We start from the raw sequence: 72089 nt of genomic DNA, 5'->3' as shown, positions 1-72089 counted from the left end.
ACTTAAGGTTAGGTTTGTTAAGTATATATCACACAAGGAGATGAAGTTGCCTGAGATTCACTGCAGGCCATGAAGTTTTCTTCTGATCAGTTGCCCCTCTGTAAGTGTCTGCTACCACTTAAGAATCCCCAAAACATTGTGCTTCATGGTCTCCAGCTCCTCTCCAACATGGCAATGAGTTCTCCACAGGTTCTGTGTTTCAGTTGCCATCCTTCAAGAAGGATATTGAGATGCTGGAGCAGGTCCAGAGGAGAGTGACAAGATGGGTGAGTGGGCTGAAGGGAAAGTCGTATGAGGAAAGGCTGAGGGAGCTGGAGTTGTTCAGCCTGGTGAAGAAGAGACTTAGAGGGGACCTTATGACTCTCTACAACTACCTCAAAGGAAGTTCTAGTCAGGTGGGGATTGGGCTCTTCTCCCAGGCAGTGGGAGACAGTGACAGGACAAAAGGGTGTGGTCTGCAGCTGGACCAGGGAAGGTTTAGGCTGGATATTAGGAAGCACTTCCTCATGGAAAAGGTGATTAGGCACTGGAATGGACTGCCCAGGGGGGTGGTGGAGTTGCCATCCCTGGAGGTCTTTAATAAAAGACTGGATGTGGTACTTAGTGGCATGGTTTAACTGCTGTTGTGGTGTTAGGTCATAGGCTGGACTTGATGATCTCAGGGGTCTTTCCCAGCCTCAGTGATTCTGTGATCTCTGTCTGGGAATGTCAGGTAGCCTAGGGCATTCTGAAATGCCATGGATAGTGGCTTAATATACGTAACTGAATCTCACTCTGAACGTGTTTTAATACTAGTGGAACCAAGAATCCATCCACACACTATGACTATTCCTATGAGAGAAAAATGGAGCGGTACAAGAAGCAATGAAATAATTCTGACAAAACTTTAAGCAAAGGGAATGCTATTAGGATGATGGGGGAAAAAAAATCTTGCTAAGGAAAGCACATCAGCACCTGGTACTTTAAATTTTTGATAGCATAAAGCAATAGCAAAAGTGATTTTTCAACTCATCTGCATTGTAGATACTCGCTTTACATAAAGGTCTCCTGCTTCCCCCCTCTGATAGCTGTATTTGTCCAAATTATTTATTGTAAATGAAATATGAGCTGAATTCAGCTATTTCCCACCTGTTTATAAATAATTTTCGAGCTCATCTTAATTTGTATGGAAGTATTCATTGCTCATAAGGATTTGCCAGCTAGTTTATGAGGACAAATTACAGATGACAACTTGTTCGCGAGCACTTATTTCAACTCCTTATTACTCCTGAGCTGTGATTAGTCATCCATATCACATGGTATTGAACTGACTGTTACTTTTTAATCAAGAAAACAATGATTAATGATGGCAATTAACTGATAATGAGAAACAAGAAGAATGTGAAGTTCAGGACTCACAAACATTTTAAAGTAAACCATCAAGCATTTGAAGACACACAGAGCCAACAGTAGTTTCTTATGAGCATGACTAGCTCAGTGTGTGCATGGGTGAAACATGCATCTTCTCTAGGTATTAGGCTTCAAAATGCATACTGCCACTGTTGCATGCAAAAGTAATATTGGGCTAGTTTTTTACTCACAAACATTTTAAAGTAAACCATCAAGCATTTGAAGACACACAGAGCCAACTGTAGTTTCTCATGAGCATGACTAGCTCAGTCTGTTCATGGGTGAAACATGCGTCTTCTCTAGGTATTAGGCTTCAAAATCCATACTGCCACTGTTACATGCAAAAGTAATATTGGGCTAGTATTTAGTTTTTTACTCACAAACATTTTAAAGTAAACCATCAAGCATTTGAAGACACACAGAGCCAACTGTAGTTTCTTATAAGCAGCGCTATAGGCTGGGGACTGAGTGGCTGGAGAGCAGCCAGGAGGAAAGGGACCTGGGGGTACTGATAGATAGTAAGCTGGAGATGAGCCAGCAGTGTGCCCAGGTGGCCAAGACAGCCAATGGCATCCTGGCCTGCATCAGGAACAGTGTGGCCAGTAGGTCAAGGGAGGTTATTCTGCCCCTGTACTCAGCACTGGTCAGACCACACCTTGAGTACTGTGTCCAGTTCTGGGCCACTCAATTTAAGAAGGATGTTGAGGTGCTGGAAGGTGTCCAGAGAAGGGCAACAAAGCTGGTGAGGGGCCTGGAGCACAAATCCTATGAGGAGAGGTTGAGGGAGCTGGGCCTGTTTAGCCTGGAGAAGAGGAGGCTCAGGGGTGATCTTATTACTGTCTACAACTACCTGAAGGGGCATTGTAGCCAGGTGGGGGGTGGCCTCTTCTCCCAGGTAACCAGCAATAGAACAAGGGGACACAGTCTCAAGTTGTGCCAGGGTAGGTCTAGGCTGGATGTTAGGAAGAAGTTCTTCACAGAGAGAGTGATTTCCCATTGGAATGGGCTGCCCAGGGAGGTGGTGGAGGCACCGTCCCTGGGGGTCTTCAAGAAAAGACTGGATGAGGCACTTAGTGCCATGGTCTAGTTGATTGGCTAGGGCTGGGTGCTAGGTTGGAGTGGATGATCTTGGAGGTCTCTTCCAACCTGGTTGATTCTATGATTCTATGATTAGCTCAGTCTGCTCATGGGTGAAGCATGCATCTTCTCTAGGTATTAGTCTTCAAAATCCATACTGCCACTGTTACATGCAAAAGTAATATTGGGCTAGTATTTAGTTTTTTACTCACAAACATTTTAAAGTAAACCATCAAGCATTTGAAGACACACAGAGCCAACAGTAGTTTCTTATAAGCATGACTAGCTCAGTCTGTTCATGGGTGAAACATGCATCTTCTCTAGGTATTAGTCCACTGTTACATGCAAAAGTAATATTGGGATAGTATTCAGGCTTTTATTCCATGTTGTATCCACTCACTTTCCAGGTGAAGGATTTTATTTTATTTCCTTCTGTGCCTTGCAGGACTTTTTGGTGTAGTCTTCTCAGGCCTTTCTGAAATCTGGTTCTGCACACGATGTGTTAATGCCCAATTTTGATCCTGGCTGGAGCTACACCAAAAAAGAAGGGGAAAAAAAAAGTACCGACAAGGAGCAGCTGTGTGTGCTGAAGAAAAAGACTTCTCTTGAATTTGCTTGGATGAAACAGCCACTGGGAACCCTGTAAGAACCTCGTTCAGGGCTATGATGAGCAGAAGGCATCACTGCTCAAAAAGTGACTGATGCTTCATGGTTGTGACAAAAGCAGCTTCAAGCACTGTCATTTAAGTACCGCTACACTAGAGAATATGTGGTAGAAATAAACTTGCCTTGGCAGCTCTTCCTCCTCTGTGATTTCAGAAAGAAACAATACATAAAGCACTTGCATCTGTGAGATTTCTGTTAATGATGTCACTCTTGGTGGAGACAGCTTTGACCTTTTTTCAAATCTCTTCAATCTTTCTATTTACAAACATAGAATCTCCTTTGTAGAGCCAAGCTATCAAAAAACCCTCAACTGGATTAGAGTTGTTAGATGACAAAAATCTGGAATAACATGGAGCCACCAGAGAAGAAGTGGGGCAATTGGAAGTGAGGAAGCAGGGTGAAGTCCTTCTCTTTTACTGCCCCAGTATATTGGGACCGAAATGCTGTGAGAATTGACAGCTGAGCTGACTAAATCATGACTCCACTGCAGCTGGTGGAGTTAATACCAACTGAAGTTTAGCTTGGCAAGCTGCAACCCAAACTTTTGATTTTTGTCTGGCAGCTTCAAAGAGTGATTGGCAATTTAGGCAACTTCATGAGCAGCAGAGCAAATGAAGCCTGTTTTCATAAGGATTTGTTCCATGAAGCTGGGTTCTCCAGGGTCTAATATGGAGTGAACACCAAATGAAGATTCTCCAGAAGCTACACTGGACAAGGATCTTTCCCAGGTTGATTCTCTGGTATGCAGTAGTGTATGTGCTTATGCTGCAGCCTTTCCTCTGCTTTCAAGTGGTCCTTCCAGTCCCTAGTTATTGTAAGAATATAATGTTTTGGGACTTCTGTTTGACTCTCAGATGTAGTTGTAACTGATGAATGGATTTGCAAGGGACTGGGAAGTTAACAAAAGGGCACATATGGCTACCAAAAGTATAGACAAATGAAATGTGGAAAGACAGGCTAAAATCATGATCAGTTTACATGTATTTTCATAAACAGGCAGTACTGTGGGATTGCAATTACAAAAATTGCTTTGTTCAAATAGGTTTAAAAAAAAAATACATCTTTTTGTAGATGTGTCATAGAATCATAGAATCAACCAGGTTGGAAGAGACCTCCAAGATCATCCACTCCAACCTAGCACCCAGCCCTAATCAGTCAACCAGACCATGGCACTAAGTGCCTCAGCCAGGCTTTGCTTGAACACCTCCAGTGATGGTGACTCCACCACCTCCCTGGGCAGCCCATTCCAGCTGGGCTATGCAATTGCCATCATCCCATGCAGACAGAACAACAACCCCCCTCCGACTCCCTCCCTTCCCCCTACACCCTTCTCAATAGGCAGAAAGGTACAACAAATGAAATGCTGCAAACACAGACTGAAGTACAGTTGCAGAGTAGGCATTTCTGAAGCATCTCTCCTTAGCACAAGTGAAGGAGTCAAGTACAGTGGATCGTGAGTCAAATGAACAGGTGTTCACAAACACCTCTATACTATGCAAGAGGCATACACCTTGGTGTACTGTGCCATGACTCTGTCCATCTTATCGAACCAGTTCAGTGGTGTGCTGGTCAGAGTGGCTGACAGCAGGAACCTAGGAAAGTTTATAAGATATGGATAAGTGTGCAACTGATATTCCTGGGTGAATTCACCCAGGGTCCACCAGGTTGAAATGCCAGGATTTTCAGCACCAAAGATAGGAATGCTGTGTCTAGCAACTCCAGGTAGTTTTTTCTTCCACGGATTTTTGTCTGTCAAATTTTAAAGCTTGCTAAGCTTTCAGTATCTGTATTAGGATGTGATAATGGATTCCTCAATTTGTCTATGTATGGTGCAGAGAAGTATTTGTCATTGAATCACCAGAGCCTCTTCTTTGGTCCTGGCTTGCTGCCTTGACCTCCCTCAGACCTTTTTCGTCACCACAAACCTGTCTGGCAGCCACTGGTCTTTTGGATGACCCTTGGTTTCCCAGCCTTACTCCTTTTGGTTATTAAGGGACTGGATCATTGGCAGTGAGGACAATGCTCTTCCTTGCCTTCCTTGCTGCCACCCCCCACTTCCAGCTCCCATACCACTATGGAACAGCCTGGCAGTGTCCCCCTTGGTTTGTTTTGGACCTCTTGTGTATCAACTCCTCTGGATGCCCTTTGATTGTTGTCTTGGAAAGCAGAGTGGTCAAGCAATTCCTGTTAACTTTCACAGGATTTTACAGATTTAATTTCTCTTCATACCTGTGGTAGGTTTTTGTGTAAGACTGCAACAGACTGAGATTGTTTCACTTCACTCTTTTTCTAAGGAAAAGGGGCAGTAAAATAACAATGCTCTTGCTGAATTGGAGATGAAAATACAGAGCTTGTACTTAAAAATGTGCAGAAAAAGATATGGCATACATGGATCCTTAACACCCAATACAGACACAGGATAGATAAGAATTCCCCCCAAGCCAAGACCCACCAAAACCAACCTCAGTGCTCCTTTTCTTCCATTCCCCATTGTCTCAGATTAGGCCCCAGACAGACCAGATGCACTGTGGCGGCCCATGGTCTACCACAGGGTCCTCCTACACAGTTACCTAGTTACCAGATAAGGATCCCTCCAGAGAGTTGAAGAGGCAGGGAGGGAAGAGAACAAATCAATATTGCTGCTTTCAAAGTATTTGCAGGCTTATGGGGCTGAATAACAAAACTACAACACCCTGGGGTGACTAGTTTATCCTCTGGGATGGATCTTGGTCTCTAGTTTTTCTACAGTCTCAAGTTGTGCCAGGGTAGGTATAGGCTGGATATTAGGAAGAAGTTCTTCACAGAGAGAGTGATTTCCCATTGGAATGGGCTGCCCAGGGAGGTGGTGGAGGCACCGTCCCTGGGGGTCTTCAAGAAAAGCCTGGATGAGGCACTTAGTGCCATGGTCTAGTTGATTGGTTAGAGCTGGGTGCTAGGTTGGAGTGGATGATCTTGGAGGTCTCTTCCAACCTGGTTGATTCTATGATTCTATGATTCTATGGAGTCAGGGATAACCTGGAACCCCTCAAACTATGACAGTACCCTGGTTTCCTCATACATATATTAAGAATAAAGTCCTTGCTTTCTTCCTCTGTTCAATTGTTTATTATCTAAAGTGTTATCTAGAAGCTGCTTAGGAATCATGGAATTAACCAGGTTGGAAGAGACATCCAAGATCATCCAGTGCAACCTATCATCCAGCCCCTGACCAATCAACTAGACCATGGCACTAAGTGCCTCATCCAGGCTTTTCTTGAACACCTCCAGAGAAGGCGACTCCACCACCTCCCTGGGCAGCCCATTCCAATGCCAATCACTCTCTCTGGCAAGAACTTCCTCCTAACATCCAGCCTAGACTTCCCCTGGCACAACTTGAGACTGTGTCCCCTTGTTCTGTTGCTGGTTGCCTGGCAGAAGAGATCAACCCCCACCTGGCTACAGCCTCCCTTCAGGTAGTTGTAGACAGCAATACATCTTCCAATGAAACTTGTAGGACTAGACACCTATGCACTTGTGTGGAACCGGCTTCTGCTATATCTATGTTACTGTGATGGGGAGATAATTTTTCCTCTTTTCAGTAGCCTAAATACTAGGCATTTAATACAAATTAGTCATCTGAGATACACGAGTCGTTTCAGCCCACCTTGTAATTCCCATGGTGTCCACAAAGAGAACCTAAATTAATTACTTACCTGGCCAGACCTAACCAGTTGTTTTACGCTAGGTGTCAGAACACTAATGGCTAATTTACCTGTGTCCAGACTGATGGATCTAGTATTACCTTTTGCTAATAAGTAAAGTATTTGGTTATAAATCATTAGAATAGCAAATTTTCTCCTACTGCAGCCTTATGCCACTGCTGGTTTGGGAGCGTTGTGTCCGAAAAGGTGCTTTGGGTATAAAAAACCTTACAAGATTAGAGATAAAATGAATGTGATATAACTCAAGAAATCATCTTCTGCATCTAGTTCAGATATCAATTAATTCTGGTTCTTCCTTAATTTCTACCAGGTGAGAGAAAAGATGGCTTTGAATTGATAAAAATGACTTTTTCTTACTCTGCTGCGCTTTAGTAATCTTAGCTATATTTTAACCTGCCATGAAGGTACTGAATCTGTGGCATATTTAGCTCTCAGTGAACCTGAATTATCTTCTCAGAATATATGGCATTAAAGGGACTTAGCAGGCTGGACCCCCTCAATTCAAGAGAGATGTTGAGGTGCTGGAACGTGTCCAGAGAAGGGCGACAAAGCTGGTGAGGGGCCTGGAACACAAAGCCTATGAGGAGAGGCTGAGGGAGCTGGGGGTGTGCAGCCTGGAGAAGAGGAGGCTCAGGGCAGACCTCATTGCTGTTTACAACTACCTGAAGGGACATTGTAGCCAGGTGGGGGTTGGTGTCTTCTCCTAGGCAACCAGCAATAGAACAAGGGGACACAGTCTCAAGTTGTGCTGGGGGAAGTCTAGGCTGGATGTTAGGAGGAAGTTGTTGTCAGAGAGAGCGATTGGCATTGGAATGGGCTGCCCAGGGAGGTGGTGGAGTCACTGTCCCTGGAGGTGTTCTAGAAAAGCCTGGATGAGGCACTTAGTGCCATGGTCTAGTTGAGTGGCTAGGGCTGGGTGCTAGGTTGGAGTGGATGATCTTAGAGGTCTCTTCCAACCTGCTTGATTCTATGATTCTATGATTCCAAGAATGTAATAGCAAAGGTTTTAATTAGAGTATGAGAAAACATGACATGAAGGCATACCTCATTTGTATGCCTTTGGTTTAGATTATTAACCCTGGTCCTGTCTCAAGGAATAACTGCAAAATGCAAACAAAACTCTACCCCTCAGATTTGCTGCTCAAATAGATCAGTTCCTTCTTAATGGCTTCTGCTGCCAGTGTTTAAATCTCGAAGCTATCACCCACGGCACCACACTGCCGTAAAACCTACAGGATGCACAGAGAGTGGAGAGATGCAAATTGTTTCCAGGTTTTAGAAGAACCTGCACCCGGGATGAAACCGAACAGAAACTGTTTACCTCGCAGGATAAAAAACAAAGGAGAAGAGCAGAAGTTTTCAAGGTCTTGCAGAAGTTTCTGCTCCCGTTAAAACCAGCCTTCTCACCGCCGGCATTTGGGGAGCTGGAAGCACCCTCCCCGCGCTTTCCTTTGCTTGACAAACGTAGTTATGACGGTTTCATGGTTAGAGCTAGTACTGTGTTCAGTTCTGGGCCCCCCAGTTTAGGAGGGACACTGAGATGCTTGAGCGTGTCCAGAGAAGGGCGACGAGGCTGGGGAGAGGCCTTGAGCACAGCCCTACGAGGAGAGGCTGAGGGAGCTGGGATTGGTTAGCCTGGAGAAGAGGAGGCTCAGGGGAGACCTTATTGCTGTCTGCAACTACCTGAGGGGTGGTTGTGGCCAGGAGGAGGTTGCTCTCTTCTCTCAGGTGGCCAGCACCAGAACAAGAGGACACAGCCTCAAGCTACGCCAGGGGAGATTTAGGCTGGAGGTGAGGAGAAAGTTCTTCCCTGAGAGAGTCATTGGACACTGGAATGGGCTGCCCGGGGAGGTGGTGGAGTCGCCGTCCCTGGAGCTGTTCAAGGCAGGATTGGACGTGGCACTTGGTGCCATGGTCTAGCCTTGAGCTCTGTGGTAAAGGGTTGGACTTGATGATCTGTGAGGTCTCTTCCAACCTTGGTGATATTGTGGTACTGTGACACTGTGACTTGAGGAAATCTGCGGTGTATAACTGCGTATTCACAACCCGCCCCTCCTTCTGGCAGGGGCTGCCCGTGGGTCGTGTTTTCGCAGCGAGGAGAAGCAAACAGCCTCAGCTGTCAGCCAGGCTGCGGGTTCAGCTGCTGGCTGCTGCAGGATGGGCGCCCCAGCGCCACCCGCCCGCCCCAGGAGCGGCGCTGAGCCCCCGCCGCAGCCGCGTCCGCCGCCCGCCCCGCCGCGCTCTCCACAGCAGAGCCCTGGCTCCCTCTGTAGTCGAAGCGCGGAATTACAGCCTCATCCAGCCCCATTCGGCCTGAGAGCCAGGCAGGGTGAGTGGTCTGTATGTGCGTGCTGCAAGCGGGGCAGCAGCCTCGGGGGGGGGGCTTGACAATTCCCTGTACCACCCTGTTCAAGGCAGCATTGGACGTGGCACTTGGTGCCATGGTCTAGCCTTGAGCTCTGTGGTAAAGGGTTGGACTTGATGATCTGTGAGGTCTCTTCCAACCCTGATAATACTGTGATACCCGAAGCGGAGAGGCAGCAGGTATGTATTCTCCAGAGCTCTGCAGGGGAGATCCACCCTGAAGACTACAGAGGGCTTGGTAAACCGTAGTGGGTATAACCCTCCAATCCCTGGCTGCCCAGGGCGTACATCTACGAGTGTCTGGTCTAGCCTAGCTGTCACTTCATGGGTGTATCACAGTATCACCAAGGTGGGAAGAGACCTCACAGATCATCAAGTCCAACCCTTTACCACAGAGCTCAAGGCCAGACCATGGCACCAAGAGCCACGTCCAATCCTGCCTTGAACAGCTCCAGGGACGGCGACTCCACCACCTCCCCAGGCAGCCCATTCCAGTGTCCAATGACTCTCTCAGGGAAGAACTTTCTCCTCACCTCGAGCTTAAATTTCTCCTGGTGCAGCCTGAGGCTGTGTCCTCTTGTTCTGGTGCTGGCCACCTGAGAGAAGAGAGCAACCTCCTCCTGGCCACAACCTCCCCTCAGGTAGTTGTAGACAGCAATTAGGTCACCCCTGAGCCTCCTCTTCTCCAGGCTAACCAATCCCAGCTCCCTCAGCCTCTCCTCGTAGGGCTGTGCTCAAGGCCTCTCCCCAGCCTCGTTGCCCTTCTCTGGACACGCTCAAGCATCTCAGTGTGCCTCCTAAACTGGGGGGCCCAGAACTGAACACAGTACTCGAGGTGCTGATCTTGCCTCAGAAGATGCCTTCCTTTAAACTCCAGAAGCTGCTTTGTTCAGAGATGGTGGGCCACAGGGCATGCAAGAAAACAACAGGGTGACACTACACCCATGGCAGTCAGCTTGTGGGTACATGATGGCCAGAACAAGAGTGATCCTAGACAGAAACAAAGAAAGTCCTAGACAACCTAGCAGAAAACATTGCTACCTCAGGCTTGATTATGAATAAGTAAGACTCAGAGATAAGTCATGCACTGTTGGCCTCTGGTTGTTAAAACATCATTGTCAAAAGCATATCCTGAAGTGGTACTGTAGTTGTCAGCTCTGGTGGGCAAAAAGAACCTCCCTGCCTTTTTCAAGTGAAAAAGACATATTGGAAAATCAAATCATTCACAGATGGGAGATTTTCTGTATAAAGCTTAGAGGATAAAGAAATATTCATGGTTCTCATGAAAAGGCTTTATTCAAAGATAATTTTGCCACTGTTGCTAGGACCAGAGACTGACATGTGGAGCAGAGCAATTGCTAGTGCATAAAATCAGGGTGACTCAGAAACAGCCAGACAAACACAGAAGGGCTGCACAACTCCTTTTGGCATCACTTCATAAAACTCAGTTTCTGCCACTTTCTACCTGTGACCAGTTTCTCCAGTCCCGTTGGTCATTTGTGCTTTGGTATAAGCAGGAGAGTCTTCTCTGAAATCACAGTAGGCCAAAGCTGCTCTGCAGTTTTTGTGCTCTTTCCATGGACCTTAATCTTTACTATTTTCTAAAAAGAGGGTTGATCAAGGTGAATTTGGTGATGGCCTCAGAAAGAGGACACTGGCACATGCTGTTTGGGTAGGTGAGACAGCTCGTAGCTGTCAAAACCACCTCTGTATGCCTTCTTCTCTGTGATCATAGATAAAAGCTGTTGCTCAGAGCAAATTAAAGAAATGACCCCATAACATATCCTTCACCCCTATTCCTTGGAACCTCTGCAAATCTCTTTCAGCTATATCCTCCATCAGCAGTACTGCCACTAACTGATGTTGTTTAACCTGGCAAGATTTGGCCAAGAGATTATTGCTGGCCTGTCGAGCTGAGGGGGAGCAGGAGGACTCATCATTTGTACCTTCTTTGCTTTAAACAGTCTGCTCTGGGTATGCTCAAAACAGGCAGCTCTTGTGTGATTGACTTTGGGCCACGCTTCTCTCTTCCCTGCTCTCCTGAGTGGCCCTCAATAGCCACTTTGGTGTGGAGATGCAGAGCTGCACCATGCTTACCTCGTGCTGCTCCAGCAGCTGGATTGAGAGCTCCAGCCCACCTACATGCTGGAGCTGGTGGCCATACAGTCACCATTCTCATCCTTGACACCAATGACAGCAGCCCTGCCCTGCTCAGAGCTCCATCATGGTGGAGCAACCTGAGTGTGTGCTGCTCAGCTGCCTGCTGCTTGACCTGGAGAATGGCCTTAATGAGAAAGCTGCTGAGCACCCAGATAACCAATTCTTCTGTGATTCAGCTGTAAACTGAGAAACCCAGGTCTGTTCATCCTCTAAATTTGCAGGTTGTACTGCAGATAAGCATTATGCAGATCTTTGTGCCGTATTTATGTTGAACTTTTCTTCAGTTCTTGCACTTGAGTCTTTTTTTTTTGTTGTTTTTAATCTGAAAATCTGTTTGTGCCGTGATGATATTTAAATCTATGCAAAGGAGTAAGCAAAGGCATTCTTCTCCCTTAGGAAAGTCAGGTTTTTGTTTCTTTTCATCCTTCATCTCTTCATCTGGAGGAAAAACCTACTTCCAGTTTAAGATAGATATGCCTGTTTCTCCAAATGAACAGTTTGATATATTGTACTTCATATTCTTGTGTTGCATGGAAAAGAAAGTTTCAGTGTTTTCCTTTTTAGTGTATGTGTGGCTTCAGATCAGTTGAATACGAGGGACAGTGGGAGAGGAAGCAGTGAATTTAATGACAGGCATTCAGATATCAGTGGAGAAAGGCTAAAGAAGCTGTCTTCAGAGATGAATCAAAATGAGTTTGGAAAGCATAAAATTTAGCAGCTCAGTTTTGTAGGCAAGGTGGAAGTGAACTGAAACAAACTTTATCATTCTCCTTTCCAAAACCCTTGTATGAAGAAAGGCAAAAATACATTGACAAGTAGAGATGTCTGATCCACTAGTAACCCATGTCCTTGAATCACCAGTGAAACATCTCACTGATATTACACAGATATGATGGCTGTGGAGGCTCAGTCTCATGTTAAACACTGCCAAATCCCAAAGTGACTAGCTTCTGAGTTCTTCATTTTTGGATGCTTGGTTTAGCACACTGGAGAAAGACTTAAGAGTGAGCAAGTGCTGAGCATTGCTTTGTTAAGGTTTCTTGAAGCTGAGCAGCATAAAATACAGACACTAAAATCATTGAATACTTTTGAAGTGTCTGTTTATGTTGGCCCATGTGGGTTGCCAAGTGTCTATCACATGTGTGCACTGTAAAAATACAAATGGGATGCATGAACAATTGAACTGGTGAGCATTAAATCATATCTATTACACAGGTATAAGTTTATTTCAGCTCACTTCATACAGGTGCTTGTAGGATCCTATCACGATATGTAGTATCCTAGCATGATTTTAGGACGTATCTTATGTATCAGCAAAAAGAAGAAGAAATATGCTTATTTGAAAATACAGCTGCTTTTTGAAGAGAGTATAAACATCAAGAAAAGCCTGGATGAGGCACTTAGTGCCATGGTCTAGTTGAGTGGCTAGGGCTGGGTGCTAGGTTGGACTGGATGATCTTGGGGGTCTCTTCCAACCTGGTTGATTCTATGATTCTATCTAAGATCTTCCCATTGTGAGTGTGATATTGCTGATCCAAACATAAGGTTGCAAAAGTCAGAGTCACACAGTCACAGAACAGTGGGGGTTAGAAGCTGTCGTTAGGAGAATATATTATTTGTAATTTAGTAAAACATATCAGATTGTTGAATTCCAATGCAGGTATTCATTTGGAGGACTTGAACATATCCTCTACAGAGGAAAAGACATGTAAGGATGCAGAGAGCTATCACAGTTCTTATGCCCAGCAGCTACAAATAAGGAAAACACTTCCCTTGCATTATGAAAATGATTGTACAATCACACATTCTGCAATGACACTTTATTAGCACATACATCAGTTTGGAAAGTCTAATTTTCATCCCTGGCAACCAAAGCTGAAAGTGTGTTATTGTCAAGTGAGTATTCCTAAAGCTGAAAGACTGCAGACTGTATCTGAAAGATTTGTAAATGATGGACAGACTAACCCAGCAACTGACCTGTCAAGACAGCACAGAGGATTAAATCACCTTTCACAGAACACGTTGCCCCTAAGTGCCTCTGAAATGGGGACAACATGCTGAAAGAGCAGTGAAAAGATACCATAGAGTATGATAAAAATGTACTGTGTACTTCTGTCTATGTTTATGAGAAAGAGTTGCCAGATGAGATGTGTAAACAAAATCCCAATTATGGAAAAAATAATAAGAAAAACAATCTCTATCTAGAGAAATCACCTCTTAAAAAATCATCCTATATACTTTGTCTGTGAATCTAAGTCAAAACCATGTGGAAGCATGTAATTAGTGCTGCTAGGAGTTAGAAAATGAACCCAAGTCATGTTTTTATACTGAAATGAATTTGTAAATAAATAAGGCAACCAGCAACAGAACAAGGGGACACAGTCTCAAGTTGTGCTGGTGGAGGTCTAGGCTGGATGTTAGGAGGAGGTTGTTCACAGAGAGAGTGATTGGCATTGGAATGGGCTGCCCAGGGAGGTGGTGGAGTCACTGTGCCTGGAGGTGTTCAAGCAAAGCCTGGATGAGGCACATGGTGGCATGCTCTATTGACTGGATAGGGTTGTGTGCTAGGTTGGACTGTCTGATCATGGAGGTCTCTTCCAACTTTGTTTATTCTGATTCTATGATCTAATTGCACATCTACAGTCAAACACATCCTGTATTACTTATTGTCTGATATATCAGTTTGCCTATCTAGACTTCTTTTGCTATTTAAAAATGGCACCAAATTGGCCTCAATTTTGCATCCAAAAGAGTGCAGGTAGGCTTTTACACCCATATGGCTGGTTGAGTTCTGTGCTACTGTATGAGTAAAGGCTCCTACACGATGACTCTTAAAATAGAGATGAGGAATGCAGGTTATTTAGGAAACTATTGTACACAGACATGTTTATAAATACATCTGTGTATATATATATAGAAAACTTTTTAATGTTCCTTTTATTGACTGGCTGGGGTGGAGTTCACATTTGTTGCAGTAAACCATATGGTGCTGGGCTCTGGTTTTGTGAATAAAATAGTACTGAAAATGCAGCAGTGTTTTGTCAATTACTGAAGAGTACTTGCACAGCCTCAGAGCTTTCTCTTTTTCTTTTGTCACGCTATGATTAAGATGGTGGTGAGCAAGAGCCTGGTAGAGGGCACAGACAGGACAACTGACTTATCATAGAATCAAGCACTTTGGAAGAGACCTCTAAGATCATCCAGTCCAACCTAGCACCCAGCCCTAGCCACTCAACTAGACCATGGCACTAAGTGCCTCAGCCAGGCTTTTCTTCAACACCTCCAGGGATGGTGACTCCACCACCTCCCTGGGCAGCCCATTCCAGTGCCAATCACTCTCTCTGCCAACAACTTCCTCCTAACATCCAGCCTAGACCTTCCCCAGCACAACTTGAGACTGTGTCCCCTTGTTCTATTGCTGGTTGCCTAAGAGAGGAGACCAACCCCCACCTGGCTACAGCCTCCCTTCAGGTAGTTGCAGACAGCAATGAGGTCCCCCCTGAGCCTCCTCTTCTCCAGGCTGCACACCCCCAGCTCCCTCAGCCTCTCCTCATAGGCTTTGTGTTCCAGGCCCCTCACCAGCTTTGTTGCCCTTCTCTGGACACCTTCCAGCACCTCAACATCTCTCTTGAATTGAGGGGTCCAGACCTGCACACAGCACTCAAGGTGTGGCCTGAGCAGTGCTGAGTACAGGGGAAGAATAACCTCCTTCATCCTACTGGCCACACTGTTCCTGATGCAGGCCAGGATGCCATTGGCTCTCTTGGCCACCTGGGCACACTGCTGCCTCATCTTACCCCCTGGTCCCTTTCTTCCTGGCTGCTCTTAGCCACTCTGTCCCCAGCCTGTAGCACTGCTTGGGGTTGTTGTGGCCAAAGAGCAGAACCCTGCACTTGGCCTTGTTCAATCTCATCCCATTGGCCTCTGCCCACCCATCAGGCCTGTCTAGGTCCCTCTGCAGGGCTCTCCTACCTTCCAACAGATCAACACCTGCTCCTAGCTTGAGCTCCCCAAAGGGAATTCTCAAAGGTACATTCTATACCATATAATATCAGTCCTATCTCAAAATGTTTGCCTACAGAAAATACTGAAGGACTAACTTAGCACTCATTTGTGGTCATTTCAGATACAGTTAACCCTCTTTCCAATGAAAAGCAAAATTTGAGCACTATTTAATAGGGATTTTAGTTAAAGAAGATTAATTAAAATTGGATACTGGGCAGCAAACTGCTGTTATTAGGCCAGCTGACTCAGATTAAGATCATTTGAGGACATTCTTGGGGTCTTCTACAGTTGAGCTAAATAAAGAATGAATAGAGCAAAGATTTTCTGTTTGAAAATGCTCATTTCTTCCTGGTGGTTTCCTGGATCATTTATAAAGAATTGCTTTTCACAGTAAAAATGAGTAATTCAAGCACTTCACAACATCAAAAAAACCCAGAAAAAATACTCAAAGTATAATATAAATGATAAGTGATCTGGGACCAGTAAATTATTTTAGTGGATGAGTTGGGGTGCTATTTATGGACTACTTGGATAGCTTAAAGCATTCCAGGAGGTAGCTACATTTTGGCTGCATATTCTTCTAAGTGATACTCTTTTTTTTTATCTTTTAGCTGCATTGTATGTACTTACTTAAAACAGGCACTTTAGAATGTCTTCTTTGAAAATGGAGATGGTTATTGAATTAAAAGTATGGAGTTAAATGCTGGTTCTTAACTTCAAAAGTGTTTAGTGGGGTAATATACAGTGTCAGGAAATTTGAGATTGAGCTCCTAACCAAAACTTCCTCAAACACCAAAGCAGTTTGAAGTCTGCTTCTCATGGAGAATATATACCTACCCAAATCTTAGTCTAGAGTCAGAAGTGTGGTGCATATTCCCCACTAAACATGCTTTCCCCCCCAAATTACTGTGAAAATTAGCTCTTAATTGAGTACCCTTTTTTTGTTGTTTCTTTTCACAGTGTCACAGTATATCACAGTATCACAGTATCACCAAGGTTGGAAGAGACCTCACAGATCATCAAGCCCAACTCTTTACCACAGAGCTCAAGGCCAGACCATGGCACCAAGTGCCACGTCCAACCTTGCCTTGAACAGCCCCAGGGACGGCGACTCCACCACCTCCCCGGGCAGCCCATTCCAGTGTCCAATGACTCTCTCAGTGAAGAACTTTCTCCTCACCTCCAGCCTAAATTTCCCCTGGTGTAACTTGTTCCTCTGTGTCCTCTCGTTCTGGTGCTGGCCACCTGAGAGAAGAGAGCAACCTCCTCCTGGCCACAACCTCCCCTCAGGTAGTTGTAGACAGCAATAAGGTCACCCCTGAGCCTCCTCTTCTCCAGGCTAACCAATCCCAGCTCCCTCAGCCTCTCCTCGTAGGGCTGTGCTCAAGGCCTCTCCCCAGCCTCGTTGCCCTTCTCTGGACACGCTCAAGCATCTCAATGTCCCTCCTAAACCGGGGAGCCCAGAACTGGACACAGCACTCAAGGTGTGGTCTAACCAGTGCAGAGTACAGGGGCAGAATGACCTCCCTGCTCCTGCTGACCACACCATTCCTGATGCAGGCCAGGATGCCACTGGCTCTCTTGGCCACCTGGGCACACTGCTGGCTCATGTTCAGGTGGGTATCAATCAGCACCCCCAGATCCCTCTCTGTCTGGCTGCTCTCCAGCCACTCCGACCCCAGCCTGTATCTCTGCATGGGGTTGTTGTGGCCAAAGTGCAGCACCAGCACTTGGAGCTATTGAACACCATCCCCTTGGACTCTGCCCATCTGTCCAGGCAGTCAAGGTCCTGCTGCAGAACCCTTCTGCCCTCCAACCCAGCCACATCTCCCCCCAGCTTGGTGTCATCTGCAAACTTGCTGATGACTGACTGTTTTAGTATTTTCAGTCTTCTTCCAGATGTGTATATATGAACCCTTTTTGATAGGCTATCTGAATGTTAGCAACCTGTATGGCACAACAGAGACCAGGGCAAGGACAATGTGGCTTGGCTGATGTGTGTGTTCTACTGCAATATCAACATTAACTAAGACTGGATTGTCACAAGTGTCAGCCTAGTTTATTAAGGGAAGCCAGTTCACCTGAACCAGCCTGTGAAGTATGGCAGTTTAATTGCTGCCTCATTTGCAGTTGCAGTGTCCCAGCTGAGACATTCCTATGTTGAGAGAAGGGTGGGATGAATAACTAGGATTAAGAGCCACTACAATCAACCCAGGGGAAGCAGCTGTCACTGGAACAGGATCCTTGGCTTGTTTGAAGCATATATATAACATTTACTTTAGGCTGCTGTGGTGATTTACCTTAGCTACAATTGAGAGACCAAGGGTAATCAATAAGTTTTGCAATTTCCACATGTGCCCAGTGACAAGAAGTAGGATTCTCTGGGGTACATTTCAAAGCATGCAAGTTAGGTGCTAAAGTAGCTGAAAATGGATGATGTGGTTACTTCCTTCTGTACCTCATTTTCTTTATCTATTAAGGCTGAATAATAGTATTTCTTTACTTTCCTTTTCTCCTCTTCCCCTACTCTTTCCTTGTAAATGAATTGTTTTGCAGGTACAGGTTCCTCCAGTGGCACAAAGGCAATTTAAAACCCTGCATTTCCCACATGAACTTTGTTTTCTAGGAACCATCATATCCTCTGAGCAGTGAATGTTGGGAAGGAATACTGCTTTAGTATGCATGCCTCTGTAAATCTTAGTATTGCTAACAGGGAATAGAAAATAATTTTCTGCTTCCTCCTGTATTGATACAGTAACTATTCAGTTTCACCTTTGGTGGTTGAGCCAAACTGTCTTGAAGAGGAGTTCGTTTCCAGATTTGTTGACCATGCATAGAAGCCACAAAGACCTGAAATGAGACTTAGCAATTCAAATCCACTCCGTGAAGCCATATGATTTGGCTCAGCCACAATAACCCCAAGCAGTGCTACAGGCTGGGGACAGAGTGGCTGGAGAGCAGCCAGCAAGAAAGGGACCTGGGGGTACTGGTGGATAGTAGGCTGAAGATGAGGCAGCAGTGTGTCCAGGTGGCCAAGAGAGCCAATGGCATCCTGGCCTGCATCAGGAACAGTGTGGCCAGCAGGACAAGGGAGGTTATTCTGCCCCTGTACTCAGCACTGCTCAGGCCACACCTTGAGTACTGTGTCCAGTTCTGGGCCCCTCAATTCAAGAGAGATGTTGAGGTGCTGGAAGGTGTCCAGAGAAGGGCAACAAAGCTGGTGAGGGGCCTGGAACACAAAGCCTATGAGGAGAGGCTGAGGGGGCTGGGGGTGTGCAGCCTGGAGAAGAGGAGGCTCAGGGGGGACCTCATTGCTGTCTACACCTACCTGAAGGGAGGCTGTAGCCAGGTGGGGGTTGGTCTCTTCACCCAGGCAACCAGCAATAGAACAAGGGGACACAATCTCAAGTTGTGCTGGGGAAAGTCTAGGCTGGATGTTAGGAGGAAGTTGTTGCCAGTGAGAGTGATTGGCATTGGAATGGGCTGCCCAGAGAGGTGGTGGAGTTATTGTCCCTAGAGGTGTTCAAGAGAAGCCTGGCTGAGGCACTTAGTGCCATGGTCTGGTTGAGTGGCTAGGGCTGGGTGCTAGGTTGGCCTGGATGATCTTGGAATCATAGAATCATAGAATCAACCAGGTTGGAAGAGACCTTGGAGGTGTCTTCCAACCTGCTTGATTCTGTGATAAGGTGAAGGAGTTTTTTCTTAACCAACATAACCAGCGCGTGCAGGCTCAAAACTGGCATGCTTGGTACTATGGCAACAATGTAATAGAAGCAGGCAATCAGCTGCTGCCTAGCCTGTCAGCTGATTTGAATAAAAGACACTAATTGCTGAGTGTTTGTGCCTCCACCAGATGCTCAAGGGCTCATTAACCTCAACAGAATAGCAGACTCATTAGCAGGCTTGTCTATGGATTAACCATTCACGGCTGATAGAGACCTGTATTTATTGAGGTTAGGTTAAATTAACTCCATACATTCACATCAGCTTTACATTATATAGAAGCCAAAGCACATTTGGAAATACATTTCTGTAATTTTCTTCTATCAGGGTTCAACCAGGTTTTAGGAGGTAAAGAAGGGTTTTTACTGTGGCTTAATAAATGTGTCAAGCCTGGCTTTTAAGTGAATTTTCTTTTGAAAAACTCAGATATGCAAATTGAGGTTTGTAGTTTTGCCCTTTTGTCCACCTGCCTTAGATATTGATGGAAAATCCAATGACAGTCTGGAAACATTATATAAGGTGATTCCTCTTCTGCCATTTGTCAGGTCACAGAGTCACAGAATTTCTTAGATTGGAAAAGCACTTCGAGCTCATCGAGTCCAATCATTAGTTTCACACTGACAAGTCCTTGACCAAACCAAATCCCTCAGCACAACATCTAATCACTGTGAATTGCTATGGTTGAAAGGATCACGAGGATCATCCAGTCCAACCTTCATCCCAGCATCCTTCATCACTAGACCATAGCCTCAAGTGCCACATCCACTCTGCTTTTAATCACTCCCAGGGATGGTGACTCCACCACCTCCCTGGGCAGGCCATTCCGGTGCCTGACCACACACTCAGTAAAGAAGATCTATACTTGGATTCTAGTAGCTGCTCTAGAGTCAACCTTGAGACATCCTTGTCTTTGAGACACTTACAAAAGAAGCTAAAGAGGGAGGCAAGGTTGAAAAGAAACTCAAAGCAATTAACTGCAAATCATAGTGATAACCCTATTTTACCACTAGTTTGACCTCTCCATCAGTCTTTCTTGATTCCTTTCTTCACAAAGGATGCCAAGAGGAGCCAAGAGCATCTTTCCTGGAGGTAAGAATAACTCTCTGCTGTATAATCTAAGAAAATAAACATGGTTTATTTACAGATAGAGTCCTGAGGCTGAAGCCTCTTTTACATCACTGAACTTGATGGAAGCCTTAGAAATGATCAGTTTACAGTATGACAGTATCACAGTATCATCAGGGTTGGAAGAGACCTCATAGATCCTCAAGTCCAACCCTTTACCACAGAGCTCAAGGCTAGACCATGGCACCAAGTGCCACGTCCAATCCTGCCTTGAACAGCTCCAGGGACGGCGACTCCACCACCTCCCCGGGCAGCCCATTCCAGTGTCCAATGACTCTCTCAGTGAAGAACTTTCTCCTCACCTCCAGCCTAAATTTCCCCTGGCATAGCTTGAGGCTGTGTCCTCTCGTTCTGGTGCTGGCCACCTGAGAGAAGAGAGCAACCTCCTCCTGGCCACAACCACCCCTCAGATAGTTGTAGACAGCAATAAGGTCACCCCTGAGCCTCCTCTTCTCCAGGCTAACCAATCCCAGCTCCCTCAGCCTCTCCTCGTAGGGCTTGATACAATGTTTGTTTTTCAAAAAGGGTAATTATGTCTTTTTTTTACAGTAGGATATTTGTTTCCTAATAGGCAACCTCAACACAGAGTTTCTTTTGTACTCTTGTGCATGTAAATGTATGTAGGTAAGACTGTGAATGCTGCCACCTTCATTCACTAAGACAGGAACAACTTCATGCCTTTGGAAATGGCTCTGAAGTAGTCTCAGAAACTTACAACTGGGATGATGCTCTACTCATTGAAGGAGACTACTTCTGTCAAGCCATTGACTTTTCTCAGCCCTTTGAATGATAACTTGAGAGTTTTGCTATGCTGTAATTAGCCAGAGAAGGAGCAAATCACTTTAAAAGTTAGTCCATACGTGAATTTGCTGTTTGTGGTATGCCTGAAAATTAATTACAGTTTGGATTTCCTCATCACAAAGAGAAGTTAGTGAATCCCAATTTGCAGTTCATTGAATAAATGTCAGTTATTGATTTCTGTGGTTGAGGACTGGTGAGGTAATGCCATGTTTGCTACTCATTAGAGGTGGCGCAGCACAATACATCATAAAATGTAATTAGAGGAGCATCAATCATTTCAAATACATGGCTAAGATTAAATGTCTTGCTATGCATGGAGAAATGAAAGGGCTCATTAACAATACAGTGTAATGTGACAGCAAGAGAGGGCTTGATTTGCAAAAAAGGAATCTTCCACTGTGTTGAAGATCATGACAAGCCTCTTCTTCATATTTTAATTAAGATTTTAGTCTGATTTTGCTTCTGCTGCTAGAGCAGATGAACTTTCAAGCATAACATTTTGTCAGAAATATTTATGGTAATGTTTGTTAACTGCTGATTAATAGAACTCCTCATTAAGACTCTTTTAAGACTGGGCAAATGTCTTTTTGAATGGGATCTTCAGTTCATCTTTGCCAAAATCCAAAATGTGGTTGTTTGATCACAACTTACTCCAACAAATCTTCCTGATTTTTTCCATATCTCACATGCACAGAGCAGCCATGAGTCAGGGCAATGAGAAGCAGGGAGAAAGGGACAAATCAAATCTTTGCTTTGCTGTGAGGGCACTTCTTCAAGTGGAAAAGAAACAAGCAGAGGAAGAGCTAGCATTCTAACACCCTTCTAATTCTTTCTTTAGCAATGCAACTAAAATTTCAGTAGGGGTGGTTCTTGTAGCTCCATAGAGCACAGTTCTAGTCTGTGAGCTGTTAGAAATGCTTGAAAAGTTGAAGGCATGTAGAGAGGGCTAATTTTAGCTCCCTATGCAGCAGAGGGATCCAATTCTTGTGACTGGTGTGAAAATGATCTTTTTACCCCTGCCTGCAGAGTACCTCATCTGTTCTTTCCTAGGCTGTTCTTTCATCTGGGCTGCCAGGCTGAAGCAACAGCTGAGAAGAGAAGTCTCCTAGGAGGAGAAACACCACCAAATAGCTTTGCTAATTCTGCCACTTGAAAAGCTTTAAAATTTTCCTTACCTGAGGGAGCTATGGATTTTGTAAGTAATCTAGTTTTAGAAAGTGTGGCTCTGTGAGCATGGGCCTCATTATGCCATGTGCTGCATGGCAACAAGGAGGCAAGGATCTTCTCTAGCAGAGAATTTGTTTTTAATGATTCTTAGGAATGCAGACCTTGATTGCTATCCTAATAGGAAGCAAAAAATAGCAGCATTTCTGTTCACACTGGAATTTGCTAGTGTTCAGATATCCTTATTTGTCCCCTTTCCTTCTAAACAAAAAAACCAAACCCAACCAAGTAAAACAAAACAAAAAAAAACAGAGATAGGAAATCTGACCACAATAGAGTGACTAAACCCTGAATTTTAGTTGCATACATATTCTTCCTCTTTTTCTCTGTTTCTCTTCCCATCTCTCAAGGCTACATCTGTGTTGGCAGCTTAACTGAACTCTAAAAAGTTCCTTAAGAAAGGCTTAGCCAATGCCCTTGTGACCTAACCTTTACCTCCAGGGTCTTTTGCATTATCAAAATTTAAAGCCAGAGCTTAGGATCCATGGCACAAAGCTTGTCAGACTTCAAGGGGCATCTGGATGACACTATAACCATATGGTTTAGTATTAGGGAGTAAGGAACAAGGAGCTGGAATTAACACTCATTATGGGCCCCTTACAATGTAAGATATTCTATGATTTTATGATTCTATGACTGTGGCCCTGTGTGAATCATTGGCTTGAGGTTAAGTCTGGAGTACAAACCCCTGCTGGACTTCCTCTGTGCCTTCAAAATCATCTGGGATTTCAGTCCTAAACCAGCTCATCTGTAGATCATGTTTTATTCACATGAAATTCAATCTCAGCAACCATGTCTGTGCAAAAATGCTATTCTGTTAGTACCTTCATGCCCTTTCTCCACCCTTTGAATAAGCTCTTCTCTCATCTGTCTAGAGTAGGTTTTCCACAACTCTACTGATTCCTGTTAGAATCATAGAATCATTAAAGTTGGAAAAAGGCCTTTAACATCATAGAATCATAGAATCAACCAGGTTGGAAGAGACCTCCAAGATCAGCCAGCCCAACCTATCATCCAGTCCAACCTATCATCCAGCCCTGTCCAATCAACTAGACCATGGCACTAAGTGCCTCAGCCAGGCTTTTCTAGAACACCTAGAGGGATGGTGACTCCACCACCTCCCTGGGCAGCCCATTCCAATGCCAATCACTCTCTCTGGCAAGAACTTCCTCCTAACATCCAGCCTATGCCTCCCCTGGCACAACTTGAGACTGTGTCCCCTTGTTCTGTTGCTGGTTGCCTGGCAGAAGAGACCAACCCCCACCTGGCTACAACCTCCCTTCAGGTAGTTGTAGACAGCAATGAGGTCCCCCCTGAGCCTCCTCTTCTCCAGGCTAAACACCCCCAGCTCCCTCAGCCTCTCCTCATAGGGTTTGTGTTCCAGGCCTCTCCCCAGCTTCGTTGCCCTTCTCTGGACACCTTCCAGCACCTCAGCATCTCTCTTGAATTGAGGGGCCCAGAACTGGACACAGCACTCAAGGTGTGGCCTGAGCAGTGCTGAGTACAGGGGCAGAATAACCTCCCTTGTCCTACTGGCCACACTGTTCCTCATGCAGCCCAGGATGCCACTGGCTCTCTTGGCCACCTGGGCACACTGCTGCCTCATCTTCAGCCTACTATGCACCAGTACCCCCAGGTCCCTTTCTTCCTGGCTGCTCTCCAGCCACTCAGTCCCCAGCCTGTAGCGCTGCTTGGGTTTGTTGTGGCCAAAGTGCAGAACCCTGCACTTGTCCTTGTTCAGTCTCATCCCATTGGCCTCTGCCCACCCATCCAGCCTGTCCAGGTCCCTCTGCAGGGCTCTCCTACCTTCCAACAGATCTAAGTTAAGATATTAATTCTAAGCCTATTTTATGTTGTCATATTTTCTGGAATATTTTATGCTAAGACAGTAGAGGAATTTTTAAACAACATTTTTTAAGTTGAATAAAGTAAGTCTTAATATTAGAAAGTGTTGTGAATGTAGAATAGGAGAAGCTGCAATCTCTGCCTTTAATGTATCACTTTGCATGCATATGTAATGTACATCTGTGGTGTATTGGTCAATAATGCTGCAGAAAGAACTAAGTAAATTGATTGCCTATATAAATTCAGACCCAAGACAGTAATTGCATAATTAATGTGTATTACAGAGCTTTAGCTGAAAACTTACAAACCTCATCTACTTAGCAAGATACATTTAAATAATGTTTCAGAATTCCAGGGAGACACTACAGTGTATGAATAAAATAGCATTAATCCATGCCTAGCTGAGTTGTAAATACAGCCAGAATATATGAATTTATTTAAAACAATCCCTGACTATGTCCCAATGCATCCTTACAAAGTTAGCCATGTAGGGAACTTTTGTTAGTTTCCTTTTTGTCTTTATTTTCAAATGATAGGAACAATTAAAGAAAGCATTTAGCTAAATAAGAAAAGGCAAGGTTAGGGGGAAAAAAAAGGCTGTGAGTCAGTCAGCATTTCTGTATCATTCAACAGGCAACAGAGAGAAGCTGGCAGCAGGCCATCTGTCTCTGGAGGTGAAGGCAACAGTCTGAGCTCCACTGAACAATGACTTTTCCTAATGCATCAAAATTACACTGACAAGTGTGCTAAATAACTTTCTCTTGGAAGTGTGTGGAAGCTTTGAATGTGTGATTGCTTCTCACAGTTGTTCATTTGGTGAGGTAGCCTACTGGTTGCATATCGAGCTTCAGTACAGTGAACATGAGTGCAGTTGGTCATGGAGTTGAAAGCATTTAAATACATAACCTGACTTCTGAAGGCTTTAGTGATTCTTAATGTCTTTCTCTATATTGGCAAGTAGATAAATGTTAAAGCATTCATTCCATGCATAGACACAGAACCAAAAAGGGAGAGGTGTCAAAGACACAGGATTGTCCAGAGTGTGATGTTGAATTTGGTCTTAAGCCAAGAGCTGAGAATTTGACAGTGTCACTAAACCACAAAATCGAAGGATAAGTCAGCTTGGGAATGGCCTCAGGACCTCTCTATTTCAGCCTCTGATGGCTGGTGAGACTGGACTGCACTATCTTTAAAGTGAGAACCGCTCATTGTATTCAGCTAAAACACTCAAACTTGAAAGTCAACCTTCTCACACTCTACTGCCTTTAGCTGTCACAGCTGTCCTGCTGTTTTCTGTACAGAATGCAGGTTTTTTGGACATCCAAAACATTTCAGGCTTTCCAAAGGCTGAACAAGTTTTGAAATATGCACAAAGGCACCATGACAAACAGCTCCACAACGAAGGCCATTTCAGAAAGGCTTTCAATATCTTTTGAAGATAGAGGGAACTGAATTCCAGCTCCTACATTAAGGTGAGACACCAGTTTTCTGGGCTCCACTGACCACTTTGCAGTGGCTCTAATAGAAGCTTAGACACGTCTCACATTTGCATACCTAGATTTAAGTGTGATGGACTTGAGTTAAATTCAATTCCTGATGATGAATTCAGCTGCTGAAACGTGGATGCCCAGTGCCATTTAATATGTTATTGCATGTCTTGGGTGTTATCTAGCTCCCTGTATTGATAACAGAGGGTCTACTACAAATCCTGTGTCACATCTGTGAGCTGCATCTAGATGCTGTGGATATGCTAAGTTGTCTCAGTTGACACCAGCCCCTATCTCCAGGTAACTAAATCAAGTTCTCAATGTCTACAAACAAACCAAGTGGCCAGCAATCCTCCTGTGTGGTGTGAGCAAAGAAACTGCCAGGCTGACTTCCCCAGCAGTGTAGCAAGTATTAGAAAACATTCTGAAAAGTATTAACTTTCATTTGGGATTCTTTCTGTGCTTTAAAAATATCAAGAGCTGCCCCATGCTCGTCAGCTGCCACTTACACCACAGCCCCAACCAGTGTGTCGCTAGAGCTGAGTGAGAGCAGAGGCTATGCTTGCTGTAGCTGCCAAGAATAAGATCATTAAAGGATATGAATGAAAGATCAGGCATAGCTGTGGCTAGAGATTTGTGATGCATTCCAGATTACCTAATTTCTTATTTAGTAGTGAAGCACAGTCTGCTGTATCACCTTGGCTTGCTTTAAAAATGCTCACTGCACACTGTCTTTGAAGGGAGAAACTGAGTATGTGAGAATCTTACAGGTGTTAAGCACATTGTTTTAAGTACAGAAGGATTAGTCTCAGGTAACATGACTCACCTTATGATTAGCTTAATTTTATGTAGTCATGCATGCCCCCTCTCAAGGAAGGGGAGATCCTTCAAAAGGACAGTACATAAATATTGAAGACAGATGAGATGAATCTTCCAGATCCCCCACTGATGAAACTGTGGTAGCTATCTCAGACTAGCTGCATAACTTACATAGCCAAAGTCAGGTGAAATGGGTCCTACCTGTGACATTAACAGAGCATAAGTGAATGGGTGCTTTCTGTGTCAGCCTATTTATCTCAAAAGAAATCATAGAATCATAGAATCAAGCAGGTTGGAAGAGACCTCCAACATCATCCAGTCCAACCTAGCACCCAGCCCTATCCAGTCAACTAGACCATGGCACTGAGTACCTCATCCAGTCTTTTCTAGAAAACCTAGAGGGATGGTGACTCCACCACCCCACCTCTCTGGACAGCCCATTCCAATGCCAATCACTCTCTCTGACAACAACTTCCTCCTAACATCCAGCCTAGACCTCCCCTGGCACAACTTGAGACTGTGTCCCCTTGTTCTGTTGCTGGTTGCCTGGGAGAAGAGGCCAACCCCCACCTGGCTACAACCTCCCTTCAGGTAGTTGTAGACAGCAATGAGGTCCCCCCGAGCCTCTTCTTTTCTAGGCTGCACACCCCCAGCTCCCTCAGCCTCTCCTCATAGGCTTTGTGTTCCAGGCCCCTCACCAGCTTCGTCACCCTTCTCTGGACATGCTCCAGCACCTCAACATCTCTCTTGAATTGAGGAGCCCAGAACTGGACACAGCACTCAAGGTGTGGCCTGAGCAGTGCTGAGTACAGGGGCAGAATAACCTCCCTCGTCCTACTGGCCACACTGTTCCTGATGCAGGCCAGGATGCCATTGGCTCACTTGGCCACCTGGGCACACTGCTGCCTCATCTTCAGCTACTCTCTACCAGCACCCCCAGGTAAAAAATGTTGACATTAAGGTGGATGGTGTTTAATTATTTAGGGTCTAGTATCTAAATATCCTTTTCTTATTTATAGTGTGAGAACATTTTAGAGGCTGCTGTTTTACCAGGTGTTAATTATGAAATTGCATGAACTAGACACTAACTCAGGATATTCAAGTGTAATTTCCATTATTGTCATGCAGTAGCAGGGCAAGGAGTAGTCATACAGCTAAGTTTTAATAGAGCAGAATGCAGAGCTGAACACAAAAGAATTTGCTATTTTCCTTGTCAGGTTTTACAGCAGCAAGAGGAGGTGAGAGACAAATCAATAAGCCTCACATTTGCCATGTACAGTCTCCCTCCTATTCTATTCCTTAGAATGGATTTGGCACCACATATACAAGCTTGAAGTGTGCTAAGGAAAAAAAAAGGCTGTGGTGGTAATCTCCATTTTTAGGGCAGCAGGGCAAGGAGATATTTTATCTGAGTCTTGAACAGAAGATAGGAGCTTACAAGCGTACATGATCATATGTCAAATGTGCTGAGTCCCATGCTGAGATGTGGACAGATTTCTCTGTTATATGATGGAACACAGAGGGCTAGAAGCAGAGTGAGTTTAGGCCTTTCTCACTGATATTTTGCCATCTGAGCTCAGTGACAGCCAAGCAATGTTTTGCATAGCTTCCTTCTCAGCATGTCTATTTTCTTTTCTTTTGTTTGCCTTTGGTTTTATTTTTCCTTCCCATTTCTCAACAACTGTCAATAACATATTGCTTTATTTAAATTGAATGAGTTTGCTATTAGAGATGTCAGTGTTAACCAGCCTCAAAAACTGAAAAGAGTAATTTGCAAGTCAGACTTCAAACCCTGTAAGAATTCATTAAGATAAAAGCCTTGTATTATATTCTTATTGTATTTTGCTGCATTTCATTATACTTTTGTATTGACTTCTGATTTTCTTTTCTTTTTATCCTCAGAGAAAGGCTGTTGGCCAATCACAGTGGTGAATGTTCAGCATCAGTTGTGAGTTTGCTTACTCTTTCACACTCACTTCTTCCAGTCATTCTGTTTCTACCCTTACATCCTCTACCCCACACTCTGTCTGGGAATTGTATGCTCAAGTCATATGTTTTGTTCAGCTCTCCATTTTTGTCTGTCCCATGTTCTGGGTTAGGGTGGATCCCTCTCCCTGGTAAAATAAACTTGCTACAACATAGATGTTTTTGTAAAGTCAGGGAAAGATGAAATTGTATTTCTTATAGTTTAAATATAACAGCAAAAGGAGAAAATAAACTACTAGAGAAATATAATAACCCAGGCAACCAGCAATAGAACAAGGGAACACAGTCTCAAGTTGTGCCAGGGTAGGTATAGGCTGGATATTAGGAAGAAGTTCTTCACAGAGAGAGTGATTTCCCATTGGAATGGGCTGCCCAGGGAGGTGGTGGAGGCACCGTCCCTGGGGGTCTTCAAGAAAAGCCTGGCTGAGGCACTTAGTGCCATGGTCTAGTTGATTGGTTAGGGCTGGGTGCTAGGTTGAACTGGATGATGTTGGAGGTCTCTTCCAACCTGGTTGATTCTATGATTCTATGATTCTAATGAGGATGGGGAAGGGGTCAAGTAGTGGCAAAGCAGCAAAATCAGCACAGCCAAAACAGCAGCGGTGGGGGAAGATAGCAGCAGGTGCAGCTGAAGCAGCAGAAGCAGCAAGGGGAAGGTACAAGCTGTGCTTCTAGACATAAAGCTCTTGATGCTCCAATGAAATGATATTAACTTATCCATTGTTGCCATTATATGGCCTATCCCTAGAACGTTCACCTCTCCCCTCAGAGCTTCTACTTCTAAATTTCTCTGCTGAATATTTTTATGTCTGAGCTAGAAATCTAGCTCAAATGGCCACCGCCCCCCCATCATAGAATCATAGAATCAACCAGGTTGGAAGAGACCTCCAAGATCAGCCAGTCCAACCTAGCACCCAGCCCTAGCCACTCAACTAGACCATGGCACTAAGTGCCTCATCCAGGCTTTGCTTGAACACCTCCAGGGATGGTGACTCCACCACCTCCCTGGGCAGCCCATTCCAATGCCAATCACTCTCTCTGCCAACAACTTCCTCCTAACATCCAGCCTAGACCTCCCCCAGCACAACTTGAGACTGTGTCCCCTTGTTCTATTGCTGGTTGCCTGGCAGAAGAGACCAACCCCCCACCTGGCTACAGCCTCCCCTCAGGTAGTTGTAGACAGCAATGAGGTCCCCCCTGAGCCTTCTCTTCTCCAGGCTAAACACCCCCAGCTCCCTCAGCCTCTCCTCATAGGCTTTGTGCTCCAGGCCCTTCACCAGCTTTGTTGCCCTTCTCTGGACACCTTCCAGCACCTCAACATCTCTCTTGAATTGAGGAGCCCAGAACTGGACACAGGACTCAAGGTATGGCCTGACCAGTGCTGAGCCCAGCACTGATCAGTGAAATTGTACTTCCATTTCAAACCCGTTTTGCCCTGGATGTTCTGATCACCCAGTCTGGGATTTGTCTAACCAGCAGCAAATGTATGTATGTAACAATGTATGTATGTGTTGGAACTGAAGGTAGTTACCCTCCCTGACCTTTCAAAACAATAGAGAGAAATACAAACTACCTCTCATCCACAACTTGATAGCAAAAATAGGTCATATGAGTCTTGTCCAGTAAAAAAATATATTCCTGGAATCATCTACTAAGAAAGCCCAGAGTGACAGGTTCAAATCATAGAATGGTCTGGATTGGAAGGGACCTCAAGGATCATCCAGCTCCAATCCACTTGCCATAGGCAGGGACACCTCCCACTAGAGCAGGATGGTCAAGATCTCATCCAACCTGGCCTTAAAAACCCCCAGGGAGGAAGCATCCACAACCTCCCTGGGCAACCTGTGCCAGTGTCTCACCACCCTCATTATAAAGAGCTTCCTCCTAACATGTAGTCTAAATCTCCCCTCTGCCAGTTTAAACCCATTTCCCCTCATCCTGTCATTACAAGACCTTGTAAATAGTTCCTCCCCAGCCTTCCTGTAGGCCCCTTTCAGATACTGGAATGAAATGAACAGGTCTGCACTGCAAAAGTCTAAGGACAGGCAATATGGACCCCACCTTTCTAAGCTGCAAGGCTTCTAGGTCATAATTTTTCTCTTTGCTATTAGATGTAGAGGGGAGATAGCAGGAATTATCAGAACATTTTTTCTTTAATTAATTTTTTTAATGAGAGAGGTGAGAGGATGAAGCAATATAGATGCTGTGATGTTACTTCCAATGAAAAGTATAGCCATTGATTTAAGAGAGTTCTGAGTTGAAATAGCAATAAAGAACTGACAGCCTTGTAATCAGAAAGGCAGGTAGAAAACACATCTAGTAGTCTAGGAGTCTGTGCTTGTTGAGAACAACAGAGAGCTTCATGACTTGTCTGGAAGTGCTGCCTCTCAAAGAAGTGATAGAATCAACCTAAAGCAAATTAGAAATGTCCTTGTCTTGGAGCATGATCAATCACAAAGATAAATGGTTATGTCATACTGGATGATTGGTCCCTGCTGAGAACTGATCCCTGCTGAGAACTGGTCCGTGGATACCAGGGGTCTGCAGAGGAGAGGCAGACTACCACTGTCTGGCTTGAGTGCATTGCTTACTGATCTACCTCAAAGACATGAATTCGAGACTTTGAGAGTTTGAGATGCATTCATGTGATATTTGAAAGCATCGTAGTGTTTTATTCTGTGTTAATTACCATCTTGGTTTGGTTTAGCTTGAGATTGAGCCAAAATAACACAGTAGAAAGAGCTTCACAGATTCACCACCCCCCCCCAAGGGGAAAAAAATGCTTTTGTTCTTATTAGCCACTCAAAAGTGAGGAAATTTAATGTTTTCATGTACCTACACCTTGAGTGCTGTGTTCAGTTCTGGGCCCCTGAATTCAAGAGAGATGTTGAGGTGCTGGAAGGTGTCCAGAGAAGGGCAACAAGGCTGGGGAGGGGCCTGGAGCACAAATCCTATGAGGAGAGGCTGAGGGAGCTGGGGGTGTTTAGCCTGGAGAAGAGGAGGCTCGGGGGGGACCTCATTGCAGTCTGCAACTACCTGAAGGGAGGTTGTAGCCAGGTGGGGTTGATCTCTTCTGCCAGGCAACCAGCAACAGAACATGGGGACACAGTCTCAAGTTGTGCTGGGGGAAGTCTAGGCTGGATGTTAGGAGGAAGTTGTTGGCAGAGAGAGTGATTGGCATTGGAATGGGCTGCCCAGGGAGGTGGTGGAGTCACCATCCCTGGAGGTGTTCAAGCAAAGACTGGCTGAGGCACTTAGTGCCATGGTCTAGTTGAGTGGCTAGGGCTGGGTGCTAGGTTGGCCTGGCTGATCTTGGAGGTCTCTTCCAACCTGCTTGATTCTATGATTCCATACATGTGCTGTTCATCCAGAAATCCACAAACATATATGCACTGGTGTGCAAGCCTCAATACTCATTTTTACTTGGCATAGCAGATCATGATGAAGTTCAGTGATTAGCAGTATAAATCTGGGAGAAGTCAAGAACAGAAAATTTCCACTCTTATGTCCCTTTTGCTCTTAGCAGCAGTTAAATTAGGTAAATAGACATGCTTCTATTTGAAAGGCATCACAGAAGTATTTGAAAGAAGTAAAATGATTTATTGGACAGGCAAAGCCAACAATGTGCTAATTATGTGTCTCAGCCATGCTGAATATGCCAGAGCAGCCAAATGTCTTGGAAAACCCGTATCAACTCCTCTTTGAGGCCTGTCTTGCACAAATGCAATTATTTAAGGGGTTGAAACTTGAAAACATGGCTCCCAACATGAATCTGGCAGGTACACGCAAGAGCTGGGAGGAGGAAATCATAGAATCATAGAATCAACCAGGTTGGAAGAGACCTCCAAGATCATCCAGTCCAACCTAGCACCCAGCCCTAACCAATCAACTAGACCATGGCACTAAGTGCCTCAGCCAGGCTTTGCTTGAAGACCCCCAGGGATGGTGCCTCCACCACCTCCCTGGGCAGCCCATTCCAGTGCCAATCACTCTCTCTGTGAAGAACTTCTTCCTAATATCCAGCCTATACCTACCCTGGCACAACTTGAGACTGTGTCCCCTTGTTCTATTGCTGCTTGCCTGGGAGAAGAGGCCACCCCCCACCTGGCTACAATGCCCCTTCAGGTAGTTGTAGCCAGTAATAATATCACCCCTGAGCCTCCTCTTCTCCAGGCTAAACACCCCCAGTCTACCCAGTTCCCTATATCACGTGAAATTCAAGTGCTGAGGAGAAAATCAGGAGCCTGATGATTAAACTTAGAGAGTTGTCACTTCTGCATTGTATTAAAATAACTTGCCTCTAGCAAACCACACACTATTTCTTCCTCTAATTCTGTCACGTTTCAGGAGCCTGCTACTGCAGCTGGCTGCCTCAGTAAATTTGGAGCTATGTAAGTTTTACAGTGAAGAAGATACTTATAGAAAGGCTTCTCACCGACAGTGAGGGACCCATTAACCACCAAATAGCCACCGTGCTGTGCAAGCTGTATTTTCCTGTGACTTAATGAGTCTCGGCATAATCAGAAACTTAAAGCAGAAATGGTCCTCAGATGCGTTTTGAAGACACAACAAGGCTCCAGGCAAAATGAAACTTATTTGTTTATAGATTCCTGCCGTTAATAAACAGGTCAGAGACTTAATAATCCCTCAAGCCACAGCACTTTTAATGATGTCCGAAGCAGATACCTATTAGAGCTGTGAACAGCAGCACAATAGACTTGGCCTGAATGAGCAGAAGGCAGAGGAATAGCTTGTCAATGGCAAAGTCCCTGACACTTGGAGAATGAACAGAGGTTCCTCATTATAAAGGCTACTCTTTCTTTATACCTTTTGTCTCTTTGAAGCAGACTATGGTGTCCTCTGATAGATCTCCATCAAATTGGCTGGGTTGGTTTCTTTCTTTCTTTCTTTCTTTCTTTCTTTCTTTCTTTCTTTCTTTCTTTCTTTCTTTCTTTCTTTCTTTCTTTCTTTCTTTCTTTCTTTCTTTCTTTCTTTCTTTCTTTCTTTCTTTCTTTCTTTCTTTCTTTCTTTCTTTCTTTCTTTCTTTCTTTCTTTCTTTCTTTCTTTCTTTCTTTCTGCCTTTCTTTCTTTCTTTCTGCCTTTCTTTCTTTCTGCCTTTCTTTCTTTCTTTCTTTCTTTCTTTCTTTCTTTCTTTCTTTCTTTCTTTCTTTCTTTCTTTCTTTCTTTCTTTCTTTCTGCCTTTCTTTCTTTCTGCCTTTCTTTCTTTCTTTCTTTCTTTCTTTCTTTCTTTCTTTCTGCCTTTCTTTCTTTCTTTCTGCCTTTCTTTCTTTCTTTCTGCCTTTCTTTCTTTCTGCCTTTCTTTCTTTCTGCCTTTCTGCCTTTCTGCCTTCCTTTCTTTCTGCCTTCCTTTCTTTCTTTCTTTCTTTCTTTCTTTCTTTCTTTCTTTCTTTCTTTCTTTCTTTCTTTCTTTCTTTCTTTCTTTCTTTCTTTCTTTCTTTCTTTCTTTCTTTCTTTCTTTCTTTCTTTCTTTCTTTCTGCCTTCCTGCCTTTCTTTCTTTCTGCCTTTCTGCCTTTCTGCCTTTCTTTCTTTCTTTCTTTCTTTCTTTCTTTCTTTCTTTCTTTCTTTCTTTCTTTCTTTCTTTCTTTCTTTCTTTCTTCCTTTCTTTCTTTCTTCCTTTCTTTCTGCCTTTCTGCCTTTCTTTCTGCCTTTCTTTCTTTCTTTCTTTCTTCCTTTCTTCCTTTCTTCCTTTCTTCCTTTCTTCCTTTCTTCCTCTCTTTCTCTCTCTTTCTTTCTTTCTGCCTCTCTTTCTCTTTCTTTCTTTCTTTCTTTCTTTCTTTCTTTCTTTCTTTCTTTCTTTCTTTCTTTCTTTCTTTCTTTCTTTCTTTCTTTCTTTCTTTCTTTCTTTCTTTCTTTCTTTTTCTTTCTTTCTTTCTTTCTTTCTTTCTTCCTTCCTTCCTTCCTTCCTTCCTTCCTTCCTTCCTTCCTTCCTTCCTTCCTTCCTTCCTTCCTTCCTTCCTTCCTTCCTTCCTTCCTTCCTTCCTTCCTTCCTTCCTTCCTTCCTTCCTTCCTTCCTTCCTTCCTTCCTTCCTTCCTTCCTTCCTTCCTTTTTTTTCCCTTGATGCTAGAGGCATATTCTCTTATGCTTGACCTCCAGGGTATTTTATTTTTATGCTCCACAAAGGGCAGCTTGAATATGTCTTTGGAAGAAATGATTTTCCTGTCCCATGAAATTTTGTGCCTTATGAAAAACAAACAGAACTGTCTCTTTCCAAAGTGTTTTCCACATCCCATCTGTGTGAGTGGACAATAAGGCAGTTAGGGAATTTGAAGATAAATATCTGCCCTTTTTGAAATATACATAGGTCTTTCTCTTTCTTGTTTTCCCAGGGAAAGTGCCTTTAAAATGGTAAAAACAGTTAGTTTTTTTCTTACTAAACCAGAGGAGCTGATTCAGTTGCCAGGTTAATTTAGGGATCAAGGGGATTCATGTTTAAGAATCTCATCCATTGAATATTCAGCATCTGTTCTGTCATATGGAGAGCAAGACAAGCACCTGCTGTGCAGACTCTCTCCTTTTCCAGAGATTTCTCACATCTCAACCTCAGAAACAGCCTGTCCTCAGACATTAGTGTCCTACCTCTATCCACTGCTCATGTCTCCTGTTAAATCTGCTCATGTTTCTCTTTGAATTGGTGGGAGTACAAGGAGCACGTTCCTTCTTCCAAGTGTGCAGATTTCCTCACAGCTTGGAGCTTACTGAATGGCTGTGAAAACTGTGCAGGTAAAATTGAGTCAATGTAGAAATTATTTGCATGCATTTTGAGGTCATTTGCATGCTTGATCTGTATTTGTGCTTGTGTGAGCATTTGTCGCATGGATAGGCATGTCGTATTCATTTAAATAGCTCTTCCTTTGGAGGCAGCTGTGAAATTAAGTGGCCTCAGAGTTCACCAGTCAGACTTGTGATGGGCTAGGGGAGGTATGTGCTGGAAAAGAAAATGTGAAATGGAAAAGAAGGGGAGAAGCAGAGGATTAAGGTCTCTGAAATACATGGGGTCGTATGGTAAAGAATAAAGCTTGTGCAACTTCATGATGGCTAAAGGAGACAGGAGGCCAAGGGACAGGGTGAGAGAATCTGTGAATTTGTCTTCTCATAACAGAAATGAATGGCTTTAATGAAGAAGAAGTATAGCAGTTTAAGAGCTAACACTTTACTTGGGTTCTAAATGATAAATGAGAAGAGGAACTTTCTGGACATTCTTGTGAATATAGAGTGAATAAGCAAGGCATTGGTTGTGAAAGGGAAATAATGGTAAAGTCTGTATCAGTCATTGGTTTGCTGATTGGTATAAGAAGCCAATATATAAACAGTCTTGCTTTCTTGGCTTGTGGGCACTATTCCTTCACCTCTCTGACTCCTTCACACTGTGTACTAATCTTTCATAGAATCATAGAATCAAGCAGGTTGGAAGAGACCTCCAAGATCATCCAGTCCAACCGAGCACCCAGCCCTAGCCACTCAACTAGACCATGGCACTAAGTGCCTCAGCCAGGCTTTGCTTGAACACCTCCAGGGACGGTGCCTCCACCACCTCCCTGGGCAGCCCATTCCAATGCCAATCACTCTCTCTGTGAAGAACTTCCTCCTAACATCCAGCCTATACTTTCCCCGGCACAACTTGAGACTGATAACTTTTCCTGATAAAACGTGAGACCTTGCTGGTTCTCTATCTGGGGGGAGAGAAGAAGGTGGCATTGGCCCCTTCTGGGCTGTCTTTGTCTGGGAGTGGGGAGGATTTGATTTCTCTACTATTTCTAAATGCTGTATAATTGTAAATACATGCAAATAGATGTAAATTTAGGTTGCTGTAAAATATAGCTTTATCTTATTTCCAAGCCTTCTGGACTGCTCTGGAAAGTGTTATCTCAGGGGTAATTTCTCAAACCCACCATAAGAAGCTTTATAGTTTCCTCACAGGTGAGAGGATGCACAGACAGGACATGGGGCAGAAGGAAGGTCTGAACTGCTGCCAGTGCTCTTTTTTTCCAGAAACCTTTGGGATTTCTCCTTAATGGGAAAATGTGGCTAAAAACTCTGAAAAGGGTAGAGTGGGAAAAATAATCACTGGCAGCGTGGTGAAAAGGCAGGTTCTCCTGTGGCTATTTTTTCTATCCCTGCTCCTTGCAAGATCTTGTTTCTTCTATTGTCAAGAAGTGACAGTTGTAGGTCTCTTCTTCCTTAACATTGACAACAGAAGACTTTGATTTAGGACTTGTTAAAAGTCTGTGAAGGACCACGAGTTGCTCCATAGAAAAGAAAAAGAAATAAAGCAAGACTTAGAAGAGGTGTGAAGTACCATCTCACACCTCCTGTAAGCTGGAAATGAGGCTAGTGGGACCTACTTCCAAATTCTGAATGGCTTTTTTCTTTCTCTTTCCATGCCAGTGTTTATAAAAATGTTTCTGTCAATATTTTTTTTCCTAAATTGTTACCATTAAATTAAAAGCAAGTAGATTTTCTTTAAATGGAGTTGCTTCTTTTAAAAATTATATATATATATATATATATATATAAATATAAAAGATGTATCTATATATATACTATCTGCATGGGAGCTTGGGATGTTGCCCTCACATCTTAAAGAATGCTCAAAATGTGCAGGTAAAAATAGAGGTATCAAAACTTCTGTCCTCTGGTTGTGTGCCTGTCTTGGCAAAGGTCAGTAGCCAGGTGGAGGTTGGTCTCTTCTGCCAGGCAACCAGCAACAGAACAAGGGGACACAGTCTCAAGTTGTGCTGGGGGAAGTCTAGGCTGGATGTTAGGAGGAAGTTGTTGGCAGAGAGAGTGATTGGCATTGGAATGGGCTGCCCAGGGAGGTGGTGGAGGCACCATCCCTGGAGGTGTTCAAGCAAAGCCTGGATGAGACACTTGGTGCCATGGTCTAGTTGATTGGCTAGGGCTGGGTGCTAGGTTGGACTGGATGATCTTGGAGGTCTCTTCCAACTTGGTTGATTCTATGATTCTATATACTGTGCTTGCACAGGAAACTGTACCTAAATCCTAGATAACTAGCCATCAGTTTAGGAGTTACAGATGGATGCAAAATGGGAATGAATTGACTGCCTCCAACACTGTTGCTGAAGGAAAGGAAGCAAGGAAAGGAGACATGAAAAGCAGACATAACAGAAAATGTTAAAGGATGGATACATTACTGTTGTCTTAAAATTAGGAGCCTGTGTGAAATATATATGGTGTTTCTAGAGCTTGGAAAATAGCAACAGCTTGTGACTTTCTTGTTACATTTGATCCCATTAACTGTTTGAAAGTGTTTATCTACTGCAAGCAAAACAAAACAAAATTATGCTATTGTGCAGTACATGCTTTAGCCTGTGTCACTTAGCTTGTTAGGAGATGGTAGTAGTGGCTTGTAACTAATTAATGTGTCTCTGCTTTACTTTGTATAAAATCATATCCATCTGTGTGGATGATTTCAGTGAGTTTTAACAGGGTCTCTATAAGATGTTATTATTTCTGTCATGCAGAGACAAGTATACAATGATTTGTGCAATTATAGATGGAGGAAAATGTTAGCCTGCATATTAAAAATGTTATAAACAGTTTCACTTCATCAAAGGAAACCACTGGAGCTAGGTAGCATACTTAGGTTGGAGATCAGGTGGCAAAGTATATAGATTACACCATCTAATTTTCTGGTGCTGGGAAGTTCCAGCTGAACAAAACCAATAGAACTGACCTTGCTCACTGGAAAAGTTACCAAAGAAAACTCGTTTGAAGAGTGCTTCTGTGAAAACACACACGTCCCTCTCTGTCATTGCAACTCTAACCTTGGGGATCAGTCACTTTGGATGTGCTAAAGAGATGCTTTTATGAATAAGTGATGATGGGTTTTAATATAATTAGATATCTTAATAGGCAGATCAGGAAGAAGGTTACAGTACTCGCAATATGAAAGCGTAGGGACAGCTTCACAGAGGGGACACATGCACTCAAATCTGCAGTTTAGATTTTTTTTCTTCCTCTCTTGAAATCTGGTGTTATGTAAATTTTTTGCTGGTGAGCATCTGTGGAGTTGCTCAAGTTCTGGATGTCTCAGAATATATTGTGAGACAGGACTTCTGCGGGACCTGCAAAGAGACGGATTCTGCCAACCTCACACTTGGGAGCTGGCCTTGCTCTTGTGAGTGCCTCAAAGCACTTCTGAACATGGTCTCACACATGAAAAAAAAGCCAAACCATGTGCTTCTGGTGTGGTTATTCAGATTGAATAAGTGGGAATACAACCTGACCCTGAAACTAATTTGGGTAAGACGCTTGTCCTTCAAGTCTGCTTGATAAAAGCATAAGAACAGCTTTTAGGGCTGAGTTTAAATTGGTATAAAAAAGAGTGTCTGAGAACAAATTAAGGAAGTGAACCTTGATTATACACACTTATTAGCCTACTCCCTGTCTCTGTGTCAAATTGCTCCAGCTGGTTCTCTGCAGGATTGATCTGTAAGAGGCTAATCCAAAGCAGTGTGAACTCCATCTATTACCTTGGGGTCAGGAGTGCTTCCTGTTCCTTTTTAGTTTGGTATTACAGACATAACCTAGAGTTCTGAGCAAACTCTTCCAGAGCAAGGATTCTTACAGGCACTAGGAGAAATGTCCTATTCATCCTTGTAAAATGTGCAGGTGCTCCCTGACAAGGAGCAGAGAATGAACTGTGTGAGGCCCTGTAGGATATTCCTAGCAGTGTCTTGATTTAGACAGAATTGTCCAAATTCTGCAGGGAGGTTTTCTAGGTCTCTCTATGATTTTAGTACTGCAGATGCAGAAGTTCCTCAGAAGTAGAGATCTCCAGAATAACTTCAAATGGCCTGGTGAAAACTGAGAATCACTGCTGGACAGACAGAGATAAATGCTTAAGACTCAGAAACCATCTCTCAGGGTGTTAATCTATTTGGGCTTTTAGTTGCATGTACATTCATGCATAGAGTTTCATGTGCTTTTGCAGAGAGTAGCACAAGTCAGTCAGTGGCAACTGAAGGTGATGGATTTCTGTTTGGGACCTCCATCACCTGCTTGCTAGACCACATTTGCACTAGAGAGGTCTGAGGAGATATTTGCAGTTGTTCCCTACCTTTCCTGAAGGTAGAATAGAAATTGACTGAAGATGTTTAATAAAAACACACCCAAATCCATCATCTCAGCTTCAGGTATAACAAACATTCTTCACTGGCTTCATTATTAATTTTGCATTGAAATGAAAAAAAAAAATGACAGGAATGATAGTTTTTAAGTTGGTTTTGTTGTTTATGAACTCAATGTTATAATACAAATTCAAAAAAGTACACTTTGACTATGCTATGATTTAACTAAGAATGTAAAAGACACTGTTTTAATTAAGAGATCTTCCAAAAAAGGTGTGATTTGTCAAAGTTAAAACTCAACACAGTTTAAACTATTGTTTTGTGATCACTAGCTCTCACAGGTGTTTCTATTAGACTGCCATCATCTTCATACAGTCCTACTTCATAGAATCAACCAGGTTGGAAGAGACCTCCAAGATCATCCAGTCCAACCTAGCACCCAGCCCTGTCCAATCAACTAGAGCATGGCACTAAGTGCCTCATCTAGCCTTTTCCTGAGCACTCCCAGGGATGGTGCCTCCACCACCTCCCTGGGCAGCCCATTCCAATGCCAATCACTCTCTCTGCCAACAACATCCTAACATCCAGCCTAGACTTCCCCTGGCACAACTTGAGACTGTGTCCCCTTGTTCTACTGCTGGTTGCCTGGGAGAAGAGACCAACCCCACCTGGCTACAGCCTCCCTTCAGGTAGTTGTAGGCAGCAGTGAGGTCCCCCCTGAGCCTCCTCTTCTCCAGGCTGCACACCCCCAGCTCCCTCAGCCTCTCCTCATAAGCTTTGTGTTCCAGGCCCCTCACCAGCTTCATTGCCCTTCTCATGTTGACATAGGAAGCCAAAAGATAAGGTCACAGTGAATTTGCCATAGTCTCTTTTGTTTTCCACTACTGCTCTCCCTAGTGAATTCAGAGGAGGTATGTTAAAAAATCCTGTCACTGCAAAGCAGTGGTAATTTTGTCACTGATTCAGTGCCATTACATTTTCTCCACGATACTTATCATCAGATGAAAGCACTGAGTAGTGGCAGACTGATTGATCAAGGTCACTGTAGAAGTGTTTTTTGAAATGCAGGCAGCAGTGTCCTAAAATGGCAAGCAAGTTCTAGTTCTGTCATTTAGATGCATGAGCAAAGCTTCAATAAACAGAAGGAGCAGCGAACATTTATAACACTCCTGCCCTGGGTCTGTTGGTGGTAGTCTCATTTGTCAACATGAGGCCCTGAAAACTCAATGCTAAGATGCTTTCCAAATGAATTTTGATTCTGCAAGGAGCTGCTCACCACAGGAATGATTTGTCTTTACTCTGACTCACTCGGCTTTGTAATGTTTCACCTTTTTATTTTGTAAGCTGGCCCCAAGCAAAATTGTGTGGAGTCCATTGCTGATCCTCTCCACTGCATACAAAACTACTTTGAAGACAAGAGGGATGATAACATCCATTTTCCAAAGAAGACTATCTGCATCTTTGGTTGTGTGCCAATGTTCTTTTCATTTCAGGGTATTCAACAGATATGGATGAACTTGATGCTTCCATAATGTCCAGAATGACAATTTTATATCTACTGATTCATCAAATGCTCCCCTCGTGGGAGCTCTTTTCAGGGGCTTGGACTCACACATACTGCCTGCAACACAAGTGCAGAGCAGAAAGACAGCCCTCCCCCCAAGTACTTTCTGATCTAAAAAACAAAGAGGTGGATAAAGTGGTAAGCACAAAGGGGCAATATGTTAAGCTTGAGGGACCTTGAAGATGAGCTGCAGAGAAATCTTGCTAAAGTTTATTGGGATCATTTCACAGTCCTAGGGGAAGTACAGGTGCAAGTGTGACAACTGCAGCTTGGAAATGCAGCAAAACTGTAGTGGTAGCTCTGAAACTGAGCATCAGACAGGATGTTGGTGGTGGCTGGTGAAAAAGGAAGTGCAGAGGTATGAAAAGGACTGGTTTACTCCAACTATATCCCTTCTCAAATGAAACTCAGACTTTTTATTCCTTGCTCTCTTTCTGGTCTGAAGAGATGGATTTCTACCCATCCAGTGGTGCAATTTCAACACTTATTATCAGCAAATTATCTGATTATACAAAACTCTCTGTGTGTGGGGGTGGCTGACAGCCCATCAGGTTGTGCTGCTATCCAACGAGATCTGGACAGGTTGGATGGGTAACCCATTCCAGCCTCTCACCACTCATGGTGAAGAACTTCCTCCTCATGTTCAGGCTGAACCTACCTATCTCCAGCTTTGCTCCATTCCCCCTAGTCCTGTCACTCCCTGATAGCCTAAAAAGTCCCTCCCTAGCTTTTTTGTAGGCCCCCTTCAGATACTGAACAGCCACAAGAAGGTCACCTGGGAGCCTCCTCTTCTCCAGACTGAACAGCCCCAACTCTTTCAGTCTGTCCTTGTAAGAGAGCTGCTCCAGCCCTCTGAGCATCCTTGTGGACTTTCTCTGGACGTGCTCCAGCATCTTCACGTCCCTCTTGTCATAGGGGCTCCAGAACTGGATGCAGTACTCCAGGTGGGGTCTCACCAGAGAGGAGTAGAGGGGAGAATCACCTCCCTCGCCCTGCTGGCCACACTTCTCCTGATGCCACCCAGGATCTGGTTGGCCCTCTGGGTTGCAAGTGCACACTGCTGGCTCATGTTGAGCTTCTTGTCCATCAGCACCCCCAAGTCCCTCTCCTCAGAGCTGCTCTCCAGCCAGTCACTGCCCAGCCTGGATTTGTGCTTGGGATTGCCAAGCAACATGGGAAGAAACTTCTTTACAGTGATGGTGACAGAGCGCTGGAACAGGCTGCCCAGAAAGGTGACAGAGTCTTCTTCTCTGGAGACTTTCAAAACCCACCTGGATGCATTCCTGAGTGAACTATCCTAGGTGATCCTGCCTTGGCAGGGGGGGGTTGGACTCGATGATCTCTGAAGGTCCCTTCCAACCTCTAATATTCTGTGATTCTGTGGGTTTTTTTTCCTTCAGATTTTTGGTATTGCTCTTATATGTATGGACATTCCTTCTCCTCAAACTAGGAGCTGCCAATGCAGTTCACCTTTCCTGTTGCTTCATCAGTATGTTTCACCACTTCACTCTGAATAATTTTGCCTGTGGGCTGTACCTTTGTGCAACAACATTTTCAATATCATGTCTCTGACACTGTTGTCACTGGTGTCAACAAATGCACGACAGGTATCAAGTGAGTGTCTGTCACTCAGGGTGAAAGTGTTTCCTAGGATAGGACTTGTGAGATGGATAAAAAGGCTCCTCACCCCCATACTGCAGCTGTGTTAGCTTGCTCGGTGTGAGTTCAGTGAAGACCTGTTTTCTACCAAGGTCATCTTTGGAAGGTTTCCTTTGCTGCTTGAGGCAGAACAGACTAATTCCATTGCTTATGCAGCTTGGATTCTGCAAATGCTGATAGGCTTTCCATGGGAACGAAGGCACATGGCCACATAATCTCTTGCCCTGCATACCTCCTTCTGTGTTACTGAGACTTTGTAAGATTAAATGACATACAGTTGAGTCAGGTCTTGGAAGTTCTTCACAGAGAGAGTGATTTGCTGTTGGAATGGGCTGCCCAGGTGGAGTCACCATCCCTGGGGGTGTTCAAGAAAAGACTGGATGAGGCACTTGGTGCCATGGTCTAGTTGAGTGGCTAGGGCTGGGTGCTAGGTTGGACTGGATGATTTTGGAGGTCTCTTCCAACCTGGTTGATTCTGTGATTCTGTAACATCTTTCTTTTTGATGGTAGAGTTAAAAAGACATGTTTGCTTTTTGTTGCACAAGATGATTTTAATGGTAGGATAATATTGATTTTTTGGGGGGGTAGGCCTCTTTGTCTTTCCCAGTGAGCTCCAGGGCACATTCAATACATTGGCTGATTCCTACTGAGGGACCTATCATGTTTCACCCATACCCTCTCTATCCTGGTGTGGTGGTTTGGGTGTTCCCCACCCCTCCACACACACTTATAGAAGTACCCAGCTACACTCAGTCAGGCTCTGGGAATATAAATGGAGCTATTTATTTACAGCTAGCACAATATACAAGCAGATATTTGCAGTACATACAGTTATAGACAGAAATAGACAAGGTAAAAGTAATACAGAAACACAACAGCCCTCCCAGAAACCTGAGTCCCCAGGAGGGGCTCTCAACCACCTCTGCACCTTCCCCCTGCCCCTCTCAACCTTACCCCAGTCCTAAGGAAGAATGGAGGTTCAGCCAAGAGGTTAAGAGGCAAAGGTGAGTGGCAGGTGAGGTTAGGGAGATGCAGCTCAGCCAGAGCCAGAGAGTGCAGACAAAAAATGGTGAGAGTGTTATCTAATGTTTACCCTTCTTGTTCCCATACATCTCAGCGAGACTCTGAGGGGAGCAGACATCACCATTGTTTTCCTTTTGCAGCCTATGATCTAGTTCTTCTCACCAAAACATTCTACCCTGCTTCAAACTAGCACTCCTGGCAAACTGATGTGTGTACTTCACATTTTCAGTCTGTCATTTAACTGTGTTTGTCCCAAAGGAGTCATTCCCAGGAATATCAGTCCCTCATATACAACACTGGAAGATTTTGGAAAGCCACTGTGCTAGTTTGAAGCAAGCTAGAACGTTGTGGTGAGAAGAACTGGATTACAGGCTGTGGAAGGAAAGCGAGGGTGATGTCTACTTCACTCATAGGCTTGCTGAGATGTATAAGGATAAAAGCAAAACACAGACAGGGGAAGTCTTCTCTGCTGCTGGCAAGCTCTGAGCTGGATCTCACTCTGTAGCCTCACCCTCCATTTTCTTTTCTAATTCAGTGTGCCTCCTGACCCCCTGGCCAAACCTCCATTCTTCCTTGGGACTGGGGTAAGGTTGAGAGGGGTAGGGGGAAGGTGAAGGGGCGGTTGAGAGCCCCTTCTGGGGACTCAGGTTTCTGGGAGGGCTGTTGTGTTTCTATATTACCTTTTACCTTGTCTATTTCTGTCTATAACTGTATATACTGTAAATATCTGCTTGTACATTGTGCTAGCTGTAAATACAAGCTTCATTCAATTTCCAGAGCCAGCTTAGTCTAGTCTGGGTGATTTCTAAAGTGTGGAGGCGCAGGGAACACCCAAACCATCACAGCCACAGAGAGATCCACTAATGCTGAGAATCTATTTGCAGAAAAATGCATATTGTTAATTCCTGACAACATTTAGATCTGTGCCCAGCTCTATGCAGAAAGTGATTCACCTCATTGCTTGTGGCCACCTAGAGATGTTTACCCCTGAGCTGCTACTGCCTTTACGCAGTCTTGTAGTGGATGGGAGGTAGTAGCAAAGCACCTTCGTGGTTCAATTCACTTGAAGGAGAAGGTATCCGAATTCTAAAAGAAAAAAATGCCTCAAACCCACTTGTTTATTTTCTTAACTGTGAAAAGAACCCTCAGGTGGTCCCATCAGATGTCAGCATCTGGCTCTTTGCAAAGCTAGAGCTGGGAAAGATAAGCCAACTGAAGAAAGGTCCTTTCTTGTCTCCAGCGTATGAACGGAGCTCTCACCATCCTTTTGTTAGCAGTGAGCCTCTCTTTCTGATCAGAGGCACCCTGCGGAGTCGTGCGAGTGCTTGCTACGCCTCTAAATCAACACGCGTAGAGAAAGCTGCCTTCAAATTTGATTCCATGAGGGAGCATTACCAAAGCACATTTAAAAGGCTTGTATCATCAGAGCTGAAGCTGAATTTGTTTGCCCTTAAGCAAGGTGGCCTCAATGTTCAAAGCCATTTTGAAGGTGAGTATCTGAAAATCCCGGGGAATGAGCAGCTGATTCTTCGGGTACTTAGGCATCGAGTCCCAGGGGCAGTCTTTGTCCATGGCAATAGCTCTTTTCCCTCTGTTTAGCAACGCCTCCGAGAGTGTGAGACTCCTGTGTAAATAAAACCCGACTCTTTCCCATGTTTAGCAAGCTCAACAGGGTGAAATTATGATTTGGAAGCAATACCTGTCAAACGGTGGAAGAAATATGAAACCGAGCAGCACCATATCTAGTTTTGATGTCTTTTCTTTGTTATTGTGGCATCCTACAAAGCTCAGCTCGTTCGGCTTCGCAAATTGCGTTTGCTTTTGTAAAGAGGAGCCGGCTCTCTCTTCTTCTAAAAGCAACCTTAAAACAATCAATACGGTTTTAGCCTCGCAGAATCCCTGATAATTTAGATGATCCAATAAGGGACAGATAAAAGTAGAAAAAAAAACAAAACCCAACCCAAACAACCCCGAAAGCATGAAATAAACAAGAGAGAAAGAAAGGTGCATTTAACCTGAAAAGCAATTTGCACCGCGGCTTGGTTTGGGGTTTGGTTTTTTTTTTTTGGGTTGGCTGTTTTTTTGTTGTTCCTCCCCACCCCTGCTAAAATAAACTGCAACTGAACACACAGGCACCTCAGAGGGTAGCTGCAAAGGTTTGTAATGAGTCGCTGGACGCCAAGCCTATTGAATCCATTCCACAATGGCTAAGTAGCTTCTTGTGCAGCCAGCAGCAAGAGATATTTTGATAAAGATTGGTTTCTTTCTTTCTTTCTTTCTTTCTTTCTTTCTTTCTTTCTTTCTTTCTTTCTTTCTTTCTTTCTTTCTTTCTTTCTTTCTTTCTTTCTTTCTTTCTTTCTTTCTTTCTTTCTTTCTTTCTGCCTTTCTTTCTGCCTTTCTTTCTGCCTTTCTTTCTGCCTTTCTTTCTTTTTTCTGCCTTTCTTTCTGCCTTTCTGCCTTTCTTTCTGCCTTTCTCTTTCTTTCTTTCTTTCTTTCTTTCTTTCTTTCTTTCTTTCTTTCTTTCTTTCTTTCTTTCTTTCTTTCTTTCTTTCTTTCTTTCTTTCTTTCTTTCTTTCTTTCTTTCTTTCTCTCTTTCTCTCTTTCTCTCTTTCTCTCTTTCTCTCTTTCTCTCTTTCTCTCTTTCTCTCTTTCTCTCTTTCTCTCTTTCTCTTTCTTTCTTTCTCTCTCTCTCTCTTTCTCTCTCACTTTCTTTCTTTCTTTTTTCTTTCTTTCTTTCTCTTTCTTTCTCTCTCTTTCTCTCTTTCTCTCTTTCTCTCTCTCTCTCTTTCTCTCTCTCTCTTTCTTTCTTTCTTTCTTTCTCTTTCTTTCTTTCTATCTATTTTGTTCTCTTTCTCTCTTTTTTTTTTTGGGGGGGCTTTCTTTCTTTCTTTCTTTCTTTCTTTCTTTCTTTCTTTCTTTCTTTCTTTCTTTCTTTCTTTCTTTCTTTCTTTCTTTCTTTCTTTCTCTTTCTTTCTTTCTTTCTTTCTTTCTTTCTTTCTTTCTTTCTTTCTTTCTTTCTTTCTCTCTTTCTCTCTTTCTCTCTTTCTCTCTTTCTCTTTCTTTCTTTCTCTCTCTCTCTCTTTCTCTCTCACTTTCTTTCTTTCTTTTTTCTTTCTTTCTTTCTCTTTCTTTCTTTCTCTCTCTTTCTCTCTTTCTCTCTTTCTCTCTTTCTCTCTCTCTCTCTTTCTCTCTCTCTCTTTCTTTCTTTCTTTCTTTCTCTTTCTTTCTTTCTTTCTATCTATTTTGTTCTCTTTCTCTCTTTCTTTTTTTTTTGGGGGGGGCTTTCTTTCTTTCTTTCTTTCTTTCTTTCTTTCTTTCTTTCTTTCTTTCTTTCTTTCTTTCTCTTTCTTTTGTTTTCTTTCTTTTGCCTTTCGTTTTCTTTCTCCTTTCCTTTCCTTTCCTTTCCTTTCCTTTCCTTTCCTTTCCTTTCCTTTCCTTTCCTTTCCTTTCCTTTCCTTTCCTTTCCTTTCCTTTCCTTTCCTTTCCTTTCCTTTCCTTTCCTTTCCTTTCCTTTCCTTTCCTTTCCTTTCCTTTCCTTTCCTTTCCTTTCCTTTCCTTTCCTTTCCTTTCCTTTCCTTTCCTTTCCTTTCCTTTCCTCTCCTTTCCTCTCCTTTCCTCTCCTTTCCTCTCCTTTCCTCTCCTTTCCTCTCCTTTCCTCTCCTTTCCTCTCCTTTCCTCTCCTTTCCTCTCCTTTCCTCTCCTTCCCTCTCCTTCCCTCTCCTTCCCTCTCCTTCCCTCTCCTTCCCTCTCCTTCCCTCTCCTTCCCTCTCCTTCCCTCTCCTTCCCTCTCCTTCCCTCTCCTTCCCTCTCCTTCCCTCTCCTTTCCTCTCCTTTCCTCTCCTTTCCTTTCCCTTTCCTCCGAGTAGTCTTGAACATCGCCACGAGATGGCACTGGTTTTACACAGCTGGAAAACAAAGCAGCTCTTGCCAGCGGAAAATCGAACTGGCTGGTTCCATTAACTTCTGCTTATTATCAGTAGATGGCAGATTTGGGCTATTTATGGGGAAAAAAAAAACCCACCCAAAAGCTTTAATGTTCTGCCCTGCTGCTTCTTGCAAAACTATTTTCATTTATTTTGTCTTAAGTCTTCTTCATGTGAAATACAATATAAAAATAAAAATGATTCTCTGAATAAAAGAGGATTTTTACTTAAAATGCTTCTTTCATCTTTTCAAATTGCAAGCAGAAACACACTAGAAAGTAAGAGCCTATTAAAACCATTAATAAAAAAGGAAATCAAACCATAAATGAGTGAGAAGGCAGTTCTAAAAAAACCAATTTCCAGTCAGAGTTTCAATGGTAATAAAAACAATATTCTAACAGGGAAGAATACTTAAAAGGCAAAACCAGAGGAATGTCTCTTGATTTAAAAATATATGGCAGGGATGCTTTTCAATTCTGTGTGGTTTTCAGCCTAAGATCACAAGCCCATCATTTTAGTTTTTGGTCTCTGCAAGCTCTTTTAGAGACATTTGCAGAAGAAAAGGGTGCAAGGAAAATGATCACCCGGTGACAGTGATTTTGTTTTTGGCTGCTTCTGTATTCTGTTGTGCAAGAGATCAGGAAAGTAGGCTTAGCTTCCCTGAAATCAATGGAAACCGTTTTTCATGGAGCAACATTATCAGAGAACATTATCATAGAATCAGCCAGGTTGGAAGAGACCTGCAAGATCATCCACTCCAACCTAGCACCCAGCCATATCCACTCAACTAGACCATGGCACTAAGTGCCTCATCCAGGCTTTGCTTGAACACCTCCAGGGATGGTGACTCCACCACCTCCCTGGGCAGCCCATTCCAATGCCAATCACTCTCTCTGCCAACAACTTCCTCCTAACATCCAGCCTAGACTTCCCCCAGCACAACTTGAGACTGTGTCCCCTTGTTCTGTTGCTGGTTGCCTGGGAAAAGAGACCAACCCCCACCTGGCTACAACCTCCCTTCAGGTAGTTGTTGCACCCATTTTTAATCTAGCTATCTTGAAGATCCTACAACCACATCCCAAACTTATTTTCCAGGAAGGAGTATTTCAATGATAGAGGTAGACTTCCTGCTAGAGAAACCTGGGTGAACTCCCTGGGGCAGTTCAAGGCAAGGTTGGATGTGGCACTTGGTGCCATGGTCTAGCCTTGGGCACTGTGGTAAAGGGTTGGACTTGATGATCTGTGAGGTCTCTTCCAACCTTGGTGATACTGTGATACTGTGAACTCCAAAGTAACAGCAGAGTGGCCACAGTTCATGTGATGCTTTCTCTGGGTGAGTTAGCTTTCAAAGGATTGGTTGTCGATGTTGCTCCCATGACCTGAGATGTTATCTCTACAAGCTGTGGGCTGGCCAGCAGAGACAATGTTAGGACGGGAATCATTCTTCCTCGCTTGTATGCTTCCGTGGTATCAACTGCCTCCATCTAGTTTGAATCCAGAGCTCAGTCTCTTACTCCCACACTGGTTTTACCTTTCTCTCCCAAAGTGGTGTACAGCTTTCACTCTTTCTTTCTTTGAGTTTTCAAATAATTTTCAATGTAATTGAATTTTACTAAACCCTGATTTACTGCCTAAACCATGGCACTGTCTTATGTAACAGACCAGTGAAATCACCCAAGATGCAACAACCCCTTGTCAGCTTCTCTCCTTCCTCTGAAAGTATTACAAACACCTGGCTGTGGAATGCTGGAGTGTGGGAGTTCTTTTTCTCACTTGGTGTACAGTAAAGACACCACTTGGGTCAGAGCAGAAACATGAGTGCATCCCCAGAGAGATGTGCATTCTGGTGCACTTCTAAGTGGGTGCATGCAAGGCTGCTTCTTGCTTTCTTTTTCTTTCTGCTCCCAGGACCTATGAAGTGAACTGTTTCCTGTGTAGTAGAAAACCTCCATCCAGAGGTTGAGGACTACAAACTGCCAACCACCTAAGTATTAAAGAGCATTTTCTCAGTGCCTCCTTCGGGAGGCCACTGTAGTCTTGAATCCCCTCGGGCAGAGGTGGGGATTGAATATAGGTCCCCTCTGTGATCTAGGTCTGCTGTTAGTACTCGACAAAGACAGAGACTTAAACCTTTTCTCCTAGTTGCTTTTTCCAAAGCAAGCTGTGAAAAACACGGTGTTTGATAAAGGCTCTGATTGTGTAGGTGTGTTAGGTGAAAAATATGCAACTGAAGGGGAGTTAGAGTGGGTTTCTGAATGCTAATTGGGCTTGGGCGTGAGATGGAGCTCATCAAGGCTGTCAGAAGTGAAGTTTTATCTTTGTGTACCCAGAAGATCTAGGCACTGAAAGGGGTTTGATGTAAAAAGTGCATGTGGGTACTTTCAAGACCATAAGAATCTGAGGGAAAGCTTTGTGTTTGGATCCTACAGCTCCTATTCTGCTTCTTGCAGACACTCAGCAGCTCTCTTGGATCAGCCCCAAATGGTCAGCATAAGAAGTCAGAAGACATAGGTTTATATGCATAAGCAGGACTGAGCAGACATACTTTTTCCCTTCCTATACCTCTGGAAACTCATGAGTCTACAGAGGACTCCAGTGGGGATGAGTTCCATGGTCTGGCAGAAGGATTGTCGAGATTAGACCAGCATATTATACCTGGGGCAGACAGATTCCCCAAGGTATGTGTGTATAGGTTGGATTGAGTAAACCTGGATGAGAAACATGCAGTGCACAACAGCTCCAGGCACATTACACTGATGCCTGCTGCCTGGGCAGGATAAACACAATTAGTTATACCTGCTGTGTTAATCCAGCAAATCCCATCCCAGCCAATTCACTGAAATTGCATTCTCCAGCTCTCCCTGTGCTTGTCTCATAGATGTTCCCATGCCTGATTCTGGGAGCTTAACCAGGGTATTGCTCTGCACAAAATTGCTGGAGAGGATCATAGCAGGAGTCATAGCCTTGCACACTGAGGTTTTTAAACTTCTGGAAAACACTGTCCCTGTCTAAGAGTGGCTCTGAGCTCCCTGCAATTCCTGTCAAAGTGTGCATCTGAGCATCTTCTCTCTAGTCAAGAGACATTGCCACCTCCAAAGTGATGCTGTCTATCTATTCCCCCATTCCAGGCTCTGTCTTATGACAAGATGAATTTCCTATTCTTCTCCTGGCCAAGACTGGATGTCTAACTTTGAAGACCTCATTGCTAGTTGAGGTGAATAATCCTACACTGTTTTGTGAAGGAATTTGGAACCAAACCAACCAAACCAAACCCAAACCCAAAACAAAACAAAAAAACTACAAAAAATCCCAATCCAAACCAACAAACAAACCCAACCTCTGCCTCCCCTCTAGCTGATAGCTGTACTCCAGGGCTGTTAGAACTTCTGTGGTGCTGCCCTCTGCTTCCTAAAGCACCACAACAGCAAATCCTCCTGGAATTTTGTGAGTAGGTTATTCAGATTGAGATGAACCCCTAAGGTCTCTAGTCCAACATATTGATCAAAGCAGGGACAGTTATGAGTTCAGACAAGGTTGCACAGGGCTTTGCCCATCTGGATTCTGAAACAACACAGTTGGCAACCTGTTTCACTGCTTAATTTGCCTGAGAGTGAAAAGTGCTTTCATCATACCTACCGAGAATTTCTTTGCTCTCAAGTCATGCACTGCTGTGAGCAGATAGTCTCCAACTTTTTAATGACCTCCTCAGAAGTGCTGGGGTCTGCTGCATAGCTTCTTTGATGCTGTCTCTTCTCCCGGCTGAACAAGCCCTGCTCCCCTGGCCTCTCCTCACAGAGCAAATGCTTCAGCCTCAATCAGCCTCAGTCTTTACTGAGCAGCACAATGGGAGTCGATTAGTGGTTTCCATGATCAGCCTTCAAGATATTACTCACATGCCACAATATGAGGTGCCTTAAAACTGGACTCCCAGTAATCCCATCCAGGTGCTGTGGGTGCCTAAGATCTCCCCCTTGGTCTCACAGAGGAGCTGTGCAAGATCAGCAGTATAACTCAAGTGGCTCCTAACTCCATTCCTCACCAAACTATACACCCATGTACAAAGTTTTGTTGGCTCTGGATCATAGAATCATAGAGTCAACCAGGTTGGAAGAGACCTCCAAGATCATCCAGTCCGACCTAGCACCCAGCCCTGTCCAGTCAACTAGACCATGGCACTAAGTGCCTCAGCCAGGCTTTGCTTGAACACCTCCAGGGATGGTGACTCCACCACCTCCCTGGGCAGCCCATTCCAATGCCAATCACTCTCTCTGCCAACAACTTCCTCCTAACATCCAGCCTAGACTTCCAGTGGCACAACTTGAGACTGTGTCCCCTTGTTCTGTTGCTGATTGCCTGGGAGAAGAAACTGACCCCATTTGGCTACAGTGGGGTTTAACATGAAGGGTGTTTCTCCTGTGTTTAAGTAAGGCTGATGTTTCTTCCAGCAACTGCTCTCATTCCAGTGAACGGGAGTATTGTCTTCCTTTCCTTTTTGCATTCATTACAAAGCAGTGTGGTTCTGACATGACTGTGTTTAAAATGAAGCAAGCTTCAGCATCTGCATTTAGGAAAGAAGCTGCAGTTTGTTCTTGCCACGAGATCTGTACACACCTGAAAGAGCTGACTGTAGCCAGACTGCAACCAAGGTGCCTGTATAGGTAGTATTTCAATTTAGGGGCTACTCTGGTTTTTCTATGGATGGCAGAGACAGCTCAAGTGTCACACCTGCACCTGCAGCCTCTCTGGTCACAGTCACTTGGATGTAACCGTTGCACTGTCCTCCTTTCTGTTCTGCTCTAGACTGTCCTGTCTTCAGCTTTGGTAACAAATTTGCACAGCTGCTGTTAAGACATATGGGAGGTATCCCTCTGCACATCTGCGTACATCCCATCCTAGCTGGGGCAAAAATACAACAAGCAATCTGGCTCCCCTGCTTCCTTCCACAAGCCCCTTATCAGCAGGAGGAAAATTCTTCCCCTCCTCTTCTTCATTTGCCGTTAAAACCTAGGATGTTAATAAGGACCTGGTTTCATTTCAGTTTACTTCTTTGACAAATGTGGGATTCCACTACTGCCTTGGCATTAAGCACTTTTTAAAATGTAAATTTCTCAGCTGCAAGGAATCACATTGAAAAAAAAAAAACAGATCCAAAAAGCAACTGTCTAAATCAAAGACTAATTGGCTGCCAAATTATGGGTTTATGCAACTCCCTTGTCGCAGCTTGTTTTGCTTTCTTACCAGAGGTAACTAAAAAAGCAGCAGAAAATGCATGAAAAAAATATTTTTGTTTTCCTTTCATAGTAAAACATGTGATGTCAACTGATCTGCTTTGAAACCTCTTGCAGCCTGCAGTGCAAACCCTGTCCACCTGAGATTGCCTGTCCAACCAGGGGTTGCTTCCACAGGGAGATGGAAGCCACTCATGTCATCAAATCCTGACTAAAGGGAAACTGAGGCAAAGAGCATGGTCACCAGCAGACAACTATGGTGTGGTTCAGGAATGACAGTAGGTTCTTCAAAGACCTGGCCATCAAATCCTCCTGCAGAGGGTTCAGAGAAGCATCACTGAGATCATCTGCCTCTGACTGTGTGGCAAGGGGTACAAAGATGGCCAAGAGGGCCAGTAGCATCCTGGCCTGCATCAGGAATGGTGTGGTCAGCAGGAGCAGGGAGGACATTCTGCCCCTGTATTTCGCACTGGTTAGACCTCACCTTGAGTGCTGTGCTCAGTTCTGGGCCCCCCAGTTTAGGAGGGACATTGAGATGCTTGAGCGTGTCCAGAGAAGGGCAACGAGGCTGGGGAGAGGCCTTGAGCACAGCCCTACGAGGAGAGGCTGAGGGAGCTGGGATTGGTTAGCCTGGAGAAGAGGAGGCTCAGGGGAGACCTTATTGCTGTCTACAACTACCTGAGGGGTGGTTGTGGCGAGGAGGAGGTTGCTCTCTTCTCTCAGGTGGCCAGCACCAGAACAAGAGGACACAGCCGCAAGCTGCACCAGGGGAGATTTAGGCTTGAGGTGAGGAGAAAGTTCTTCACTGAGAGAGTCATTGGGCACTGGAATGGGCTGCCTGGGGAGGTGGTGGAGTCGCCGTCCCTGGAGCTGTTCAAGGCAGGATTGGACGTGGCACTTGGTGCCATGATCTAGCCTTGAGCTCTGTGGTAAAGGGTTGGACTTGATGATCTGTGAGGTCTCTTCCAACCTGGGTGTTACTGTGACACTGTGATTCACAGTGGGCTTACACTAGAGGGTATTTTTGGTGAATGCCCCCTGGGAGTGAGGCCATCTGGGACTGAATATGCAGCTGAAAAGTCTTAACATCCAAGTGCAGCTGTTGATTAACTTGGGTCTTGATGGTGGCCTCGATCTCATGCCCAGGTAACTTAGTGGGAGGATGAAATAGCTTCCTTGACAGATGTTTGGAATTACATGGGTGAAATGCTCTGAACTGTGACCCACTAGGCACTGAGGTTAATGTTAGACCCGGGGTACATTATTCTGGGTCAGTGTCTTTGTGATTGACCCAGTCCTGCTGTGGAATTTGGAGACAATCTCCCCCGGATGTAACAGGATTCACATCACATTTTCCTTTCTCCCTTCTTTCTCTCTATGGCAGTTCCTTATCCTGCCTCAAGCTCTGTGCTTGCCAGCCTCTCAAAAACATCACATGCAGCAGAGTACCTGGATGCAGTGATCTTCTCTATGTGACCTTGCAATGATGTTATTGTTCCCAACTCTGTACCAGGAGTTTTATCTCAGTCCTTTGTTGCAGTCTCAGCATGTGAATTCACACTTGCAAGGAAGAGGGATTTCAGACAAATTACAGTGAAGCAAAGGGAGTTTCTAGTAAAGTGTTTGCCTTATTTCTCCAGCTTTAATGCTTACCTTTCCCTCTAAGTTTTTCTATGATTCATGTTTAACAGGGTAAGAAATCCATTGCCACTGGGGAACTGTATACCTGACACTATGCTGCAAACCGATTACTCAGGGATTCCCATCAATCTGACTGTCCTGCTTCAGCTACACATTACCTTAGCAGCAGACTGGGAGTGGGGAATGAAGTATCTCCATTTTAACAATGCATGGCCTTTGCAAAACAATGCAGGTTTTATCCAGCAAACGTTTGCTGTGTCTATGTATGAGGTAGGAACTTACCTTTGCCTTTGAAATACACTGCAGTAAGCGACAACTTAGAAGGGGTACAAATGCCACTCCAAGAGCTTTTCTGCATCATCTTTTCTGCATCTTTGCTATGTCAAAAATAAACTGCAAAATAGGAGGGGGGGAGGGGGGGGAGAGGGAAGAAGAATGAACCTAGCATTTTGCATCCTCACCTCTTAAAATAAAGGAATAGTTTTAAAACACATAAAAATGCTTCGCCACGATGAATTCTGCATTTATAACCCTATTTAGTGAAGTATTTTACCTATGTCATTTTAAACCTGTCATTTTGACAAAAAATACAGATGAACGAGTTGGCCTTTCACATTTAATGTTTTTTTTTTGTTCTTATTTGCAATTCACCAAGTTCAGCTTTGATTAAAGAAGTGGTATAAATGGAATGCATAATGGTCAGGACTTGAGGAACATTTTCCTCTGTCGCCGCAGGATAAGAGTTTTTTCTTTATATAAGCAGATTTGGTTTCTTCACCTGAGAAGCTTCTTGAGCCTCAGCCTGCTGGCTTTGTTACATCTGAAATGCATCTTCCCTTCAACTCCAAGTTTGCATAGAAAGGGATGCTCGATTTAAAGAGGAAGAGACAAAAAAAAAGCAGCAAACAGGCATGTTTATAAATCCCCATTTTGTTTTTCTTTCAAAAGATTTTGAGCAGATGGATGATCTTAGAGGTCTCTTCCAACCTGGTTGATTCTATGATTCTATGATCCTGTCCATTCTGACCTTAAGCCTGAGATGAGATGTGGCTGTTGCACGAGATCTTAGGTCCAACGTTAACTGATGATTAGAAAAGGTTCTGCTTTGGACACGACACCTTCTGTTAATAGAGGCTTTTCTCCACAGCAGCTGCTGTGGGTGCTTGTAATGTGACCCTGAATTAGCTCAGAGGAAATATTTCCCTCGCTTCTACTTGTAAGAAAGACATTTTTATGTCTTAATTTTTTTTTCCTTATTGAATAAAACTCCTAAGCCAGCCAATAAAACAAACCATAAGAAAGACACAGTTTAAAAATGGTTACTTGAAGACATTAATATCTGATCTCTTGGTTCACATATTAAACACAAATTCTCTAACCCTTTGATATTCTGTAGCTATTGTACATTTCCTTCCAGCTCCATGCTCAAAGTGTTTTGTTGTCTTCTAAATGAATCATAGAATCATAGAATCAATCAGGTTGGAAGAGACCTCCAAGATCATCCAGTCCAACCTGGCACCCAGCCTTATCCAGTCAACTAGACCATGGCACTAAGTGCCTCATCCAGTCTTTTCTTCAACACCTCCAGGGATGGTGACTCCACCACCTCCCTGGGCAGCCCATTCCAATGCCAATCACTCTCTCTGCCAACAACTTCCTCCTAACCTCCAGCCTATACCTCCCCCAGCACAACTTGAGTCCATTCCCTGCATTCTCTCTTGAATTCTCTGGAAAACTGTTTATGTACAATTTACAATTAAGACACTGGTCTGGAACTGTAAGAGTACCTTCAGAGTGAAGGAGACAGCTGTTTAATGGTTAACAACAACATTGCTCAATTCCCTGTGGGTCTAGTGACTACCTTGGCAAATTACTGCTCTTACTCAAGCTTTTTGTTTAGTTCTGTTTGATTATACGGATCTCCCTCTCCTCCCCTCTCAAGAATCAGTGACAGCAGCGTTTGTGTTGCGTTCTGAGCTTGCCAAGTCAGATAAAAAGAATATAAATAAATAACTAAAGATGAAGACAGATGTGAGAAACAAAGGAGATCACAGAATTCAATTAGATTATTTGGAGATGGTCCTGACAGAAGGCCTGAATCATCTACATAACTAAGAAGGCTAATTTTAGGAACGAAGGCAGTGGTAGACTGAAGCATTCATTCTTCTTTTTTAATTTCCTTCTCTGGATGTTTGTTTGCAGCAGACCACTGGGCAGCAGTTTTGAGCCAGCAGAAGTCCTGACACCTGGCTTCCAGCCCCCTATTCCAGGGAATTTCACAAACAATCTATGCAAAACTGAACAGTATCAAGAAGACGTATTGAGCCCATTATTTGAGATCATTTCTCTCATGCTGTTTAGGAGCCTTTCTTTTGAGGTAGAAGCTGGGAGTTTGAGTCATAGAATCATAGAATCAACCAGGTTGGAAGAGACCTCCCAGATCATCCAGTCCAACCTAGCACCCAGCCCTAGCCAGTCATTGAATCATAGAATCAAGCAGGTTGGAAGAGACCTCTCAGATCATCCAGTCCAACCTAGCACCCAGACCTAGCCAGTCATTGAATCATATAATCAAGCAGGTTGGAAGAGACCTCCCAGATCATCCAGTCCAGCCTAGCACCCAGACCTAGCCAGTCATTGAATCATAGAACCAAGCAGGTTGGAAGAGACTCCCAGATCATCCAGTCCAACCTAGCACCCAGCCAGTTTAAGAACTCCACATTTTCTCTATCTGGGTTTGTGACAACTGGAGGAAAGAAGTGGTTCTTTCAGGTGGGTTTTTTAAATGCCAATCTAAGTTTGAGAAAGCCTTCCCAGCTGAAACTATTAAATTAATGTTGAATTCATAAATTGTTTTGGAATGGATGAAATTGCTTTTTTGGGGGGGATATGAATAGTGCATTCACAGGAAGAAAAATGTGCCCAGCTCCAGCAGATTATATTGGCAGAGATGCACCCAAACGTTGCTGGAAATTACTTCTAGGCTGAGGAACGGTGACGAATCTCACAGTTAACCTTAAGCATGCACTTAAAAGCTTCCCTGAATGCAGAGTATACTCCTGTTACTGGAAGTGCTGGGTTGAACTCTGCGTTGCTTTGTGTGCTCACATACATCCAGGCTGGCAAAGTGAAAAAAAAAGGGGGGGGGGGGGGGGGGGGGGGGAGTGGGGCAATATGCAACATGTTTGTAGAAGCGTTTGCCACATCTCCACCTTTTTTTCCCCCCAGAAATGTTTATGCTTATGCAGGTTGTTCTGACAGCAGAGGAGAGAGCCTAAGTTTTCTAAGAGACCACATTTTTTATATCACTCTGTCTCATTCAGTTTGCCTGCAGAGACTGTTAAACAGAAAGTCTCTAGTGAGGTAAATCAAATCTTTCGCTAACTGTTCCTTTGCACATCAGGGCAGTGAAGGTATTTAAGTCAAATATGACTCTTCCAGTCTGAATGTGACACATCTGCTGTACCTTTTCTTCCTTCATTGCCACTTATCCCACTTAACGGTGGCTTGATTAGCTGGCTAAGTGGAAATGCTGAACTGTAGCTGAAATTCTCTCCTTCCTTATCAGTCTTGAAAGGCCAGAATGATAAATGGGATTCAGATCTCAGAGCCTCACTTGCATCACAAAATGTCAAACCAACCACTTTGTCTGGGTTCAGTGTTTCTGAAAATCTACTCCCTGCCTGCTGCTTCTAACTTCCTATACTTCTTCATATGTGCATGAGGCAGCAACGCATGCATGTGTTTAAGGGCCAGTCTCTGATTGCCTTGAATTGTAAGTACAGAGAATGTGACAGATTTTAATACATATCTTGAGCCTCTCTTACTCCTCAATGTCCAGCAATACCAAAATCTCACAGTATCACAGTATCACAGTATCACAGTATCACAGTATCACCAAGGTTGGAAGAGACCTCACAGATCATCAAGTCCAACCCTTTACCACAGAGCTCAAGGCTAGACCATGGCACCAAGTGCCACGTCCAATCCTGCCTTGAACAGCCCCAGGGACGGCGACTCCACCACCTCCCCGGGCAGCCCATTCCAGTGTCCAATGACTCTCTCAGGGAAGAACTTTCTCCTCACCTCCAGCCTAAATTTCCCCTGGCACAGCTTGAGGCTGTGTCCTCTTGTTCTGGTGCTGGCCACCTGAGAGAAGAGAGCAACCTCCTCCTGGCCACAACCTCCCCTCAGGTAGTTGTAGACAGCAATAAGGTCTCCCCTGAGCCTCCTCTTCTCCAGGCTAACCAATCCCAGCTCCCTCAGCCTCTCCTCGTAGGGCTGTGCTCAAGGCCTCTCCCCAGCCTCGTCGCCCTTCTCTGGACATGCTCAAGCATCTCAGTGTCCCTCCTAAACTGGGGGCCCAGAACTGAACACAGTACTCAAGGTGAGGTCTGACCAGTGCAGAGTACAGGGCAGAATGACCTCCCTGCTCCTGCTGACTACACCATTCCTGATGCAGGCCAGGATGCCACTGGCTCTCTTGGCCACCTGGGCATATCTGATGTGTGAAGGTAAGAAAATGAAAGGAAGGAAAAGGAAAGGAAAATATTTTGAAGCTCCAGAACAATGTGAGAGATTTTCAGAGCAGCCAACAGGGTGCCAAGTCCACTGGAGCATCCTGTTACCTGTAGCAAAAATAAAAGGAATGTACATAGCAAAACCATCACCACACCCAATTCCATAGCAAACTCTTAAACCTCTAATAAAGAGATCATGAATGGTGTAATAAGTTTCTGGAGAAGCCAAGGGAGATCATGGTCAAACATTCCATGGTCTCTTTTGATCTCAGAAAACAAACCTTTCATTACCATGAGAAAGGTAATGAGCCTTAAATAGCTCTGATCTCTCAGATGGGGATGGAAACACCTATATGCCCCTGAACCTGTGATTCTTTTCAGCCTGTATAGGTAAGCAAGATGCAGTTGCACAAAACCTAAAAGAATTTAGTGTCACAAAGTGCATGAGTGTGTCCTGCCCTCTGCCTGTAGCTGCAAAATCTACTGCCCTGGATGTTACAATGCCATTGTATTTTACAATCACCATTTTATTACCTTGTGTGTTATGCACCTGTGACTTTTTCAGGCTTCTAATTGTACAAAGCTCATTCTGGTGAAAGGATCATGAGCATTTGCAAGCAGTTTATAATGAGGATGTCATTGCTTTTCATAGTGTTAACAAGATTACCATCATGTGTTCATGAATACTTAAGCACGTTCAATAAAAAGGATGGGATGTGAAGAGGATGAGCTACTGCAGCTCTGAGATTGTTAATCAAGGTTGTAAATTATCCATATCCTTTAAATTCATGGTGGTACTGCAACATCAAAACACTGTTTCTCCAACTAGCTGCAGGCAGAAAAAGAACATCCATCTATCCATCTATCTATCTAGGAGTAACATCACAGTATCACAGTATCACAGTATCATCAGGGTTGAAAGAGACCTCACAGATCATCAAGTCCAACCCTTTACCACAGAGCTCAAGGCCAGACCATGGCACCAAGTGCCACGTCCAATCCTGCCTTGAACAGCCCCAGGGACGGCGACTCCACCACCTCCCCGGGCAGCCCATTCCAGTGTCCAATGACTCTCTCAGGGAAGAACTTTCTCCTCACCTCCAGCCTAAATTTCCCCGGGCGTAGCTTGAGGCTGTGTCCTCTTGTTCTGGTGCTGGCCACCTGAGAGAAGAGAGCAACCTCCTCCTGGCCACAACCACCCCTCAGGTAGCTGTAGACAGCAATAAGGTCTCCCCTGAGCCTCCTCTTCTCCAGGCTAACCAATCCCAGCTCCCTCAGCCTCTCCTCGTAGGGCTTCTGCTACCATATTCTGCAAGCTTACAGGACAGAAAATTAGCTGAGTCCCAAAGTACCTATGGTCATGACCTGCTTCTGAGTTTGCCTGCTTTTGTCAGCTGATTACTCACCAATCAGAGCTAGAAGAAACTCTTTATTCACTCTACACTGAGGGAGGGCATTGCACTTTGTGATGTTGACCATCAAATGTACAGCTCTGTTTCCAGGCAGCTCCATTTATTTACTTACTGATTTTTTTAATTGAATCTCTTTTTGCCACCTACTTAATCCCTGTTAGTTCTCTGGAGTCTGCACATTCACACTCCCTGCCTCACCTGGAAAGTTCATACTGCTGCACTGCTCTAGGAAAACAGGATCTTGCTCTTACAGTCACTGATAGGTACTTGGGTACATCAACAAGCATGAAAGAGGATCAGGGACTGAATGTTGACCTAGAAGGCAAGAGTCATTGACCAGTTTCTGTCAACACTGTTTAAGATTTAGGAGAAAATTCCTCTTGGAGTTACTTGCTATGGCACAGCACAAAGCAGTGAGTAGCAGTTTAGTGTGTACAATTACTTGAATGCTCAGGCTCAGACCTCTTCATCTCAGCAGAGTGGACAAAGCCTTTGAGTGAGGGTGGTGCTTATGTCTGCCTGCTTGGATCTCTACCATGGAAGCAAATTGTCTAAGAAACTCTTTTTAGGACTACAGCAAATTCTTGGTGGCTTTTTATGATGGAGTTACAGTATCAGTTAATAAAGAAAGAGCAACTGATGTCATCTAATTGGACTTGTGTAAAGTGTTTGACACTGTCCTGCATGACATCCTAGTGACCAAATTGGAAAAGCATGGACTTAAGAGGTGGACTACTTGCTGGATAAGGAATTGGCTGGACAGCTGCACTCAGCATGTTGTGGTCAGTGGCTCAATGTCCAAATGCAGACCAGTGACAAGAGGTATCTCTCAGGGGTCAGTACTAGGACTAGTGCTGTTTAACATCTTTGTCAGTGACATGGACAGTGGCACTGAGTGCACCCTCATCAAGTTTGCAAATGACTCCAAGCTTTGTGGTGCAGCTGGCACACTGGAGGGAAGGGATGCCATTCACAGGGACTTGAACAGGCTAGATCTTTTCCACTCTTAACAACAAAATACATTGCTGTGTGATGAATCATTACTGCTGTGATATTGTGACAAATTCCAGAGGCCAAATTGTTAACTGGGGTGCTGGGACTTTGCTAGTACTGAAATGCCTGCTTAAGCATTTTGAATACAGAGCAGGAGTCCTGAGTTTTGGTCTCTGCTGAAAAACTGAGCATTTTATTATGGCACATGGGAAGAGGTAAACAAAAAGAGTTCTTATCTACTGCACGTCTCTAGCCTCTATATTAGGAGTTCCACACTCCTATATTTTACTCCATTTAGATCTCTGTAATGCTTCTTCTTAGCTATATGGTGGTCAATAGAAAGTCTAGTGGTCCCAGCCCTTCTCAGCTTGATGTGTCATAGAATCAACCAGGTTGGAAGAGACTTCCAAGATCATCCAATCCAAGCTATCACCCAACCCTGTCCAGTCAACCAGACCATGGCACTAAGTGCCTCAGCCAGGCTTTTCTTGAACACCTTCAGGGATGGTGACTCCACCACCTCCCTGTGCAGCCCATTCCAATGCCAATCACTCTCTCTGCCAACAACTTCCTCCTAACATCCAGCCTAGACCTCCCCCAGCACAACTTGAGACTGTGTCCCCTTGTTCTGTTGCTGGTCATTTGGTGGTTAGGACAGGCTTGTAAGAAGGTAGAAGTGACCAAGAATCTCTTTTGGTAGAGCAGTAAATTTAAACTAGGCTAAAATGACCAAATTACTGAATAGAAGTTTTCACCATAATTGGTGATACTTGATCAGTTCTGGCAGAGAGTGTTAGGCATGGTCTCCTTAAACATGCTTAATTTGCTTTTGAGTGGGGTATTGGGATCAACATTGCTCTTGTTCTACCCTGATGCACTGTGTTGAATTCAAAACTGTGCAAGACTCAATATAAGATTATTTGTAACCATGTGACAGAGGAGTCTTTTGTATGGCACTCTGCTTGATGTAGGGTAATACACTCTCAGTCAGGTTGGTGTCAATGTCATGTGGAAGAGGAATCATAGAATCATAGAATCAGTCAGGGTTGGAAGGGACCACAAGGATCATCCAGTTCCAACCCCTCTGAACTTTTGAATTTGATTCTTAAACTGATACTTCCAATGTTTGAAATGACACTAGCAATAGTGAAAGCATTGAGTTCTATCAAGCTCCCATTTAGACTAGTTGTGGTGGTCAGATGTTGGTCTAAAAAAAACCATCTTGTCACACCTGCTAGTACAGGAGCTGGATTCTCCTTGTTTGCCTTCCAAGAGTAGAATGAAACAATAGAGGAGGCAATCTTTGCAATTAATGTCATTGAGCTAGGCAGTGTAAACCTTTGACAAATTAAAACAGACTCTGTTACAAACAGGCTTTGTACATAATTTCTCCTAAAGCTGACATGAAAATACACTTTTAATCAGAAAGCTAGAGAACAAAATTCTTTCATGTTATTATTGCACTATGTTTTTTTTAATCTTTTTTTTTCCTTTTAAATCTCTTTTTTGGGTGGTTGTTGTTACTGTGCTGAGCCTCTAGCATCACAATTGAACAGAACAGATACTTTTCATTAAGCACCATGCATCTTTTCTGTGTCCATCTTCACATCCCTTTGAAATTCCCAGAAGCAGCAATCTGATTTGCTTTGTATTCAAAGTTCCTTTCTTGAGAGGATGTATTAGAAATTAATAATCTGTTATTAAATATTAATATTAATTTCTGTAGGAATATTATTTTTTCATTATTACTATTCAAAATTTGGGGAAATTCCCTGAGATTCTTTGGCTTTTCAGTCGACAGGAAGTAATTGCACAGAATCAAACAGTTTAAACAAGCAGAACTTGGAAAATAGGAACACAAAACCAGGACAAATTCTAACTATGCTTATGGAGTCTTGGCATTCACTCCAGCATATGCACTCGCAACACTTTTGGTCCCTAAGTCTCCTGTATCAAAGATGCTTTCAAACTCATGATAATGATCCTGGGGTAAAACACACAATATTCCAGACAGAGGGAAGGAGAGCTGAGTTGCTGCTAAGCTGATGGGTGTGAGCTGCATACATGTGGTTGCCTTGATTCCTGGTTAAGGAGATGCAAATGGCAGAAAGGCAGAGAGGCTCAATGTGGAAAGGCAGGATGCAGCAAGTCATGGTTTCTAAATCACTGCCCTTTAACTACTTCAGTTTGAAAATCAAACTGGTCAGTAGGCACTAGCACCATTGTTCTGGCCAATGAATTCAAAGCTTTATGCCTCCACTGACCATAGACTCATAGAATCAAGCAGGTTGGAAGAGACCTCCAACATCATCCACTCCAACCTAGCACCCAGCCCTAGCCGCTCAGCCAGACCATGGCACTAAGTGCCTCATCCAGGCTTCTCTTGAACACCTTCAAGGCAAGATTGGACGTGGCACTTGGTGCTATGGTCTAGCCTTGAGCTCTGTGGTAAAGGGTTGGACTTGATGATCTGTGAGGTCTCTTCCAATCCTAATAATACTGTGATACTGTGATACCTCCAGGGATGGTGACTCCACCACCTCCCTGGGCAGCCCATTCCAATGCCAATCACTCTCTCTGTCAAGAACTTCCTCCTAACGTCCAGCTTATACTTCCCCTGGCACAACTTGAGACTGCAAGCATGTTGAGGACAACACAAGACACCTGACACGTGGTGCTAAGCCCTTAGCCCTCAAGACTTTGCTCATCTGACTCAACTTCCCTGGGATTCCCCACAACAGAAGGAGGAGAGCAAATGCTAAACCATCCTGGCAGGATTTATGCCCTACCAGGACAGAGGACAGTGGAAATATGTATGATTACTTTAAACCTTGGTTGAGATAAATGCAATGTTCAATAACTTCATCAAATAAAGCTTGAATTTTGTGATGCAAATGCCAGTCTTCATGGTTCAGTGAACTTTTCCAGATAGCACACAGCCTGCCTGTGTCACATTTGTAGAAAGGGATTGATTTTATTGTTGTTGTTGGAATAAGGCCATTTCAGCTACATTGCATGCTTTCCTGAAATAACAATGCTGCATGAAAAGATAAATGATAAACAGATCCCTGGTTTTAAGGATTACTCAGAATGTTAACAGCAAATATGACAGATTTTATGCTGTAAACTTAAATGGCATGTCTCAACCTGATTATTAAGGTTCTGTTTTCCCCAGTCATGTAGGATTATAGGGCAAATATTATTGTCTGCTAGACAGAAGCATTATGCTTTCAACTATACCTGTAGACTGATGTGATTATTTGTTCTCCATCTACTTCCTTAGTTTTGTGGTGGTATTGATAAGATAGCAATGAGAGACTGCAAAATGCTTCCTGTGCATAGCTCATGTTACAAACTGTGGTAAGTAGGAGAATATGTGCTGAAAGCAGACACATTTAGACCATTATCCACTTCCACACTGTTAGTGACAGGACAAGTGGTAGCTGTTTCATGAGTTATTTTGAAACCTGAGTGGTGCAACAGATTCCCATGGGATTTTTCTATCCATGTTTTCTAAGGCCACTTGTATGTATCTAATTTTTCCTGCATGAGCTAGTTTGAGGCTAACTGGACTATTTTAGTGGGAGAAATTAGATTACAAGTGAAAAGGAAATGATTCTTTCAAAATGCCCAGGCATTTGTTTTTCATCCCACTCATTCTTAATTTGCCTTTAAGGCCTCAAAACCCACTATATTGTTAGAGAAACCATTGGAAATCATTGACTATGGCGACAATCATGGATTTTCTCTGCCTTCTTGTGGGGCTTTAAATGCAGCTGCCCTCTGCAATGTAGTCTTTGGGCCAGTGATTCATTTCCCTGACCTGAAATAGTGAGGCACTGATCCTTATGAATTTTCACCTTGATGGTATAAGGAATTGGCAAAGCAGGGTCAGATCACAGGATCACAGGATGTTAGGGGTTAGAAGGGACCTCCATAGATCATCGATCCCCCACCTCCCTGCCAGAGCAGGATGAGAAAGTCTTGTCTTCTTTGGAGATGACTGGACATGACTTGTCTTTAATCCAAAACTTGGGCAGTAGCTTGTGACTTTGACATTGCTGTGCTACACTGTGAGGTGATGAAGGCATAGAGTACAGTCAGGCTTTTCCGTCTATCCAAAAATTTACAGCCTTGAGCCCTTGAGATGAGAAAGAGGAATTGTTCAACAACTACTGGAATGATCCAGGTTGCTGAACTCATGGCTGCCCAGGGAGGTGGTGGAGTCACTGTCCCTGGAGGTGTTCAAGAAGAGACTGGCTGAGGCACTTGTTGCCATGGTCTACTTGACTGGCTGAGATTGGGTGCTAGGTTGGCCTGGATGATCTTAAAGGTCTCTTTCAACCTGGTTGATTCTATGATTCTATGAGTCTATGACTGGGATATGTTCTTTAACCTATATTGCATGAGAAATTAATGTCCTTAAACTACTTAAAAAAGCCTGGTTGTAGGATATGCTTAATGTAGTGAGAATCTGATTTGTCAGTTAAGGTGTCCATTAAGTCCTTGTAACCTTTTTAAGCTAGCCCTGACAAGTAATTGCTGCTGACCTGCTCAAAAAGTAACCTGAACATGAAGCTAAGTCAGTAGTAAATCCTAGTTGATTGGATAGGGCTGGGTGCTAGGTTGGACTGGATGATCTTGGAGGTCTCTTCCAACCTGGTTGATTCTATGATTATATGATTCTATGATCACAGTATCACAGTATCATCAGGGTTGGAAGAGACCTCACAGATCATCAAGTCCAACCCTTTTACCACAGAGCTCAAGGCTAGACCATGGCACCAAGTGCCACGTCCAATCCTGCCTTGAACAGCTCCAGGGACGGCAAGGAACAGGTAGATAAGTATTAGAGAGTTAGAGAAAGCACTTCATTAAAAACACAGTTTTCAGGCAAGGTTAGAAGGAAATACAGATTCAATGTGCCTCTGGGTTTGCTGAGAGCAAGGCCTGTGTGCTGAAATCTCTTGGGTCTGGTTGTCTTCAGCTATAAAATAAAATGTATGACTAAGGCCTTACGTGGATAGTTTTATTGACTGAACATGAAGGGTATGAGAAAAAAAAAAAACAGAGATTGGGAAAGCTCAAAAAAAAATCCCATAGGGCAAGAAAGCCAGGTAAATGCTGATTAAAACTGTAGGAAACTGAACTTCGACCCATGGTGGAGGGTTGACAAGGTTAAGCTGGCATTGCACATTAGAGTATTTACCATACTGTTCTCTGCATCAACATTTTGATTTCATATTCATTTGATAAATAATGCAGTGAGAACAAGGAAAGGTACATATGAACCTTCTCTGACATTGCTTGTAACAGTGGAAAGGAGTAGACTCGCAGTGCTGGTAGTGTCAGCTGACACACAGCCTAACCATTACACAGAAAAGGCCCTCAGACAGCAAAATGCCAAATTAGCCTCGTACAAGTTACCCTGATGCTGTCCTGGCAAGGCTTAAATAAACTTGCATTCCGTTTGCACATGCTGCAAAGTGAGAACTGTATCTCTGGTCTATTTACTTTGTGTGGCATTAGAAACAGGCATTGTCAATCCTAACACAAATGAAGTATGACCTTCAAACTGAGACAGAGTTTGTGTTCCTTATGTCTGTACACACACACACATATTTATATATGCATACATAAAGAAATATGTAACTGTACATACACTGCAAATAGTGGCCAAATATCTCTAGCTCATCCTAGTGCTTGGGGAGCATCTCACTGGAGCCTTGCAGTCCTATTCACAGTATCACACAGTATCACCAAGGTTGGAAGAGACCTCACAGATCATCAAGTCCAACCCTTTACCACAGAGCTCAAGGCCAGACCATGGCACCAAGTGCCACGTCCAATCTTGCCTTGAACAGCTCCAGGGACGGCGACTCCACCACCTCCCCGGGCAGCCCATTCCAGTGTCCAATGACTCTCTCAGTGAAGAACTTTCTCCTCACCTCCAGCCTAAATTTCCCCTGGTGTAGCTTGAGGCTGTGTCCTCTCGTTCTGGTGCTGGCCACCTGAGAGAAGAGAGCAACCTCCTCCTGGCCACAACCTCCCCTCAGGTAGTTGTAGACAGCAATAAGGTCTCCCCTGAGCCTCCTCTTCTCCAGGCTAACCAATCCCAGCTCCCTCAGCCTCTCCTCGTAGGGCTGTGCTCAAGGCCTCTCCCCAGCCTCGTCGCCCTTCTCTGGACGCACTCAAGCATCTCAATGTCCCTCCTAAACTGGGGGGCCCAGAACTGAACACAGCACTCAAGGTGAGTTCTAACCAGTGCAGAGGACAGGGGCAGAATGACCTCCCTGCTCCTGCTGACCACACCATTCCTGATGCAGGCCAGGATGCCACTGGCTCTCTTGGCCACCTGGGCACACTGTTGGCTCCCAGTTTGTTTACCTTAACAAGTTGAGAGCACCTTCCCTGATCCCAAGTTATGCTTCTCTTTCCCAGGGCCTTTAGTCCCATTTTGCAGCTTGTTTCCAGAGTGAAAGCAGCCAGTGTTACAAGAGACCTAAGGAACTGCAGGCACAATCAATGGAGCCACAAAGCCATCTTTAAAGTATGAGAAATTCTCCACCCTTAGAAATAAGAAGGAAATAAGGTTAAGGTTAGGTCCAGTTTAATCAAAAGCAGATTTACCATGTTGCTTTCATAACATCTGTTGATAACAAGGGTTAGAAATACTTGATGGCATTTCTTCTTTTGTGAAGGAATGAGGCTTTTATTATGACTGGCAATCTGATTCAATGAGCAATCACATATAGCATGTGTAACTTTATTATTTATTACTTTGTTCATTACTCACTTTAAAAGCTGGCTTTAGATCACTATCATTTCAAATAATTTGCTTCAGTGCTGCAATTAGGCATCTGATAGTCAGCCCTAAATAATGTTTTCTTCCAGCACATGGCAATACTTGAAGAATCATCTCTGCCCTCCCCATCGAAACAAAGCTGTGGAGAATTGTGCATTCAATTTTCTCCTACTCCAGATTGGCTGTTTGAGTTACTGCAGCTCCTGACTTATGCAGTTTCAGCTGCTTATGTACCTGCAATAAAACTGTTAGAACTAAGGAGGCTCTGAGAGCTCTTCTGATTAACAAGCTCAATGACTTGTAGAGTGCACTACTTCTGTAGTGAGAACTACATGGGAATAAGTGAGCTTAGTAGCCTTGCTGCAGCAGCAATATGAATCATACAATCATAGAATCAAGCAGGTTGGAAGAGACCTCCAAGATCAGCCAGTCCAACCTAGCACCCAGCCCTAGCCACTCAACTAGACCATGGCACTAAGTGCCTCAGCCAGGCTTTTCTTGGACACCTCCAGGGCTGGTGCCTCCACCACCTCCCTGGGCAGCCCATTCCAATGCCAATCACTCTCTCTGCCAACAACTTCCTCCTAACATCCAGCCTAGACTTCCAGTGGCACAACTTGAGACTGTGTCCCCTTGTTCTGGTGCTGGCCACCTGAGAGAAGAGAGCAACCTCCCCCTGGCTACAACCACCCTTCAGGTAGTTGTAGACAGCAATAAGGTCTCCCCTGAGACTCCTTCTCTCTAGGCTAAACAACCCCAGCTCCCTCAGCATCTCCTAGCACCCAGTCCTGTCCAATCAACCAGACCATGGCACTAATTGCCTCATCCAGGCTTTGCTTGAACACCTCCAGGGACGGTGACTCCACCACCTCCCTGGGCAGCCCATTCCAATGCCAATCACTCTCTCTGGCAAGAACTTCCTCCTAACATCCAGCCTATAAGAAGCCTAGACACTTAGCAGCAACAAAGTTTGTCTCAGAAGGCAGACACTTGAGAACAATGGACATTCTGTGATTCTGTGATTGCTTTCATTTTTTGTCCTGTTTTGTCCCTCAGCCCATGAGTTTTACCTTTTTGTTGCTTTTGTTGTTGAATTTTATTCCCCAGGGGGAGGGAGCAAGTGGCTGCATCGTGCCTAATAAGCAGCTGAAGTTAAGCCATGACACAAACTAAAGATTCAGGTGGTGTAAAGGCTTTTACATGGGATGTGTACTCACAGAATGTGCCAGTTTGAGCCTAGCTGGAATATTTTGGTGAGAAGCATTAGATCATAGGCTGGGAAGAGGAAAACAGTGGTGGTGTCACTTCATAGGCTTGCTGAGGTGTATAAAAGCAAGTACATAAATATAGACAAGGGAGCTTTGGGCTGCACTTCTCTCTCCCTAACCTGCTGTCTGTGTGACTAATCCTTTTGCTTCCTAAACCCCTTGGCTGATCCTCTAAACTCACCTTGAATGTAAGGCAAAGTGTGGGATAAGATAGAGGGGTGAGAAGAAGGTGGAAGGGCAGTTGGGAGCCCCTGCTGGGGACTCAGGTTTCTGTGAGGGCTGTTGTGTTTCTGTATTACCTTTATAACTTGTATATAGCTGTCTATACTGTAAATCTCTGCTCGTGTATTGTGCTAAGCTGTAAATATAAAGCTTCATTCTTTAATTTCCAGCTCACCTGAGTCTAGTCTGGGTGATTTTCTTAAGTGTTACACCCAAACCATCACAGATAATGTTAGCTGGCTGCCTGTTTCTATTTTGCTGCAGTTTTTGTCCCAAATCCTAGAGAAAAAAAACAAAACCAAACCAACTTGTCAGAATCTGTTTTTGTTACAATTTTTCCCCTCAATAATGAAATCTCAACATTTTCACAGTTTGTACACAACATGAAATGTAATATTTTACTGGAATCCTTTGACCTTTTAAAAACCCTGTGCTTTTATTGTCTGGAATTTCTGCTATTTCCCTGCAGGTTAGAGAGGAAAAAATATTTCTTGTGCAGGAGGGGAATTTACAATGGCATTGCACAGTGGCTCTGTGGCAGGTATTCAGAGGCAGACCAGATAGTCTATTTGATATAGGGGTGGTGGTAATTTGTAATGATTAGTCCTGCAAAACACAGTGACCTGGAGAGTTTCTTTTTTTTATTGCTTTTTCCTTCCCCTCTCCCCCCCCCTCCAAATATCATTGTAATAGGTTCTGCTCTGATGAAAAGAGAAAAAAACCCAAAATCATCACAGCAAATGTCCAATTACCCAAGATGAAACCCAGGCGAGACCTCTAGGAATGATACCCAATTCTCTCTTGCACCTGAAGCCATCCTCTTTCCCCAGCAAACCACTGATACACACAGTTTTCCTCTCCAGCACAGAGGCTCCTGGCTGACAAAAATTCAATCCTGTGAAAAATGCCAGGGTTGTAAAATTTTGTTGCATTTTTTGGTATCAAAATAAAACTCCCATTTTTTTTCAAGTATGCTGCTGACCTCTTAACCTCTATGATGGTAAAAAAAATATATATAGATAGATAAGAGGCATATATATAGAGAGATAAGAGGCATATATGCAAGGCATATGTGGTCCTTTTTCCTGGACCCAGAAGACGTGTTAACAGAAACTTCATGCTTTTGGTAGGGTCTTACCTGACCAAGACTCCCCTTAGAGGTTAGGAAACAGTTTTGACAGGCTGATAACATAAGCAGGAGAGTTAAAAATTACTGCCCAATAATACCCACAGCTGGAGTGGTTCTCGGAGCACCATAGAATCATAGAATCAAGCAGGTGGGAAGAGACCTCCAAGATCAGCCAGTCCAACCTAGCACCCAGTCCTATTCAGTCAACCAGACCATGGCACTAAGTGCCTCAGCCAGGCTTTTCTTGAACACCTCCTGGGATGGTGACTCCACCACCTCCTTGGGCAGCCCATTCCAATGCCAATCACTCTCTCTGCCAACAACTTCCTCCTAACATCCAGCCTAGACTTCCCCCAGCACAACTTGAGACTGTGTCCTCTTGTTCTGTTGCTGGTTGCCTGGGAAAAGAGACCAACCCCACCTGGCTACAGCCTCCCTTCAGGTAGCTGTAGACAGTAATAAGATCACCCCTGAGCCTCCTCTTCTGCAGGCTGAACACCCCCAGCTCCCTCAGCCTCTCCTTACACTGCAGAGAAAATGGCCCACAAACAGAGCAGTGAATGTGTAGAGATGTCCAAGGGCATATCTCTTTAGAAAACAGAAGTCTGGTTTAATTATTAAAATGGATGTCAAGCTTTCTGAAGAATACATTGACCATGCTGCATTATACATGTGGTCTTGGAGTGCAGTATGAGGAAGGTTTCAGATAGGCCAGGAGGGAAAAATAAGGTGGTTTCCTACTGATATGCAAAAGTAGAGCAGCAGGTATGTGGAACACAAAACACTACATTGCCTGTGCCACTGCTTGTTATTAAAAAAAGCATAGCTCTATTAAAGTCAATGGAGCTGCAGCAGTTTAAAACAGAGTTTTTCTCCCTGTGTAGCTGTATGGTTGAAGGCATCCCTGAAGCTGCAGGAAAACACATTTCTCCTTCATAGTCCATTGAAGAAACATTTCCAGAAGAACTACCTTTCTAAGAAAACCTCCATGGAAAGTGGAGAAACTTAGTTTTAACTGACAAATAGAGGTTGTCCCTTCAGGGCAATGCCTTCAGCAGGCATGTGAATGCATGTTTCTTCTAGTCTCATATATTTGGATGAGGGGATTGAGTCCTGCATCAGTAAGTTTGCAGATGACACCAAGCTAGGAGCAGGTATTGATTTGTTAGAAGGTAGGGAGAGCCCTGCAGAGGGTCCTGGGCAGGCTGGATGGGTGG

The sequence above is a fragment of the Pogoniulus pusillus genome, chromosome 3 (assembly GCF_015220805.1).
Source record: "Pogoniulus pusillus isolate bPogPus1 chromosome 3, bPogPus1.pri, whole genome shotgun sequence".
Classification (NCBI taxonomy): Eukaryota; Metazoa; Chordata; class Aves; order Piciformes; family Lybiidae; genus Pogoniulus; species Pogoniulus pusillus.
The sequence above is the reverse complement of the archived record's forward strand: the minus strand, read 5'-3'. Positions refer to the sequence as shown.